This window comes from Hyperolius riggenbachi, chromosome 1, assembly GCF_040937935.1.
Source record: "Hyperolius riggenbachi isolate aHypRig1 chromosome 1, aHypRig1.pri, whole genome shotgun sequence".
Taxonomy (NCBI): domain Eukaryota; kingdom Metazoa; phylum Chordata; class Amphibia; order Anura; family Hyperoliidae; genus Hyperolius; species Hyperolius riggenbachi.
This window is the reverse complement of record NC_090646.1, coordinates 531,682,327-531,754,415: the sequence shown is the minus strand read 5'-3', so window position 1 is coordinate 531,754,415 and position 72,089 is coordinate 531,682,327. Positions and strand designations below refer to the sequence as shown.

At 44.9% G+C, this 72,089-nt stretch overlaps 1 protein-coding gene and 1 long non-coding RNA gene across 2 annotated transcripts; one reads left to right on the top strand and one right to left on the bottom strand.

The window, feature by feature from the left end:
- Positions 1-18,908: 18,908 nt before the first annotated feature.
- On the bottom strand, positions 18,909-36,932 carry XBP1 (X-box binding protein 1). Its single transcript, XM_068246377.1, is given in 6 exon segments — positions 18,909-21,558; positions 23,940-24,047; positions 24,050-24,103; positions 27,728-27,853; positions 29,525-29,621; positions 36,637-36,932. Coding segments are annotated over 6 exon segments (1,203 nt in total). The 5' UTR covers positions 36,831-36,932; the 3' UTR covers positions 18,909-20,934.
- Positions 36,642-41,535, top strand: LOC137525330 (uncharacterized). The gene is made up of 3 exons (XR_011022910.1): positions 36,642-37,020; positions 40,568-40,688; positions 40,827-41,535. It is a non-coding gene; the product is annotated as an uncharacterized lncRNA (long non-coding RNA).
- The last annotated feature ends 30,554 nt before the right edge of the window (positions 41,536-72,089 follow it).

Genomic DNA, 72,089 nt, shown 5'->3' with positions numbered 1-72,089 from the left:
TTTTTGCAATGTTCTTCAGGTGAAAGTAGGATGATTTCACCACAGCAGAGATGTAAGTTCTGAAGTTTAAATCCCCATTAGAACTCCCAGGCTACGCACATGCTCAAAGCTGTGTAGATCTGTGCCTCCTATTCCCAGTGGTGAAGACTGCAAGTTAAGTTGTTTTGTTGTCTTGCGCTGACCTCTGATCAGGAGGACTTCAGTTTTATCTCCATTTACTTTCAGCCAGTTGTCACTTATCCATTGCTGTAGTTCGCCTAAGCAGGCGTTTATAGTTTGTGTTGGGTCTGTCACACCAGGCTTGAAGGAAAGATATAAATGGGTGTCGTCAGCATAGCAGTGGTATGTCAGGACGTGGTTTTTTTATTAGTTTTCCAAGCGGTAACATGTAAATCTTGAAAAGCAGGGAGAAACGATTAAGCCCTGGGGCACCCCATACTTAAAGTGAACCAGAGACGAAGCACCCTCATGTATTTTACCATATATTTCAGTAGGTACATTAGAGAAAACGCCTACCCTGCTCTCCGTTTCATCCTCACTGCTAAAAGTGTCTGTTATCAGCTGTAATAAGAATCCTGGACTGAGCATTCAGTCTGGCTTTGCTGGGAATGATTTGATTATAGCTGAGTCATTATAGCAGAGCCACAAGGGGCAGGCTTGGGCTTGAAAAAACACCAGAGAAGACAGACTCAGCTATAATCATTCCATAGCAAAGCCAGACTGAATGCTCAGTCGGGGATTCTTATCAGAGGTGATAACAGTCAGATTAAACAGAGAACAATGAAAAAAAGAGCAGATTAGGTGTTTACTGTCATGTTCCCACTGATTTATAAGGTAAAAAACATGAGGGTGCTTCGTCTCTGGTTCTCTTTAATGGTGGCCATACACTGGTCGATTTGCCATCAGATTCGACCAACAGATAGATCCCTCTCTGATCGAATCTGATCAGAGAGGGATCGTATGGCCACCTTTACTGCAAACAGATTGTGAATCGATTTCAGCCTGAAACCGATCACAATCTGTGGAGCTGCCGCTGCTGCCGCCCCTCATACATTACCTGTTCCGGCCGGCGAGAGTCCCTGCTGTCTTCTTCTCCGCTCCGGCTACTGAACTTCCTGTCCAGGGGAAGTTTAAACAGTAGAGGGCGCTCTACTGTTTAAACTTCCTGCTGGGACAGGAAGTTCTGTGTAGCTCTGGAGCCCGAAGCGGAGATGAAACGGTCTGGAGCCCGAAGCGGAGAAGAAAACCAGGGGACTCGCGCCGGCTGGAGCAGGTAATGTATTACCACTGAATTGCGTCGGTCGTCGGGCATTCGAACGCCGCTAACGACGCACTCCCGACCCGCCGGCGACCGAGAAAAATCTTCCGCACGGATGGGTCGACAGAAATCGACGGGAACTATCGATTTCAGACGGAAATCGATCGTTCTGTCAGAGGTGGGCGCAGCGATTTCACAGCCATTTCGATCACTGTGATCGAAACGGCTGTATATCGGTGGGAAAATTGTTAGGTGTATGGGCCCCTTAAGTGGTACAGAGGTGGACAGAAAGGACCCCATAGACACTTTTTGGGTTCTTACACTCAAGAAGGATAGGAACTATGGATTGGAATAACTATGTCATCAATGCTGCAGTATTCCAGTAGCCAGCTTATCAAGATGTCATGGTCAACTGTATCAAAGGCTGCAGAAAGGTCTAGCAGTATCAGGATGGAGCACTCTTCTCTGTCTCTTGCCATGAGCAGCTGGTTGCAGATTTGGATGAGGGCAGTTTCAGTGCTGTAATGTTTCCTGAAGCCCAGCTGGAATGGGTCATAAATGTTGTTTTGTAAGATTGTGGCTTCTAGCTGGAGGTATATGGCTTTTTCAAATACCTTACCCAAAAAGGGAAGGTTAGAGACAGGTCTGTAGCTTGTCATTGCATCTGGGTCCAGGAAAGTCTTTTTAAGGAGAGGCCTGATGATTGCTTCCTTTCGTAAAGCAGGAAATATAAACGATTGTAAGGAGCAGTTTACAATTTTGAGGAATACCATTACAAACAGGTCGGGGCAGTTCAACATGAACTGTGTTGGGCTAGGATCCAGGTCACAGGTAGTTTGGCGGAGGTGGAGGAGGATGCTTGATGGGACTTCTTCATCAATTTCCTTGAAGTTTGACCAAGCTGTTACGTTGTCTGTGCTAATGGTCTTTGGCACTATATTAGGCTCGGATGCTGTAAGTTGGATGGCGGACCGTATAGCGGAGACTTTGACTGAGAAGAAATGGGCAAATTGGTCACAGAGGTCCTTTGAAGACTGGATATAAAATTTTTGGCATGTCTGGTTGCAGATTTTTTTCCACTGTGCGGAACAGTTGGGCTGGTTTGTTAACTGCATTTGCAATCTCATGTGATATAAAGAATTACTTTTTCTCTGTGATTACCTTTTGGTAGTTCTTCAAGTGGAGGATTAAGGCAGGTTTTGTCTTCTGGGGACTGAGATTTGCGCCACAGTCTTTCAAGTTTTCGGCCTTGTCTTTTCAGCTCTTTTATTGAGTTTTCAAACCACTGTGCATGATCATGATGGTGTGGAGTAAGATATTTGGTGCGCAGAGGAGCAATGGTCTCAAAGGTCGAGAACTCACATTTGTTGTATTTAAACATCAGAGTATCAGGGTCCAAGCTGGAGTCTGTCAATTCATCAAAGCTGTGGTTATCTTGGATATGTTGCTGTTTTAGCCCTTTTAAGCGGCGATATTTTATTTGGTTCTTGGTTTCATGAATGAGTGCTGCTAATAGCAGCAGTCATTCATGAAACCAAGAAAAAAAAGTTTAAAAAAAGAAGAAAAGTATTAAAGTGAGAGTGTCCCCATTAAATAATAAAGTGTTTCTCTTCCCTTCCCAAGTAAAATATGAACTCCTACCTAACTAATTAAACCCTTGTGTCACCTATACTTAGTCCTAATATTATCAGACACCTGTAATGGCTGCCGCCAGTAGCCAACACACGCGATCGATAGGGCGACAGATCCGAGACCCAACACTGTACATATCCTCACTAGTCTCCAGATACCAACCCAACCGCAATCTCAGATCTGCACACGAGCTTCTTCTATCCTCTTCTACAATTACCTCCTCACATTCACGTGTACAAGACTTCTCACGCGCCTCACCCTTCCTCTGGAATGCCCTTCCACAACACATCCGCCACTCTCCCACCTTTGAAATCTTTAAACGCTCCCTCAAAACCCACCTTTTCCGACAAGCATATTCTCTAGCTTAGGTCATGCACCCACTAAATAACCTAATTACGCACTGCCTGTACATATACTGTATACTTCCCCACCTCTTGTTTCCACCCCATTCCTTTAGATTGTAAGCTCGCAAGGGCAGGGCTCTCACCCTTCTGTGTCATGGAATGTTATTAATTTAATTGCTTGCACACTGTTAGACATTTATACATTTTAGTCATCATGTTAAATCAAATTGTAATCAGCAGTGCTGTATCTTGTATCAGTGTTCATATTTCCATGTATATCATTGTCTGTATCATTATGTATCCCTTGTTTGTTTTCTTACATTGTACAGCGCCACAGAATATGTTGGCGCTTTATAAATAAATAATAATAATAATTGCTGTGCTGTTGCCTAGCAATGCATCTGTACAGCACTGTGCGCCATAGCAATCGGGTCCAATCGCTACAAAAGCACAAGCTGTCGATAATGATGCGCAACATTCCCAACTGGTGATGAAATGTGGCATGCAGGGTATCAATTAACCGGGAAAAGACAAGTAACCCATTTTGAGATGTTTTATAACTGTGGCACTTATGTAGAATTTGTGAAGGGTGAAATATGAAAAAATGTGTATTTTCTGCACTTACGCCTATTTTTCCCATATTAAATGCCCGTAAAATTAAATAATTATTGAAAACAAATATTACCCAATGAAAGCCTAGAGTGTCCTGAAAAAAACTGCATGTGTATGACTTTGATGGCATAAGTAATTAAAAAGTTATTGATGTATCAATAGTGACAGCTGAAATACCAAAATTGTCAGGAATCTTAAAGGGGGAAAAAACCCGGAATGCAAAGGGATTAAAGAGGAGCTGTTAGGTATAGGGTCTCAGAGAAAAAAAACACATATATCAGTAGCTAAATATTGGCTGTAATTACATTACATATGCATTTCACTGTCCACGTTTGGATTTCACAGAATTTTTATATAGTATTTGCAGAGAATGATGCTCCTGACAGCTCATGGCAGGTTCCATGTTTGTCTGTCTTGTATGAAGCCAAGATCCTAATGGTTCATGATCCGGACAACACTACTGTGCAGTGAATATTAATTAGCCATGTGGCTAGGAACAATAGCGGACTCACGCAGTATACTCTAACGGAACATGTGCTGTGAGTTAGGCTGCTGTTACAAGCTGCTGTAACATGAGCCTGTAACTTCCCACTGTGAAAGCAGCCTTAGGGTGGCATAGGGAAATGAAGGGGAGGACCAAGGGAGTGCACTGGGGAGAAGAAGCAGCCCCAGAATGCTTTGCAGTATCTGTTATGCGTCCTGCCGGCCTCCTTAGGGGCTTGGGAATACAGAGCCTTGCTGTTCAGCAAGCATCAAAGTAAGAGAGATTTTTAACTTCAGTATTGCCTTTTTGGCTTCCTTCTAAACTGTTTAACACTGGAGAATAGAGGTTTAAATTAGCTTTTACAGCCTGACAGTTACTCTTTAAGGAAGGCCGTAGAAATGTAATACTAATGCCATCAGTGTGAGCTCATGGGGGGTGTCAATCTGGTCTTTACGTTTTTTCAAAGGAAACAAACAAATCTGCCATTGCTAAAATAACAGTGTACACCATAAGTGTGAAGTTTTATATAGATGTTCTAATATCCACAGCCACTGCAAGAATATTTGCATATGAGTGAGAGGCTGTAATTTCTGAAAATATCCATCCATCTGTACTAGCTAAGGGCTTTGCCTTTTACACAGGAGACCAGGGTTCAAATTTTGGCTTTTTCTGTTTTCAGCAAGCCAGCACCTATTCAGTAAGGAGTTTTTGGGCGAGACTCTCTAACACTGTTACTGCCTACTGTGTGCGCTCTAATCGCTGCCTCGCAAGCACTTTGAGTCAGACAGGAGAAAAGCGCTGTACAAATACTGGAATTATTAATATTAAGGTAAAAGGTTCTGCTCCTTTCCTTTCCACCAATAATACTAGGGATGATCAATGAGATGCAAATCTTTCCAAGTTGATGCAGGATAACGCAACTTGCGTATGCAAATGTTTGCATCTTGAGAATGGAAAGGAAAATGTTCATAATCCTGCATCAACTCAGAATGATTCACATTTCATTGACCATCCCTAATAAAGAATGGAGATTGGTATGCTGCATGTATGGAAATATGGGAGTAGTAACTAGGGATTATAAATGAGATGCAATGATTAATTTGATCCAAGAATATACAGTTTGAAAATGGACCAATCCAATTACAACTTGGCAAATTTAGATTTTTTGATTTTGGTTCATTTCAAGATAATAAATTGTATACACAATTGGCATAATTCTGCATCAAGACTTATTTCAATCTCACTGATCAGTCCTAGTGGTAACCAGTCAGTGGTTTGCAGACACTTAAAGAGAACCCGAGGTGGATTTTTTAAATCTGAATAGGACACAGAGGCATGTTCTGTGCACAATGACATGCCTCTGTGTCCTTCTATTGTTGCCGCCAGTACCCCATGTACTTCCTGGGTCGCGGCTTAGCTTCCGATTGGAGGAAGCTTACGGAGGCATTGAGCGAGGGGACAGATGCGGGGGAGCCCTGCAATAGAGAAGGCGGGGGAGGAGAAGCTGATTGACAAATACGAGGTAAATAGCAGGCTAGCGACAAGCAGATTGTCACTAGCCTGGTGCTATTTTGCAGGGGGGACAGCAGAGCGATGGGGAGGCTGGCGGTGACAAAAACAGGACACAGAGGCATGTGACTGACCAATCACTGACTAATGTTACCACCTCCATGTAGTATGAGTGTTTACCTACACAATCTGTTCATAGTATTCAAAATCTGTTGGCCATTATCCTACTACATGCGGTGGTAAAATGGAGAATTGATCCCTCTGCTGACAGTTCGGAGCCCAGAATGATATAGATAGAGGGCTCTGCTCAGGCATGTGAGCATTATGGCATTTCTGGAGGGGACCCATTATTGGATTGTATACAGTGGGATGCAAAAACGCTTCTTGTAGGTTCCAATGAGTCTGGATTTTGGCTGAAGGCATGTTGGATCATTCCTCTTTACAAAACATCTGTAGTTCATTCAGGTTTGATGGCTTCTGAGCATGGACAACTCTCTTTCACTCACACCACAGATTTTCAATTATATTCAGTTCTAAGGACTGAGATGGCCATTCCAGAACGTTGTACTTGTTCCTCTGCATGAACGCTTTAGTGGATTTTGAGCAGTGTTTAGGGTCATTGTCTTGTTGAAAGATCTAGCCCCGGCGCAGCTTCAGCTTTGTCACCGATTCCTGGACATCCAGAATCTGCTGATACTGAGTGGAATCCATGTGTCTCTCAACTTTGACAAGATTCCCAGTCCCTACACTGGCCACACAGCCCCACAGCATGATGGTACCACCACCATATTTTACTGTAGGTAGCAGGTGTTTTTCTTGGAATGCTGTGTTCTTTTTCCTCCATGCATAACGCCCCTTGTTATGCGCAAATAACTCAATTTTAGTTTCATCAGTCCACAGCACCTTATTCCAAAATAAAGCTGGCTTGTTCAAATGTGCTTTAGCATACCTCAAGCGGCTCAGTTTGTGCTCTGGGCGGAGAAAAAGCTTCCTCTGCATACAGCATCTCCTTGTGTAAAGTGCACTAAATGGTTGAACAATGAACAGTGACTCCATCTACAGCAAGATGATGTTGTAGGTCTTTAGTGCTGGTCAGTTGGTTGACTAACTGTTCTTACCATTCGTCGCTTTTATCTGTCCGAGATTTTTCTTTGTCTGCTACTTTGAGTCTTATCTTGAACTGAGCCTGTGATCTTCCATTTCCTCAATATGTTCCTAACTGTGGAAACAGACTGCTGAAATCTCTGAGACAGCTTTCTGTATCCTTCCCCTAAATCATGATGGTGAACAATCTTTGTCTTCAGGTCATTTGAGAGTTGTTTTGAGACCCCCATGTTGCTACCCTTCAGAGAAAATTAAAAGAGGGAAACTTACAATCACCCCCTTAAATACTTTTTCTCATGCATTCACTTGTATATGTAGGTCAGGGGTCACTGAGCTTACTAAGCCAATTTGAGTTCCAATAATTCGTTCTAAACTTTTTGGAATTAATAAAAAGATAACAGTGCCCAAATTTATGCACCCACCTAATTTTACTTAAACAATTTTTGTGCACTTTCTGTAAATCCAATAAACCATTTCATCTCTCAAATATCACTGTGTGTGTCTCCTATATGATATATTTAACTGACATTTTTTACCATAACAACCAACGATTTATACAGGAAAATCATAACGATTAGCAAGGTTGCCCAAACGTTCGCATATATATATATATATATATATATATATATATATATATATATATATTTATTTTTTTTTCTTAATTACTAGCATTGCATTAGATTGTACATATATTGCGAGCAACCAGCCTTCAATACATTGATAGAGTTTCCAGCGGCAGCAACAGGTCGCCAGGATTGGCACCTAGTCGCTGCTACTATTCATCGGAGAGGGTAAATTCCTCTAGAATCTCAGACCAATTTCGGTTAGTCCACCTGGTCTTCTTTTTAAGAACTTAGGCCTGGTTCACATTGGCAGAAAAAAAAAAAGAGAGTCAGTTTGCGGATCGTAATGGAACGGATTGCAACAAATGCGAAGGGATCCACTGTTCACATTGCTCCGTTTGAACAGATGCATTCCGCAAGCTCTGCTGAACAGGCTGCAAGTTTGGTGCTGCAGCAATTTTTCCGGACCACTGAGCCCAGCGTAAAAGAAACGTTTTGCCGCTCGATTTGTCATTGAAGTGAATTAAAAAAAAAAAAAAAAGATAAGAAAAACGAGCGGAAGATTAGAAAATAGAGTGGGAATCGAGTGGCAAAACGATTGGGCGCAGAATCGAGTGCCAGAAACGACCCGTGTATTCCCAGCATAAGTGAAGCAGTAAAATTCAATAAAAAATAAAAAATCTATGCAAATGCCGATTCCCCTACCCCCGATCAATAGCCCGATGATCTCTTTGGCCGTGGTAGTGTCTGGATCACACACCTGAAACAAGCATGCAGCTAATCCAGTCAGAGCACCTGATCTGCATGCTTGTTCAGGGTCTGGCTGAAAGTATTTGCAGGGCAGCAACGCATTGTGAATTGTTTAACGGACACAACGTGAAAATAAACAATTGTGTCTATCTTACTACTCCTAAAAATGACTTCAGATCTTCCACAGTTTTATTTTATATTTAAATCTGCTTTTCTAGCTTTTACTGTTTTATTGTTTTTGCTCATTGACTCATTCATTGAAGTATGCCAGAGCTAAAATCTATGAACTATTGACCCTTTATCTCTTTCCTGCTCTCAGAGGCCATTTTCTGCTGTTTTATAGTTGTAATTTCTTAAAAAGGAGGGTCACACTGTCACACACTCAGTCTTCACTCAGACAGAAACTGCCACATACCGGATGTTTAACTCGGTCATGCAGAGAAAGAAAAAAAAAAGAAAAGAAAAAAGAAACACAGCATAGTTATCTGTGTGCTAGGCACTGTACATAGATATGTTTATCTCATGTCACCTCGGGTATACTTTAACCTCTTTGCCGGTCTAATTCTCCCCGGCAAGGAGGCAGCGCAGCACTTTTTTTAAATTTATTTTTTTTCCAAATCATAGCCGCTGAGCGGCGGCATCCCCCCGCCTTCGGCGATCAGAGTAAGCAGGAAATCCCGTTCAGAACGGGATTTCCTGCCGGGCTTCCCCGGTCGCCATGGCGACCGGGCGGGATGACGTCACCGACGTCGGGACGTCACAGGGAATCCCGATCCGCCCCTCAGTGCTGCCTGGCACTGATTGGCCAGGCTGCGCAGGGGTCTGGGGCGGGGGGGGGAGGGGGGGGCTCGGCGCGGCGGGCAGCCGCGGATGGGCGACGAGCGGCAGCGATCGAATGTTACAAGCAGCTAGCAAAGTGCTAGCTGCTTGTAACAAAAAAAAAATTATGCAAATCGGCCCAGCGGGGCCTGAGAAATCCTCTTGCGCAGGTTACCCCGAGCTGAGCTCAGGAGAACCGGCAAGGAGGTTAACCACCCTGGCGTTCTATTAACCACTTGCCGACCGCGCACTCATAACGCGCGTCGGCAAAGTGGCAGCTGCAGGACCAGCGACGCAGTATTGCGTCGCCAGCTGCAGGCTGTTGAATCAGGAAGCAGCCGCTCGTGCGAGCGGCTGCTTCCTGTCAATTCACGGCGGGGGGCTCCGTGAATAGCCTGCGGGCCGCCGATGGCGGCTCGCAGGCTTAATGTAAACACAAGCGGAAATAATCCGCTTTGTTTACATTTGTACGGCGCTGCTGCGCAGCAGCGCCGTAAGGCAGATCGGCGATCCCCGGCCAATCAGCGGCCGGGGATCGCCGCCATGTGACCGGAGACAGCCTGTCACTGGCTGCACAGGACGGATAGCGTCCTGTGCAGCCCGGCTTACCAGGGGGGGCCAGGTAGGAGAGGGAGGGGGAGGATTTCGCCGCGGAGGGGGGCTTTGAGGTGCCCCTCCCCGCAACACCCGCAGGCAGGAGCGATCAGACCCCCCCAGCACATCATCCCCCTAGTGGGGAAAAAAGGGGGGCGATCTGGTCGCTCTGCCTGCACGCTGATCTGTGCTGGGGGCTGCAGAGCCCACCCAGCACAGATCAGCTACAACAGCGCTGGTCCTTAAGGGGGGGTAAAGGGTGGGTCCTCAAGTGGTTAAGATCGCCAGGGTGGCTGCGCAGCAGTATTTTTTGAAAAAATTTTTTAAATCATGTAGCAGGCCTAGCGCTAGCTACATGATTTCCCCCCTCCCTGCTGCATCCCTCCCACCCTTCCGATCGCCGCCGGCGATCAAACCCACCAGGAAATCCCGTTCTGAACGGGATTTCCTTTAGGGCTTCCCCCGTCACCATGGCGATTATGTCATCGACGTCGTGACGTCACAGGGAGTCCTGATCCACCCCTCAGCGCTGCCTGGCACTGATTGGCCAGGCTGCGCAGGGGTCCCAGGGGGGGGAGGGGGGGGCCTGTTACGCGTCAGGTAGCGGCGGATCGGAGGCGAGCGGCGGCGACCACGTACAACACGCAGCTAGCAAAGTGCTAGCTGCGTGTTTTAAAAAAATTAATTGTGCAAATCGGCCCAGTAGGGCCGGAGCGGTGCACAGCGGCGGTCATGGACAAGCTAAGCTCGTCCATACCGCCAAGAAGGTTTTAAGGCCGGTTTTACACATTTTTTACCTTGCGGCGAGGATGCAATGCCACCACAGCGTTAAAGATGTCAAACATATCACCCTACGTCAGAATGCACAGACACCTGCCACTCAGTGACATTCTCCCTTCTGGGCAAGAAGTACGTCACTGGGATTCCTGACCATGAGTCACGACTACAGCCGGCAATCAATTATCAAGGGGTGAGCAGCACAAACCAACTTTTAATGCAATTTTTACAGCCGGCAATCTCACTATAGGGTTACAGTGCCACCTGGAGGACAGAGGTAGAACTGCTGCGCTGGATCCCAGGGAGGTGAGTAAGTGCAGGGGCTGCTCCAGACTCTCCCGTGGTATGATTTTTTTTCTTGCTTTTAGGGTCTAAGGCCTCTTTCACAGTGCAACGTTAAAGTCGCACGTTACAAAATGTTCAGGCACAGACTAAAGCACAGCAATGCAAAGTCTAGCGCTGGAACATTTTGCGTTAGACTGCTTGCACATGCTCAGTGACTACCCACATGGCTAATTAATATTCACTGCACTGTGGTGACGTAACCTGGACTCGTAGTGTTGTCGGATCATGAATTAATCGTTCATTTGATCCAGATCTTTTTTGTGAGTCAAATCATCCGGATCACCACAATGAACGATTCGGTTCACAGTGGATGTCTGTCTGGAAGAAACAGGAACATACAGAATGTACAGTGCAGGGAAAGTAGTGTCCTGCTAGTCATTTCACCCCCAGTCTGCTTCCCTAGTAAAGTGATTCAAATGATTTGGTTCAAAGATCCGGATCTTTTCAATGAACTGATTCGAATCATCCAAATCCTTGAAAAGATCCGGACTTCCCATCACTATCCTGGAGCAGCTGTTCTATCAGTATGGATAGAACGAAAACAGCTCACCAAGAGCAGCATAACGCGGCTCAATCTGACGTCCAACTTCAGCACCACCATGCGTTGCGTTAGGGGCACGTTATGCGACCTTAATGTCCCCTAAAACGCAACGTCTTGGTGTGAAAGAGGCCTAAAAGCACATGAAAATATTGTACCGCGGATGGGAGGGGAGGAGTGAGCGTCATGACGTAGGCACGCTCGTCCACGTACCCGCTGGTCCGCGCCCTCCGTGTCCTCCGCAGCAGCGTGTGAATGCTGGCGTGAGGTGAATCTCTGGACGGCCTACTGCCTGTGCTGCCGATGCCTCTGCCCTCTGTGTCCGCTGCCTCTGCCCCCTGGACCCGGTGTGTGTGAGGTGGGCCCCCCGGGTGATTAGCCGTTGGTGCCGCCGATGCCCTTGCTGTTGGAGGAGGAACTGAGAGACCCGTCCTGCTAAACTGAGCAGCTGATGGCAGGAAAGAACAGGAAGAAGGGTGTGGAGAACGCTGCACCGGCCTCGCCTCAGCAGACAGCAAGCACAGCAAAAGGTACACAGCGCTCAGCAGCTGAGTTCTTCTCCCCAGGCCCAGCAGTTAATCCAGCCAAAATGTCAGAGAAAAAGACTCAGCAGGCGGGGGGCTCCCCAAAAACTGCAGCGGCAGATAGAGAGGGGCACAGCCTAGAGGAGGTGTGGACGTATTTAAAAAATCTTCCCACAAAGCAGGACCTAACAGAACAAATGGACAGGATACTAGTGGCTACCACGCAGGAGGTCCAATCTATTAGAATAGAGGTGGAGGAGATTAAGAACAAGGCGATACAGATGGAGAAGGACTTTAAAAAGTTGCAGGAGGAGGTTGCGGATATCCGGAGGGAAAAAGTGAAGCAACAAACGTTAACAGGGACATTATGTACGCAAGTGGAGGACTAACAAAACAGATCCCGCAGAAATAATATTAGAGTCAGGGGACTAACTGAGTCGGTGGGCCCTGACTCATTGGCTGACACTTTACAGAAAGTAATTAATAGTGCCCTAGGAAGGGGATCTGAGCAGCAAGTTTTGATGGACAGAGTACATAGAGCATTAAAACCGCCTTCTAGGAACGTTGATCAACCGAGAGATGTGATATGCCGTTTGCACTATTACTCAGATAAGGAAAGCATTATGGCTGCATCGCGCAAACAGATACAGTTCCTGTATGATGGTAAAGCATTACTTCTGTTCCAGGACTTATCCCCAATCACGCTGAGGCAGAGAAGGGCATTGCGCCCGCTTGTACAGGCACTGCAAAAAGCTGAAGTGACATACAGATGGGGGTTCCTCTTTTCATTGATAACACGTAGGGGACCTGTGTCTTTTACTTTAAAACATCCATCTGATCTGCCAGAAATGATTAGGACAATGGAGCTGCCAGCAATAGAACTGCCCGATTGGAACCCGGAGAATATATTCTTAGATAGGAGGGGGGGGACGCCTGGAGACTCTTGAAGCGGGAGATTATTTCTCGTTTTTTTTTTTTTCTTTGTTTGTTTTTTTTTCTCTCTCCCTCTCTCTCTTTTTTTTTTTTTTTTTGTGTTGATGTATAGGTACTATGAGCACGGAAACACGATGAATATTTCATACTAAGAGAGGAATATTGTATGGTGAAATAATATTGATAGCATAACTCTATTAAGCGAATATGGATAGAAATGATGTAGAGATATAAAATAAGCGCACTGAGATTAGGGTGAGATGAATAGGTTTGAAACAAATAGGGGTGCACTTGAAGAAAGATATAGTTATTAATGGGCATCAAATTGAATATATAGTCTACACGGAATTAGGATGAAAACACGGTATTAAGAGAGGAATGCTGTAGGGTGAATTATTATTCTTAATAGATCGGCACAGATAGAGAAAAAAAAAAAAAAATATCACATAGATATATAAAATAAGTGCACTGAGATGGGGGAGGGGGAGGAGAAGATGGAGGGATAGGTTGGGGAAGGATGATATGATAATATATGCACGTATATGCTTGATAAGTATTAATAAGAATTTTTTCCACATGTTTGGCTAATGGACAATAATATATTCTTAATATGGAGGGATATGTGAGATGATGATTTCTGTGATGGAGGTGGTCTCTTGGCGCTCTGCGTGGGGCGGGCTCCCCCGCAGTCCCCCTCCCTGGGGGGGTGGTGGTGGGGTTCGTTGGGCTCCCCCCCCCCCCCGCGCCGGGGGCCGGCGGGGCGGTCCCCCGGGGGCTTTGCGGCCGGCGCGCGCACGGGAGAATTGTCTCGGCGCGGGTCGGGCGCACGCCCCCGGGGGTCTGCTGCCGGCCGCTGGCGGTGGGGGCGGGGAGATGAGAAATAATGGGGAGTGAGCTGGAGGAGCGGGACCGGTGGGATGGACGGGTGGCCGAACCGTGGGTACACTCTTACCCTCAGAAACCATGAAAATGGGTTTTATGGGAGGACACGGAGGTCCTCCCATGGAGAGATATGGTCTCAAGTGTCCTCATAGGGGACAGAGTGGATGTGATCCACTTGGAATGGTTGGTTGGCTTTTGCCAATACCTGGAATGAATGTGAAGGGGAGTGAATGGGGCTGGGCTATGTTTTGGTATGAGTACACGACTAATGGGATCCATCCCCCAATGCTTGCATTATCTCTGATGATCCATGGTGCGATAAATGAGCCAACTTAAGATGATATCCCTAAATGTCTGTGGCCTAAATGTTCCCGAAAAGAGAACGATGCTGATGCAGTATCTCCATAAAGCCCACATACATATTGCATTTATCCAGGAGACACATCTAAGGGGACAAGTGCATCCTAGACTGACTGATAAAAGATATCCATACATCTATTATAGCAACTCCCAGGATTCTAAGACGAAGGGAGTGGCAATTTTGATCGCTAAATCAGTAAGAATTGAAAACATTGAAAGTTATGTTGATGGGGAGGGTAGAATATTATATATTAAGGGAAGTTTTAACTCCCAGAAATTAACATTAGGGAATATCTATGCTCCGAATGTGGCTCAGATTTCGTTTATGGACAGAGCTTTGGAAGCATTGGATGGGTTTGCAGAGGGCTCTAAGATTATAGCGGGGGACCTTAACTTTACTCTTGACCCTGGGGTCGATACGTCCACTGGAAGGTCTAGTCTCTCTTTGGCGGCTGTGCGCAGGGGAAGGCAGAGATTGATTAAATCACAGTTGATAGATATATGGCGCGTCCAGCACCCAAAAGGGAGAGACTACACCTTCTATTCGAATCCACATGGCACTTACTCACGATTGGACAATTTTTTGGTCTCACATAACCTGCTCTCTGAGAGAATAGATTCAGCAATAGGAGTAACTACCTTTGCGGATCATGCCCCGGTGTTTCTTGAAATGGGAAACACAGGTTGGAAAAAAAGAGGCAGTAACTGGAGACTTAATGTATCCTTGCTGGGAAGGGAGGAAACGGCTAAAAGAATAAAAAGGGAAATAGAGGAGTATTTTGATTTTAATAATGTGGAAGACTCCCCCCCTACAGTTATATGGGAGGCACATAAGTGTGTGATCCGTGGGATATTAATTCAAGAGGGTAGTAGAGTAAAGAGGGAACGTGAGAGAGATATGCGGGAAAGCATACATAAAATAACTATTCTAGAGGGAGAACATAAAAATATGCAGACTCCTGAGATTTTGGGCAATCTGACGGCGGAAAGAGAGAAATTGAGATCAATGATGTTTGTAAAGGCACGCTATGCAGCACAGAGATGTAGAGGACATTTCTATGAGCATGGAGATAAAGCGGGTAAGATGTTGGCCAGAGCCCTAAAGGATCAACAGACAGCAAATTATGTCCCATACATATGCGATCCTAAGGGAATAAAACATCACAGTAGTGAAGCCCAGGCTGAAGTATTTAGGCGATATTATAAAAAATTATACAACTTAAAAACAAAGAAACCTAGTGAAGAAGAACTAACGTGGTATTTAGAAAGCTCAGGCTTGAAAAAAATAGATCAAAGGGAGATAGATAAAATGGAGGCGCCCATCACGGCTAGGGAACTAGGAGTGGCCATACAGAGTTTGGCGAATGGTAAAGCTCCTGGGCCAGATGGTTTTTGCCTGGAATACTATAAACAGTTTAGTAAGGAACTAGAGCCTCATTGGTTAAGGGCTTTAAATTCACTGGTTGAGCAGGGAGGAAGACAGAGTAAGTGGGGTAGAGATTCTCTGGAGTCGCATATAGCGGTGATACACAAGCAGGGTAAGGATCCCTCCTTATGTTCTAGCTTTAGGCCAATATCTTTGTTAAACGTGGATTTAAAGATATATGCTAAGATACTGGCAAGCAGAATGTCTCCCTGGCTGCATAGGATTATACATGCGGACCAGGTAGGGTTTGTGCCAAATAGAGAGGCGCGTGATAATACCATTAGAACGCTGGATCTTGCGCAGTGGGTCGGGTCCTCAGCTGACCCTGTCATGTTGTTGTCAACAGATGCAGAAAAGGCATTTGACAGGGTCAGCTGGGAATTTCTGAAAGCGACATTGACGCATGTTGGCTTGGGGGAGAACATGAGGACTTGGATCCTTGCCCTGTATGGGGGATTATCAGCTAGGGTGAGGGTTAATGGGGTCCTCTCGGAACCCTTAAAGATCCATAATGGGACACGCCAGGGATGCCCACTGTCACCAATGATCTTTGCAATTGTCTTGGAGCCATTTTTGAATTCAATTAGGAACAACAGGGATATAATGGGGGTAAAGGTGGGAGAAAAAGAACATCAGGTGGCGGCTTATGCGGATGATTTACTATTTTATTTACGAAATCCACACATCTCGCTCCCAAATTTGATGTTGGAGTTTGGGAGATATGGAGAAATTTCAAATTTTAGAATAAATTGGGAAAAATGCCAGGCTATGGGGATTAACTTACCATCGATAGAAATTGATAAATTAAAAGTAAATTTTCCATTTAAATGGGTGGGGGAGGCATTTATATATCTGGGAGTAAAAATTTCAGGGGAGATTCAAAAAATATACCAGCTAAACTACTGCTCTTTGCTGACCGATATAAGAAAAGATCTGTAAAAATGGAGAAAGATTAAGCTATCAATGCTTGGAAGAATTAATATACTAAAAATGAACGTTATGCCAAGACTCCTATATGTGTTTCAAACACTACCCATCCCTATACCTGCGAAGTATTTTGCAGATATGAGAAGGGAATTTACAAGATTTATCTGGATGGATAAACCACCAAGACAAAAATTTACTAGAATAACTCAATCTAAGAACAAGGGAGGCCTGGCGGTCCCAGACCCATATTTATACTATAATGCAGCGGTCTTGGCAAGAGCAGTTGATTGGCATGGGAACCCTGAAGAGAGGAGATGGATAGACATTGAACAGAATATGGTAGAATTCCCATTATATAACATATTATGGTACACCTCTCCCTATAAGAGTCAACATCCGGCAAGCCTATTAGTGAACCACACAATAAAGATATTCAATAAGTTTAGAGATAAAAATCTTCTCGCCCCCACCCCCTCCCCACTCATGCCAATTATAAATAACCCAGACTTTAAGTTAGGATGTGATAAGACAGGGGGAATAGAAGGTAGGGATAGATGTGGAATTAGAGCGGGTGCATTGTTGAAAGGAGAGGATTGGAAAACACTAACAGAAGTAGAGGAAGAATTCCCATCCCTTAATTTAAATTGGTGGAAATTGATGCAGTTCCATCATTTTGTGATGTCAAAGGGGAAGAAGGGTGAGTTCTCCAGAAATCCCACAAAAATGGAACAGATGTGTGGATCAACGCAGAGGGTTAAAAAGGTGATGACAAAAATTTATAGAGAATTACTGAGTAAAGAAGATCAGACGATCCCATTGAGACAAAAATGGCAAATAGACCTGAATTGCTCGTTTTCAGATGAGCAGTGGAGGAAAATAGTAGAGTTATCATATAGAACTTCAATCTCAGCAAGGATACAGGAATCTGGTTATAAGATACTCTCTAGATGGTATATGACACCAACCAAATTAAATAAGATATATGGGGATGTGGATGGGATTTGTTGGAGATGTGGGGAGGAGGAGGGTACTTTTTTCCATATCTTTTGGGACTGTTCAAGGATAAGAGGTTACTGGAAAGCTGTTAAAGAGTATATAATTAAAATAACAGATACAACAATAATAGACAAACCAGCCACTTTTTTAATACATCATAATGAGAGTAGTGTTAATAAATATAGGAAAACATTAAATTGTCATATGATCAACGCAGCAAGAATATTGATTGGGAGAAATTGGAAGTCACATCTAGCACCCTCTTTAACTGAATGGTTCCAAGAGATCCTACATATACAACGCATGGAAGGATTGACTTATGTGCTGCGAGGTAAAGAACAACAGTTTAAAGATATATGGGACAAATGGGAAGAATTTACTAAATTAGATGAATACAAATGGATAATGGGGGCCCTGTGACCACAGACAAGAGGGAGGGATACAAATGTAGAAACATAACAGCACACTGTGAAAAGGGGATTCGGATCCGGGTCGTGAAGTGTGAGGGAATGGATGTGAATGAAGATGAAAGTGTGAGGTGAATGATTGGGTAGGTATGGTAGCTTGGTCTCTCATCTCTCTTTCTTTATGTAAAGAATCTATATCTATGGGATAGAAGTGTATTGCTTTGCTGGAATTTAGATGTTGATGGAATTTAGAAATGAGAGTTGATATGCATATTGTATATTGTATAATGAACGAATATTGTTAGGAAAATTGACTAGGTTTATAGAATGAGCTTAAGAGATGATTGTTGGTTATATTATATATTTTAGAGTGTATGGGAATTTTTTGTATATGAATCTTTTTTCATTATGAATAAATAAAGAATTTGAAAAAAAAGAAAATATTGTACCGCTTTTAGGCCCTAAAATCAGGAAGGAAACATACCGCCAGGGAGGTTAAGTGCAGTGCTTCAGGTAAAGTGTTGTTGCCCTTGCATCAGCTCACAAGCTTCCGGCGCACCAAAATAACTGTAAAAAAAGTCTCCATAGACTTGTATTGCTTTTGTGGCAAAAAGGCAACACAGGTTTAACCCGTTAGTGTAAAAAAAAAAAAGAAAAAAAAAAAGGTGCCAAACAAAATTAAAATGAATAAATATGTCAGCCTCCATATCTCTCATTTCAGGTGTACTTTAAAGCGGACCTGAACTCAGAACTTCCTCTCTGCTCTAAAATATACGCAACAGCATAAAAACCTTTCAACAAAAAACATTTGTTACAGCTGTTACAAATCCTAAAATAAATCTGCATTGTTTCTACTTCCAGCTTTCATGGAAGCAGACATATTGTTAACAGCCTGTGCTTTCAAAATGAGATTATCTGCCGTGGCAGTCATGTGACACAGGGGAGAGATCAAATTACAACTTGTGATTAGACACAAATAAGGGGGGGCGGGGGGAATTAAACAGGCTAAATTCTCTAAATACACACAGGGTGCATTTCTCTATGTTTCCCTTCTGTCCTGTGCAAGAGTTCAGGTTCACTTTAATCAGAACGACAAACACGCACAGATGAATTCAAGACAGACAAATATTTAATATTCTTTTAATCAATTTTTTTAAATATTAAAACAGAGGAAGAAACTTATTTATAAAGATACAGGGAGGGATAAAAAAACTCATTCATTTACATAGTAAATTGTACAAAATATAGGATTGGAACTGTAGAGCACTTAAAGATCTATACATTGCTAAATAGAACAATTCAGACCTTTACATCCCTACCAGTGAGATATGCATCTCTAGGAGAACAGGAGTTCCACCAAACCAAAATAACCGCTTTTAAATAAAGCTGCCTTTTTCAAAAAGGCAAAAAAAAATCTGAAAAAAAAGTCAGACTTCACTTTGATTCCAGACCATTTAGATTGAAGTGCCAATTTCTTGGGGGTGTCGGGATACCCCAAGTCTGTATTTTGAAATATGCATGCCATGTTTATGTTAATGATATCCCGTTGATGTACTGATATGATCACAGGTTACACATTCCTGTACAGGCCTTGCATGAACTGGTGGGGCAAGGAGAGGCATTTCTGCACAGTGAGAGAAATCATGAAATTCACCACAGGCCAAGTAGAGCAAACTATTGGTAGGTGGAATGCCTGGAAACTGCCATCTGGCTCAGGCGCCTTTATCTCAGACATGGCCATGACCTTATTGTGAGCAGAGATGGAATAAAATGCATGTGCTGAATTTCACACAAACCACATGTAGGAAAATAAACCCGTGTAGAAGAAGTCTAAGATAAACCAGTATTCCACAGTACACACTCAGCAGAATTACCCCCAGCCAAGCAGTCATGTGACCTCTAAGTCTAAGCATGGCATAAATGCCTGCAATATGCTACACAAGATATGATCATACCAAGTAACCAACTAATACCAACCATGTCAGCACACAGCCAAGCACACTGCAGCTGCTGCCGATACCATGTTTGAGAGTTGAGACATTTATAAATACTTTACAATATAACTTTGTAGTAAAAATACAGACTTTGATACGAAGAGAAATCTAGTTTTGGAAAACATTTAGGTATGCTGCAGGGCATAAATACTACGGATACCCAACAGCAACCTAATATCAATGGAGGCATAGGCAGAAAATGGGAAGTGGCTTACTGGCACCGATATTTGTTGTAGTGGGACTTAGTTAAAAATAAGACGTCAAACATGATTTATTTATAAAACATGAGCAATAGTGTGAAGACATAATGTATAATCGTTCTGAGCAGGATGTGATTTCATATAGGATAGGTGAACCTGTAAAGCAACCCTACAATTCTCTGACACCAGAATTCACCTACATTACCACGGACTTACGGTAGATATTCCGTGAGAGAGGTTCTTTAGTTCAGCTGCTCTTCCACGCCACTAGATGGCACTGTAGTAATAGTAGCTTTTGATTCATCCAAATGCAAAGCTACTACAGCACCACAACTGAAGGGGAACATTCTCCCAGCAGAGTTGGCTGAAAGCAGGTACCTAGTGCCAATTACTTTATAAACACCTCACACTAAAGTTGTGTGATCAGATGGATAAAATCTTGCAGAACATGCAGTGTTCATTTCTCATTTGCATACTTATTCCATATAAGTAATTCTAAGTATTCTAGCCAGAGCATCAGCATTCTAGCCAGGCGACAGTAGTGGTGCCTGTGCATTTCTCTCAGGACAAGCCATTTATGGCAACAATATTCTGGGACTAGTCTCTAATTCGTTCCACATTTGTGACAAAAGGAAACAAACAAGAGATTGTGGTGCTTCACTGGCGTCACCTGACTCAGCTCTTACAGAGTTGTATTGCTCACTAGGACTATACATCTTATTTTCCTTTACGGCTTATACATTATCATTTGCTGCCTAATATATAAACCCAGCTGTTGAATACGTAACAATCTTCCCAAACGTATGGACCAATATAACTTAATGGATGCAGAGTTATGATATGGTTTGCAACTTTTTTTTTTTTTACTTTTTGTGCATATAGAATATAAATCGGTACCATCGGGCCACCCATTTATGCCTATGCCACCATCATGCGATAATACAAAACACAGGTATTTAGAATGGTTCACTGTCCAACTCTGGGCTTGGATTCCAGAAGAGGGTTGGGTCGGAGAGGGGAGATGCTGCACACAGTTCATCAATCTGGACACTGAGAAGCTGAGGGAAAAGTTCACTGGTAAAAGAGTCCTCCCATCCCTGATCATAGTTCAAAGGAGAGGACATGTCACTGAAGGGTGACCGGCAGCCCTCACAGCCAGAGTCACTGCCTGCGTCCACCAGCTTTACTGATGTCTCCATGTTTTCTGAACAGGACAATAAGCTCTGCATGCCAGGTTCGGGGGTGGGCTCTTCTTCTTGGGACTCTTCCTTTACGCTGACTGGGGACTCATATGAAGGGCTTAAAGATGCTTCCTCTGTTTTAATAATGATATCGGATTCTACCACAAGCTCTGAGCCATGCTCAGACGACAGGGGCTTTGTGTAGACATGGTCAAATCGGATCAGTTCATTAATGGCTTCCAGCTTGATTGGTGGGGTCCCCACAGGAGAAGATGGGGGGCTGGATACGGAATCCGTTTCAACTGCTTTAGCCTCGTGCTGCTGGTTCCAGGGCAGCTCTCCACCTCCAAGCAAAATCTCCGACTCCAGACTTTCCAGCAAGCCCAGCAAGATATCAGACTGCAAGACATAAAGCAGCACAGACACATTTACAATGCTACCATCACAAAATAAGAGGTCCATTACAGTACTGTACACACTGGCCAAGTCTGATCGGTGACATGACAAGGTCCAACTGCTCTGCATAAAATAACTATTGTTCTCAAATGACAGACATATCAGGACAACCTAGAATTTGTTTTATTTGGCATCCTCCTTCCATTGCAACATTCTGAATTATCTGGTATTTAAGAAAGGTCATCTCATTGTTAAAGGACTGGCATTAAATGTCTTATTGTTTGAAGCTGTGGGCTTAATATTCTGTTTGCTGTTCCTGCTTCGGTAACCTCAGCACATCCTGTCACCCCAGGCTAAGCAGCTGATGTACGCAATGCAGAGATCAGCTGAACAGTGCCAGTAGCTGGGGGCTGATATTGCAGACTTATGGTCTCATGACTTTACCAGAACAGACATAGATGTGACTGGATGCTGATAAAGAAAGCAGAAACAGTTTTAGGTAGGCCAGAGGTTAGTTCTGTACTGGCTATACGCCATACAATACAGCGAGTAGCGCCTTAAGGGAAACAGAATACACTAAAAGGTGTCATCTGTGCACAAGTAGATGAGGTTATACCGCAAGTTGCTGATGCACTTGTGCCGTTGTTGGTTGGCTGACTACTTGACACTTAAGGGGTCCATACAACTAATCATGTATGGGCACATCAACCATAAGACAGATCTCTCTCTGATTAGAGAGATTTTTTGCTTGCACATACACCACCTCCGCCAACTGCCACCCCATAAATGTTATACATCCCCCCCCCCCCCCATACTCTGTAAATACTCCCTTCTCCCGCTGGCATAACTCCCGCCGACTCCTCCGGCACCCATGTGACTGCCGTTACCACAATGGGCACGATTCACAAAGCTTTTTCACCGGTTTTCCTTTGTTTTCACCTTATCTATGTTACATTTTTAAGCTCCCAAAGAGCAAAAAATATAATATAATTAAGGTAAGAAAAGTAATATTAAAATGAAGTTAATCAGAAACAACTTACTTTGAGTGATTATTTTGCTTGTAAATGTTCTGAAAGGTTATTTTTTATAAAATAGGTGATAAATAAGTCATGTATGAGAAGTTTTGTGAATAGAGCCCAATGCTGGTACTACGTTACAGGAGGGTGACAGCGTAGGAGAGACCAGGAGTCGCACCAGCGGGACAGGTCAGCATTTAAAGGGGGTCAGTTAACACTTGGGTGGTGGGACAGCAGGCGGGTGTTAGTCGTCCCAATATCACATGCTGTTACTGCCACCCACTCAATAGACCACTTGCGACTGAGATTCTCCAACATGCCCGAGCAATGCATTCGGACTGATACTTTTTTTTTAGACTAGAGCACCACCCAAAACTAACTTTAGAAAGGGTTAGAAGCTGGTCAGGTCTATACCATAGTAAGTGTCTCCACTGTAGACACTTGAGCCCTTATCTAATTCATTTTTTTCTCCTAGATCATTTTTCAACTTCTGTTTAAAATACCTTTTTACACAAATTAAAAAAGTACCAAACAGTAGGTGAAAAAGTACTGTCAACATTATTCTGAGTATTTTCTTGCTTGCTGGTGGCTTAAAAGGCATTTTATTGATAAGATGTGAAAATATAACTAAGGAAACTTGGGAGAAAAAAGTGAATTGGATCTGGCCCTTGATCTCTGTGGTGGCAACACTGTCACAGATACAGGAAAGGGCAATCAAAAATATGTAAACGGTTGTCACAGGAATTAGAGAAGGATGAATTTCCTGCTGTGGTGAGAATACAACTGGGATTTCCTTTGAAGGAAATATCTTTATGTTGTGGGTCTGCGTGAGGAAGTGAGAAGATGGCTTCGCCCCCTCACCCTTTCTTACTTGTTTTGGCTGAAGTTTCACATTTAGTTCTATTTTTTGGCAGCTGAGCGATTCACAGGAAAAAAAAAAAGGCCACTAATAAGGGCACACTGCTGCTTGCAAGCAGTCAGTTTTCACACTTTGTCATGGAAACGTCAATGAGTAGCTTGTGTGCGGAGACAGTGTATGCTTCATAGGCATAAAGCTGTACAGAGTTGGTATGCTCCACAAGCATAAATCTGTACAGAGTTGGTATGCTCCACAGGCATAAAGCTGTACAGAGTTGGTATGCTCCACAGGCATAAAGCTGTACAGAGTTGGTATGCTCCACAGGCATAAAGCTGTACAGAGTTGGTATGCTCCACAGGCATAAAGCTGTACAGAGTTGGTATGCTCCACAGGCATAAAGCTGTACAGAGTTGGTATGCTCCACAGGCATAAAGCTGTACAGAGTTGGTATGCTCCACAGGCATAAAGCTATATAGAGATGGTATGACTTGTACATAGTACTGACTTACCTCACAGTCTGAAGAGTCAGGGCTGTCAGAATCCATAGAGACGCTGTCAGGTTCGGAGACTTCTGGGCCTGCTCCTGCTGCAGAGGGGCACATAGTCTGAGTGCTGCGGACTCAGCGGACCCGGTCACCGGCCTGACTTCATCTTCTCTGGTCTGGATTAGAACCTATAAAAAAAGTATTCAGGTTTAGTGGGGTCAAGTAAAGTAAGATAGCATTTATCATATCATTCACATTAACAACAAACCAGAATCAAGAATAAAGAACACCGAAGTGAGAGGATATCATGGCTGCCATACTTATTTCCTTTTAAAAAACCTCCCTGGCGTTCAATTTTCCCAGGATTTCTGTGCAAAAAGTGATAAAATGTATTTTTAAAACTTTTTGTTTCCTGTAACTTGCCAAAATGTGTCAAGCAAGGGTCTAGTATACAGTGCAGGAGAGCATTGGTGTGTATGCACATTCATACTGTTCAGTAAGCCAGCACCTATTCAGTAGGAGACCTTAGGCAAGTCTCCCTAACACTGCTACTGCCTATAGAGCGCGTCCTAGTGGCTGCAGCTCTGGCGCTTTGAGTCCGCCAGGAGAAAAGCGCGATATAAATGTTCTGTGTTTGTTTGTTTGTTTGTTTGTTCACAGCATGTTTTTATGGATGGTTATATCTGTCCATACCGCTAGGGAGGTTTACACCACCAGTTGCCAGATATCCTGCTGATCTTTCTGGTGTCAAGTGTCCAAATCCCACACCTGAAACAAGCATGTAACTAACCATGATTTTAGTCAGAAACATCTGAACCGCATGCTTGATTAGAGTCTATGGCTAAAAGGTATTACAGTTAGATGATCAGCCGGACAATGTGCATTGTTTAAAAGGAAATAAATGTCAGGGCCCTTTCACACTGGGGCAGTGCGGTGCAACCACAGCATAATGAAAGTCCATGGGGAAGTCCATACTTTCCTTCCCAATCTACAAGAACTGGTTTCCTTGGTAATACACTATGGAGCGCTCCTGTTTTTTCTAGACAATCTACAAGAAAACCTGGCAGTAACCAAATCTGCATGTCCCATATAATGCTAATTCCTCACACCCTCCATTCTATGCAAAACCCGTGAATGAGCCTTCTAGTGTGAACTCATTTACACAGCTATTCACTTCCTGCTAAGACAAGGAAGTATGAGCAAACCAGCTTGGCAAACAATATGGGCAGGGAGGGGTAGGCAAATAAAACTTACTTTTACTTAGATATACTGTATGTGCTGCACTTCCTGATACCGGGTCCCAAGCCAGTGTAATACAATATGTTCATAGGAACAAGAAGTGCTACGTGGCCCTGTTCCAGGTACCCAACATGCAGCTTGGTAATAGATTCTTGACACAAGTATACACTTGAAAGCTAAACAAAAGTGTGCCATACTGATCAAAAAGGGGGTACAAATCACTAATACAGATTATATTTAAGTTTAAAGTTGCATACGCAAACGACAACTGTCGCCCATACAGATCAGAACCCAATCTCACTAAACAGACAACTGATGTGCAGGGTAATGTCCATGGTTCCCTATGAACCAGTTCACATTATATGTGGTTTAACTGAAAGCTTTTTCACAAAGCACTGCTATGTAAAGTTAAAAACCGCTTAAATCAGTTTAGTGTATGGTGTAAAAGAGGCTTAAAAGGCAACAATTCTGGGCACAGGACAAAACGTTCAGCAGCATGTCTTGTTTCTATACAGAGGGAAGGGGACAACAGCGCGAAGCAGGTTACCCCCGCGCCAAAGCTGGGTGCCATCATAGCACTAGTACTATGCTGCGCAAGAGTAATTCAGGTATCCAACAATCGCCAGGCCCCCAAATAACACTTCCCTCCGGGTTGCTACAACTTGGAGGGGGAATAGTATTTAGTGATGCCAGGTATTTGAGCGGCAGCAGGCTGAGCAGGCATTTAGCTCATCGTTGGCACCATAATACGTATGCACAACAGTGTGGGACCCAATGGAACAGCTTCTAGGGGATGGTAAGCGCAGGGAACAATCTGCTTGTTTGTCAGAGTTCAAAGATCCAGCATGCCAGATCTTAAAAGGATACCAGACAGACCCAAACCTATTGGGAGCAAATGGGGGGGGGGGGGGGGGGGGGAGCAGGCATGTATGGGGACCTGTATTGATAGCCACTGCTCCCCCCCATTCTCCTCTGCACCCCTCCTTACCTAAAACCCCCCCACAGCCTCTTCAGGGTCACCAGAGTCAGGTGTCACTGCGCATGCACTAGTCCAGCTTGCGCGCATCCGATGCCGGGAGCGCTATGCGCACGACGTCACGATTACGTCATGCGCAGAGAGCCCCCTACGGTGGTCGAGCACTGAGGGACACACACAAGCCAGGCTAATGTCTGCTCAGTGATGCACGACTCCGGTGACCTGGAAGATGGTCTCGAACGTCTGCCTGGGCCAAATTCCATCTAGCGTGTGTACAAGGTTTAAGGCTTTCAGGAACAGAAAATATGAAATAAACCGACTGTATGATAAAGTATAATAAAAATGTAATAAAATGTGCAGACTACAGTACAACACTAATGATGTTTTGGGAAACCGTTATTGTTACAAAAATTCTGGGGGCAACACAAACAAGGAGAGCACGGTGGCGTAGTGGTTAGCGCTCTCGCCTTGCAGCGCTGGGTCCCCGGTTTGAATCCCAGCCAGGTCGACATCTGCAAGGAGTTTGTATGTTCTCCCCGTGTCTTTGTGGGTTTTCCCCGGGCACTTCGGTTTCCTACCGCATCCCAAAAACATACATATAAGTTAATTGGCTCTCCCCTAAAATAGGCCCTAGACTATGATACATGCACTACATGATACATGCATAGACATATGACTATGGTAGGGACTAGATTATGAGTCCCTCTGAGGGACAGTTAGTGACAAGACAATATACTCTGTACAACGCTGCATAATATGTTGGCGCCATATAAATACTTAAATAAATATAATGCAAGTAGAAATGTAAAGAATGGCAATCATAAGCAGCCAAGGTATAAAAACAAGGCACGAAACAAACTACACAAATTCCAATTAACTAAGGGAAGACAGGCAAAAAGAACAGTTCAGGGACTGGGTAACATAGGCATCAGTTATTGTTAGCACTGAAAGTGGGATGGGCCATAATACTGCTGGTGCCACTGACAATGAACACCTGTCTGTAAAGCTTTAATCAGATATGGGCTGGATATACATTTGACTTGTCACCATTTTGCACTCCTATTTCAAAAGCCTCTCCCACCTTATCCTATTTGTCCTGAAAATATGTAACCAACTAACAAACTACCCTTTCCTATCAGAGAGAATATGAAGAATGTGAAATCAGAATATGCTCAGCTTTCAGAAGCACAGCACAAATGCTATAATCAGATTAAGGCAGATTGATTTTTCTTCAAGATTAGCAGCATTCCTACGCTAGTAATAAAAAGGAATTAAAGTCTCTTGCAGCAAACACTGGGCTTGATTGTTTTAGAGTTCCTCAGCTAGTTGTAGTGTTATTTTTGGCCTTTCAATAAAGTTGTGCAATGAATAAAACAAAAGTGCAAAGTGCAGCACCTACAGAGACCATCCAGGTCATATCTATACTGTGTGGCTAGAGTACAGCCAATTCTGAAGGGCTGCCGGTGTACACTGCACTTTGCACCTTCCACTGTTTGTTCAGCAAGGCAGTGTGTGCAGAGACTTTGTACATCATGTGAAGCAGAAGACGGGAAGAAAAAAATAAAAATAAACGTGTTAATTGTGTTATGGTAAGCACCTCAGCTTCTTCCTCTTTCATGTCGAGGGCATCAAGGCCCAGTCTCTGACGTAATTCTTGGTTTTCTGTCATCAAACCATGGGACTTTTCTCGTAGCACTTGGTTTTCGATCAGGAGTTTCTCATTCTGTAAGAAAAATGACATGCTAAATAAAAGTCAATAATCCATAGTGGGGATAACTTGCACAAGAAATGTCCTCACATGCTAGACAGCACACATTTTGGGGGTCATGCACTGGGGTACCATGTCCCTGCTGTCATGATTCAATAACTTCACTGAAATGGTCATTATGCTTTTATACACAGCACTGACATTTCCCAGAGTGCTTCACTGTCACCAGCTGTCCCACAATGTCATGTGGCCCTATCACATCTAGGAACTTTTGGGGAGAAACCAGTTACTCTTTTATTTAGAAATATATTTCCAAATCATTAAAAACAAATCCTACATGTCCTGAAACTATAATTTGAGACTGTATATCAGCATTCTGATATGTGAAAGGCAACCTTGGCTTGGTGTGAAAGAATGATAGAGAAAACATCTGTACAGTTCCGAGTAGATGTGGTCACCTCACAGGCGGTTGGGAGGTGTCAGGAGTGCAACGCAAGCATTCCACACATGTTCTGCAAAGCATGTTAACACACAGACAGGGAAGAACCTTTTGAAAGCAATTAGCATTGCTGGTAAACAGATCTGACCGGAATAACTAGAAATGAACACTGGAGAAGTTGACGCCATTCCAGACAATAGAGACAGAAATAAAACCATCTCCATTACTACACATAGCAATGGGCGCAATACTGAATTATACAGAGGAAAATAAAGTTGTGGCTACAGCTGTGAGCGTGGGAATGCAATCACATAGTCGTGCGTCTTTTTAGTGTAGATCAGAGGACTCAAAGGATTGTTAGCGACTGGATACGTGGGAAAATCATGCCCAATCGCTATAGTTATTCTCTGCTGGGGCTCACTCCTGCCTCCCTCCTAGGGGCAGAACAGGCTGCTCAGAAGAGAGGAGACTAGCTAGTTATACGAGGATCAGTCACCTGAAATAACCATAAAGCGGTGCTATGGGTGATCTTTGTTGCAACGTTTCAGCAAGCCTTGCTACTGTGTGATATCATCAAGGAAAAAGCTGTGAAAGTTTGCCACCTAACAATTTTTAACACTCCCAAGCCAGAAGTTTTACACCGCAAGAGAAAGGTTCAGCATTTGAGTCCTATGTCAGCATATGGTTCCTTTTTATCTAGTTTTAACTTTTTTAATTCCTTTTGGGTTTCACATGTTTCCAGCTGTCATCTGGTATACAGAGAAACCCTTCTTAATAATTGGAGCCCTCAGCGAACCCCTTTATCATTGGGGGAGTGGAGGATTTATTGGCATGAGCAAGTTTCTAGTTACCCGCTTGATTTCTCCATTTCCTTTTTGTCTGCTGCACTCTAGTCCTCCGTTGTGGCCTTGCACATGTTCCTCATTTGTCACAGCATGGCGGTTATGTGTTGCAACAGTCATGTGATTATTGTGAAAGAGTGGAGAAAGTAGCAAGGTTGGAATCGGGGACAGGCAGACGATGAATAAAGAGGACATAGGAGAGTCAAGGAGGAACTTTTTCACAAGCCAGCTTAGGGGAAAATGCCAGGGAACACCTGCAGGGTTCACAAGGAAGCCCAGTTTAAGAACTTGCCTGCTGCTTGTGTGGTGCAATCATCAGAAGAAGCTTCACAAAATCAAGCCCTATGTCTAGTTATCTCTAAGCCACATAGCATTAACATACAGAAAAAGATGCTGCCATTATACCTCGAGCTCTAGATCCAACACTTGCTGCTCCAGTTCACCCATTCTGGCTTTTTTTCTGTCTCGTGCTGTTTGTGCGGCTACTCTGTTTTTTAATTTCCTATAGAAACAAAACATAACACCATTGTTATAAACTATTACAGTACATGGGTAACAGCCATTAAGAAATGCTTACAAACACAAACGGTAGGTAAAAAAACCTAACAAACTTGTGTCATATTTGTCTCCAGTAGCAACTTCTATAAGGGAACCATAGCGGATGCTGCTCAGACACACTTGGCCTTACGGTGTCCTCTTTGGGAGGATGGGGCTGTTAGGCATGGGTTATGCATAAAAGTTGTGTCCTGTATCAGTTTTGCATTTATTTCTATGGCTGTGTTTACACATAAAATATGTACATTTCAGTTTCGGTCAGGTAAAACTGATAGACAACTGATACAGAACTGACAGGACAGTACTGGACCGGATATGTGCAGATTTATATGTAAACCAAGCCTTTAAGCCGCATCTACACGAGTAGATGCGGCCGCGATGCTCCTTATCAATTGAGCCGCTGATGCGGCTCGATTGATAAGATCCGACAGGACGGATCTCCGCACCGCCGATTCCCTGCTCGCTCCCCGCGAGGGGACAATGGCAGGGAATTGAGCGGAAGATAAGCGGCTCCAGCGGGGACGAGCCGAGAATCGAATGCGGCGCACGCGCGGCAAGTGGGGACGCGGCGGGCACGCGGAAGAGGCGATCCGGCGGCTAATCGAGCCGCCGGATCGCAGCCTCATCTACCCGTGTAGATGAGGCTTTAGGCTGGGTTCACATTTGCGTTAGCAGTCAGGATTTTCCGGACCGGATCCGGAACGTATACTGTACAAACGGAACAGACGTTTGGCAATCCAACGATAGTCTTTGGATGCGTACATACTCGTCCGTTCCACGCGGACCGGATCCGGACACCTTTCCAACTTGCTCTATTTTTCACATACGCCGGATCCGGCCGCCGCACCCGGACCGGATCCTGACTGTACCATCCGCACAGCTGAACCAATGAGAAACGGAAAAGAGGCAACACACTGGCTATAAAAAATCTGGATGTTCTACCCAAGGAGTGGAGCAGCAGTGACTTGTGGCTGGAGATATTTGGCAGCATGTCGGACGAAGAGGTGAGGCCCTACACACCTGAGGACCTGATTCTACAGGTGCAGCAGCTACCTGCCTGGTGCACCAACCATCTGCGAGGTGCACGCCTTCTTCCCACATAGTAATAGGTAAAAATCAAAAAGGAGACAATTCCCAGGTAAAATGAGTACAAAAACACTGGATCCATGGTCCAAACTGCAGTCTCTATATCCAAGGATGGTCTCCACACGTCAGGCTGTCTCCAACAATGACCCCAGGGCTTCTGCAGACCTCCCAGACCCCAAGAATTTATATAGTCTGTATCCAGGGGCGTAGCAATAGGGGGTGCAGAGGTAGCGACCGCATCGGGGCCCTTGGGCCAGAGGGGCCCCATGGGGCCATTCCTAAACCAAAGTATAAGCTGGTTATTGGTCCTGTGGTGGTAATAATCACTTCTATAGATGCGTTGAATGGTAGTAATCATTAACAAACTGCTCCCCATCCCCTTCTTGCACCTCTAATACTGTAGATGACCTTGGCGGGTTTTGTTGCGCCGTATCAAGTGTTATGTTTAGAGTGCTTGGGGGGGGGGGGTGCGGGGGGGGGCCCAATGTAAATCTCGCACCAGGGCCCTGAGCTCCATAGCTACGCCACTGTCTGTATCTCTTTAAAAACTGATCCGGATATCAACCTGATCACCTACTGATGAAAAAGCGGATGCAAACGGAACGGATCCGGACCGGATCCTGAGTGCACCCGTACGCATCCGGTCCGATGCGCACGGAACGGATCTGGACATCCGTTCCGTTTTTTGCAAAAACGCAAGTGTGAACAGGGCCTTAATGAGTAATAAGCATTGGGTGGTGTTGGGTATCAGTGGGCTTAAGGTCATGAGGTTTAGAAGGAGTACTACTATACTGGACAGCTCAGATGTGGGTAGGTTTGTGTATTTCCAGATCTGCAGGGAAGCACAATGTAGGAGTTGGAAATGCATATTGGTCATATCTGCACACGGCTACTCTTCATCATGCTTGTTTATAGAGGTTATGAAGTAGCTATATTATTAGGGAACATGTCTAGGGGATTTTCAGAAGGCTGGGAAGTTGTGAAACCCCTGATAATTCCACCCTATCTGATGCATAACCTCACACACATGACAGGAGCAAGTCCATTCTAGCCTTGGAGGAAATTACAGGCTGTTGCATCAGCTGAGGAGTGATGCAGCCGAGACAAACAGATGGCCTAGAAACCAGACAGCTAAGTACATCTCACAGCAACCATATAACAGAAAAAAACAGACCCCATTTATGTCCCTGTCTAGAAATATAAAGTACAGTGCAAGTCTTAATACAGGAGATTCAAATGTATGCATCCTGTAATGTTCAGTGGGATATTTTTACTCTATAGAGAGCAACATTTTAGCTGTCATTAATACATTGCCTTGTCCCTATCAGCATCCTGAAGACAACTGAGAATATCCTAGCTGCTTATCCTCCCATTTACCAGCAATCTGCCCACTGATGTGTGGTTGCAGTGTAAGGTTAGGATATAGCACTATGTGACTGCTATATCAGCGATATATCCTGTGTGAATCAGGACTGAAGGAAAGAAATAGATTACAGAGAAATATCAAGATAAAATTCTTTGGTTCCCAGATGTACGATTTAACTCATAAAAAAAAGAAGCTGACAGATCGGCAGGCAGGAACAGGGCAGTTACTTGTAATAGGAACAGGATGTGATGCATCCATGTCTCTACAACTGAGGGATCTCTCCCCGCCTTTTCTTGGTCACAGTGTACTACAGTATGTGCTCAGCAATAGATAAAAGGAGAGTACAGCTATTAGGAAAACCAGTTTCACACACACATAACATGTTTATTCATAGAATACATGTAATCATGTGTGCATGTGAAAGTCTGTTCTGTGTCTGAAAAGCATTAAATGCTTGTTCCTGTCACTGTCAACAGAATCTACTAAACACAAGGATTTCCATAGTGCATTTATATACTTCAGTCCTTGCTATCAAGCAACACAGCAGTGTTTGGTATATGAGTACATGGCCACACAGCAGTGTTTGGTATAGTTGTACAAGGTGCTCACACAGCAGTGATTGGTATAGGTGAACATGGTGGTGATTGACAGCACATGTAAACAACAGGCAGCCAGGCAGCTGCAACACTGGTCAGTTGGGAATTATTTAAGCAAATTTAAAAGCAGGGCTGTGGAGTCAGAGTTGGAGTTGGAGTCGAGGAGTCGGAGTCCGGGCAATTTTGGGCACCCGGAGTCGGAGTCGTGGTTTCATAAACTGAGGAGTCGGAGTCGGGTGATTTTTATACAAAATCCACAGCCCTGTTAAATATTAGACTAAGGAGTCGGAGTCATTTTGGTTACCCGGAGTCGGAGTCGTGGTTTCATAAACTGAGGAGTCGGAGTATTTTTGTCCTGACTCCACAGCCCTGTTTAAAAGTAAACTTTTTTTAGTTCTTTACTAAGGGCCCTTTCCACTAGCAAGCGCGATTGCAAGCGCAAATCACCTGCGCTTGCGATCATGCAGGCTCCTTTTTCCACTGTCGGCGTTCTGCTGTACCGTCGTCGGGAGTGTAATGCGATTGCGCAGGACGGCGATCGCGTTTTGGAAAAAAAACGAATCGCAATCGAAGCGCCGTAGTGGAAAAAGAGCACCGCGATTTACATGTTAACGCGGTGCTCTAGCGATTAGAAAAACGGCTGCGATGTGCTTTTTAAATCGGATCGCAGCCAGTGGAAAAGGGCCCTAAATCGTTTTATTGCCCATTTACCCAACACCCAGGTCCTGTTGGCCAGCAATCACTTCAGCAAAATTCTCTCTAACTGACACAGAACGCTAACCATTCTCTAGGGTAAAGGTTTCAGATAAAGACAGTTTTTGAAAGGTCATAAAGTCACATAAATAAAATAAAAATTGGTAATTTTCCAGGCTTGTACGCGATAGAAATGAAGTGTACCATCCATGGCAAAATTCTACCAATACAAATATTAATACTAAGGGTGTTCAGTGTCTGATATTGCGGGTGTGAGCGTGTTTGCACTGCAGGAGAGGTTACTGTATTCAAATATGTACTCATTCTTAACTCATGCACAATTTATGAAGGACAGATAACCATATGTTTCCCTGACTGCTTAGTGTGGACACTCTGGGTATGGCATACTGCTCTTGGTTATTATCTGGGGATTACGGAGTTTCCATCTCACTAACAGCATTTACAGACCTTCGACAATATACATCCTGCAATAAGTTTACAGTAGAATGCTTTAAAGGAGTGAGCATTCGTATCATATTTATTACACCTGCCTCTGATACAGAAGGCCAGGGATTGAATCTCAGCTCTTCCAGTTCAACAAGCCAGCACCTATTCAGTAGGAGACGTTGGGCAAGACTCCCTAACACTGCTACTGCCTACAGAGCGCGTCCTAGTGGCTGCAGCTCTGGAGCTTTAAGTCCACATTGGATGTAGACACCAGTCATTTTGGTGCAAAAAAGCATGATGGCTGGGTCTTATTTTTCTGAGCTGAGCATTAGGGAGGGTAGCCATGGCAACCCATCCAGCAGGGAATGGGACAAATATCTTTACATCTGTGTCGACACAACACTAGCTGAAATAGGGCCAATAGGCACACTTTCAGCACACATTGCTTTGTAGTGCCTGAGTAGAATATTCTGCACATTAGACTGACCATAGGCATTTGCCAGACTACCATGAGCAAGCTAAAGCCCTGTAGAGATATTATACTGTTATGACCGTACATGATCATTTTGGCCGGATCAGTTCATTTTGGAGCGGGCGCAGAAGCTGGGCGCCATCATAGCATCAATGCTATGCTGCGTACCCATCGTAACAGTAATTTGGGGCTCTGGCGGTTGCCAAACCCCAAATTACATCTCATTCATCCTACTACCAATTACTGAATCTGAGAGAGCGTAAGCGCTTTGAGTCCTATGGGAGAAAAGCGCTATAGAAATGTTATGGTTATACAATCATATTTCTTGGGTCATCTGAGTGGCTGCTGAAAGCATATTTTCACTTTTGTTTGAAACCGGTATGATTAGAAGACAGTGAGAATGCGCTTCAGGGAATGTATGTTAAGCATGTAATAAACGCACCCACTCGCATTCCTATCAGTTATAAGGCAGAAACAAAGATATTCTGCAGGCATTTCTGAGTAAAACCCCCAGGCCACTTCCTCTTTCTCCAGATAACAGGCAAGCCCCAGTTCTGCTTATAACACAGGATACAGATCTTAGAGCATGATATAGGCCTTGTGCTAACCACTCTAGCAGCAGTTTTATTTTAGTCCTGAGAGGATTAAACCGACATAACTGACAAGACAGCAGAGGCACATTCTGCAATTCTTCAGGCATGATTGGCTCAGATACTCAATCATTTACAGCAAATTTACCGTAATAGACAAATGTAATACACAACTAGATGATCGAATTTAAAGTGTCATTGTCACTTAAAGAGAAGCCTAAAAACTGGTATATACTGACACATGAAGTGGGTGCAACGTTAACACTCAGAACTAATAACTGTGTTTAAACCATATTAACCAAGCACCCACAATGAGGTCACTAGGGCTTTACTCATTTTCTGTGGTGAACAAACAAGAAATGATGTGACCCAGAATACCCCGATTCAAGAAACCTAGCAACATCACAGCGCAATAATTTCACACATTGCACAAAGTTCCGGGAACTGGCAGAAAACCAGCTGTTATTCATCATTCCAAGTGACGTCAAGCCAGCTCCCTCAGTTGCCACGCAGGCAAGACCTGTTCATCCTCCCACAAGGCTATTACTGGAATGTCATCAGCCCCTTTAACACAGGATAGGGGGCAGAGAAGGGGAACAAAGATTAAATTCCCTGAAGACAGGGAGTAAAGCCTACACTGTCTACAAGTAAACAAAGTACAGAGGGCTGACACTTCTGTGGAATGAGGGAAGTGTACAAAGCCCCCTGAACAAATATAGCAGTCAAATGAATAACCTACTGTGACACTAGATAAAGACATAGAATCTCAACTGTACAACCCAAATCAACAGATCCTTTCAGTCCTAGTACTACTACACTGTATCATCTTATTTCAGAAAGAAAAAGGCCAATCAATAGGACAGCATGTGACAATCATGCATTATGATACCACAAGTCTCAACCAAAAAGACCTTTACAACTCTGGGGGAAAAGAATAGGAGTGGTATACACTGACAACATAGCTAGTACTCTCAGCCTGATCATGTAACCAAGAGATCAGACACTGAAGGAAAGGGTTGGAGAAGCAGCTAAATATGGAAACCATTCATCAGATTAGACATACTCACAAACCACAGAGCTGTATGAAAGGACTGGCAGAAATAAAATGAGCCTTCAAAATATTACTGAGTAATACAAACAATTAAAGGTAAAAGGTCATCACACTATATGGGGGATTATATCTAGAGACCACTATGATCTGCATCATATCAGAGATGCTTGTCATCACATATATCCATTTCTACAGACAGAGATAAGCTTTCCCAGATAAGTAATGATTTTAACTGTGAAAATAACTTCCATAAGTAAGATTTTTTTTTTAATGAATCTTTGGAAAAGATGATGTCCAACCTACCACTGCCCAAATGCAAACCAGATGCCTGTATTGTATCTTTTCTTTTACCTAAAAGCCTCACCTGTCTGTGACAAGCCATTATTCCACAGCCCCTCTCCAATACACCTATGGGGATACAGCTAGCCAACAATACCATGTGTCATATGTGTGCCCTGGAGGACAGCTCCTCTGTACAATGCCATCCAGTAATCTCACATCAGTGTGTATAGAATTGCCCCCAGTATGCAGGTTATATACTGAATGTCCATATAGCTGAGGGTACAGAGCTGTTCTCCAGCTGCGATAGAAGCAGAATGCACACAGCAGAAGCACTGGCCATCGCATAGCGCTACACCCCGCACATATATGGACATCGCACCTCCTGAGAGCTTTCTCCTCCGGGGAGAGGTGGGTCAGCCGCTGTCTCTTCCTCGGGGGGACATCGCCGCTCACCGACTCCGGGCTGGAGGGGCTGTGTATCGGCAGCATGACGGAAGCCAGCTGCTTGCACTCCACTTGCTCGGACTGATTGCTAGGGATGAAGATCACTTTGGAGGCTCCCATGACCACCATGGTGGGCTGCGGGGAGAACGGGGGACAGGAGGAGGAGGAGCAGGGCTGAGGACAGCTACAGAAATCTCTACATACTAAAACTAGACACTGCGACCATTCATATCTACCCAGCGTGTCTCCTCCCTATTGGACAAACCCCGTGACGTCAAGGAGTGCCGCCTGCCATTGGTAGGACTGTACTGTAGGGAAAGTAAGTAGAGGGAGTGAGGAGCAAGGGCTGTGCAGGCTGCCAGATAGATGTACAGTATAGAGATTGAGAATAGCGAGTGTGGTGCGGCCGGTGTGGGGAATGACACTAAATGACAGGGGCCTGGCATAGATGTACAGTGTAGTGGTGCTGTGTGGATAATGACTGGGGGGCCTGGCATAGATGTGCAGTGTAGTGGTGCTGTGTGGATAATGACAGGGGCCTGGCATAGATGTACAGTGTAGTGGTGCTGTGTGGATAATGACTGGGGGGCCTGGCATAGATGTGCAGTGTAGTGGTGCTGTGTGGATAATGACAGGGGCCTGGCATAGATGTACAGTGTAGTGGTGCTGTGTGGATAATGACTGGGGGGCCTGGCATAGATGTGCAGTGTAGTGGTGCTGTGTGGATAATGACAGGGGCCTGGCATAGATGTACAGTGTAGTGGTGCTGTGTGGATAATGACTGGGGGGCCTGGCATAGATGTACAGTGCAGTGGTGCTGTGTGGATAATGACAGGGGCCTGGCATAGATGTACAGTGTAGTGGTGCTGTGTGGATAATGACTGGGGGGCCTGGCATAGATGTGCTGTGTGGATAATGACAGGGGCCTGGCATAGATGTACAGTGTAGTGGTGCTGTGTGGATAATGACTGGGGGGCCTGGCATAGATGTGCAGTGTAGTGGTGCTGTGTGGATGACAGGGGCCTGGCATAGATGTACAGTGTAGTGGTGCTGTGTGGATAATGACTGGGGGGCCTGGCATAGATGTGCAGTGTAGTGGTGCTGTGTGTATAGTGACAGGGGCCTGGCATAGATGTGCAGTGTAGTGGTGCTGTGTGGATAATGACAGGGGCCTGGCATAGATGTGCAGTGTAGTGGTGCTGTGTGTATAATGACTGGGGGACCTGGCATAGATGTGCAGTGTTGTGGTGCTGTGTGTATAGTGACAGGGGCCTGGCATAGATGTGCAGTGTAGTGGTGCTGTGTGGATAATGACAGGGGCCTGGCATAGATGTGCAGTGTAGTGGTGCTGTGTGTATAATGACTGGGGGACCTGGCATAGATGTGCAGTGTTGTGGTGCTGTGTGTATAGTGACAGGGGCCTGGCATAGATGTGCAGTGAAGTGGTGGTGTGTGGATAATGACACTTGCCTGGCATAGATGTACAGTGTAGTGGTGCTGTGTGGATAATGTCAGGGGCCTGGCATAGATGTGCAGTGTAGTTGTGCTGTGAGTGTAATGACAGGAGGCCTTGCATAGATGTGCAGTGTAGTGGTGCTGTGTGAATAATGACAGGAGGCCTTGCATAGATGTGCAGTGTAGTGGTGCTGTGTGAATAATGACGGGGGCTGGTATAGATGTGCAGTGTAGTGGTGCTGTGTGTATGATGACAGGGGGCTGGTATAGATGTGCAGTGTAGTGGTGCTGTGTGTATAATGACAGGTGGCTTGGCATAGGTATACAGTGTAGTGGTGCATTGTGTATAATGATAGGGGACAGGCATGGTTGTAGGAAGTGTATAGAAAAGCAGAGCTCTATAACAGGATTTCTAAACGCTAACTTGCCATCTGACCCTTTGCAATCTGGTTTTCGACTCTTACACTCTACTGAAAAAACTCTTTACAAAGGTGGCCAATGAAGGCAACTTGTCTCATTGTGCTTCAAGATTTATGATCTACTTGGGACACTATGGATCACCATGCCCTTTTCCAAACTCTTTGTCCATCAGTATCTGTGACACTACCCTCTCTTGGTTTTATTCCTATTTATTTGACAGGCATGTTCCAGATTTCTTTTAATGGTTACTCTCAGGGCTGTGGAGTCAGAGTTGGAGTCGGGGCAATTTTGGGCACCCGGAGTCGCAGTTGGAGTCGGAGTTGTTGATTTCATAAACTGAGGAGTCGGGTCCCAACTGAGGAGTCCCACCACCCAATACTCTTTGTCTATCAGTATCTGTGACACTACCCTCTCTTGGTTTTATTCCTATTTATTTGACAGGCATGTTCCAGATTTCTTTTAATGGTCACTCTCAGGGCTGTGGAGTCGGAGTTGGAGTCGGGGCAATTTTGGGCACCTGGAGTCGCAGTTGGAGTCGGAGTTGTTGATTTCATAAACTGAGGAGTCGGGAGTCTGAGTTGGATGATTTTTGTACAAAATCCACAGCCCTGTTAAGTATTAGACTAAGGAGTCGGAGTCGAGGAGTCTGAGCCATTTTAGGTACCCGGAATCGGAGTCGGAGTAGTGGTTTCATAAACTGAGGAGTCGGACTTTGTACCGACTCCACAGCCCTGGTTACGCTACCTCTCCCATGGACCTCTCTGTTGGTGCTCCCCAAGGTTTAGTCCTTAGACCTGTGCTCTTCTCTCTCTACACCTCCTTCCTTGGCAAACCTATATCCTGTTTTGGTGTCATCATTACAGTGGTAAGCTCTGCCTCCCTGGGCAGAAAAATCCATTTTTTCCCTAGGATTTGAAGGATTTGAGGGTGATAAAACCCTTGTTCAGCAGCGGGATAGCGGCGTTTTAGGTCGGGCATAGATCCTTAACATAAATAAGAGCTAAAAACTGATTTTTAAAGAGGCTTCAGAGTCTCTTTAAGGTGGCCATACACCTGACGATTATGGGCAGAATCGACAAAGAGACAAATTTATCTCTAATCGAATCTGATTAGAGATAAATTTGTCTCTTGTCGATTGTACCCATATACTACAGGCCAATTACCATCTGATTTCAGAATGAAATCTTCAGGGAATCAGCTGAGCCCGCCGCATCCGCACCGCTGCTGTTCCCTGACTTCAGACGCTAGGCGCCAGTAGCGCGTACGGATAGCCACCTGGAGGTTACGGGACATCGCACGGAGGCTGCAACAGGACAGGTAACATAAATGCACATGGGGATACATTTGTACATTTATACGTTGTGGTGGGGGTTTTGTCTTGTCGCTCGTTCCGAAAATCACCACCGTACCGTCGCGCACCCAACCAAGAAACTTCAGACCGACATCTTGCAGCATGTGCGATAAACAAAGCGACCAATTTCTGTCCCTAAATTGGTCACTTTGTCGGTCGGGCATGCACTTGGCTTTTGAATTTCATCCAATTCGATTATAATAATCGAATTGGATGGTCGATCGGCCGCCAAGTCGCCTGATGTATGGCCACCTTTAGTCTAATTTTTACAAAGGCTATGGATTGGTTCTAAAATTATCTGACTCTTCAGTTTATTGAAACCATCGACTCCGAATCCAGGTACCCAAAATTGCTCCGACTCCTCAACTCCGACTCCACAGCCCTGGTTTAGTGGCTCCAATGCTAGTGGTCGGCTGGCTAGAGCTGCTTGCCTGTCTGACGACTTAATATAAAAGTATTGTTTTTACAGGTACTCTTATCTTAACTTCTCATGTCTGTACCAGACTTAAATATCTAGAAATTCACACTTGTTCATTCATTGTTATACAGCCTGTTTGTATAGAATTCTATGGTAAATGATCCAATTTCAGTATAAAATAATTACAAGGATAATGGTTTCACAGATTTGTTTTGCACACAGTTGTAAAGCTGGACATACCAGAAGATAAGGGGACTTGCCCAAGGCTATAATACCTGATTCAAAGTAAATTCCTTCTGTCAACCAGCCAGTGTCACAAAGACCATCATCCTCATCCAAGTAGGTTAGTGTAGCTTTTGTAATGTTTCTTTGAAAGAGATTCTTATCCTTACCTTATCTGTGTTTTTTTAATGTTTTAAGTCAGAAACCAGTTGATCAGTGAAAGTACCCATCTACAGTTACTATTTTTGTTTGCACACAGTGAGGAGAATCTACAGTACAACTGGTCTACCATATGCAAGCATCCCCCAGACATCACAGACGTGTTTCAGCTGACAAACCTTGTTCAAAAGTTTGTGAGGAAGCGGATGCCATAACTATGCAGTGAGTGCATCCTACAAACTTGGCCAACACAACGTCCCTGCGTGGTGTTTATGTACTGGTGGTGTTTTTCCAGTCTACATCCTTGCAACCTGGACCAGATTTTGCTGGCAGCTGTCTGCTGATAAATTGCCACCAGGTCATTTTCCAACAGAAACCTGTCTCCAGTGCCCATGGGGACGCTCGCAGATGACAGGTCGGCTAAAGATGCTGTTTGCTGTTTGCAGATAAGCTTGTTGTTATCTATGTCTTTTGTGTAAATGATGATCTCAGTAAGGGCCCATTCACACTGAGACGATTTGCGGGCGTTTTCCGCAGATTTCAGAACTGGCGGCAATTGATAGCGCTTTTTAAAAGCGCTAGGGTCATTTACAGTATATGACAGTGATCTCCAGCAATTTGCAGAGAACACAAGCGCGGTGTATGCAGCACTTTTTCATGATTTTAGAGCGATCGCAGTTCATATGTTAAAAAATCGTTGCTGGGGTTTTGCATACCTTGACTTTTATGTCTTCTTTGTGTTAAGAATGTGTTGTTTACTGCCTTTTGTAAATGAAAACTTTGTTTATTTTTTAAATAAAAAAAAGCACTGGGGCTTCTCCTGCCGGAGCTACTCTAGCATCTGCCCCTCATTCATAAGAGATGGTAACAATCTGAGAGAGACCTGTTGAATGTGTGGTGTGGTTGCCCACTACTCAACTTTCAAGCCCAGTTATGCCTGGTGTGTGTGTGTGTGTGTGTGTGTGTGTGTGTGTGTGTGTGTGTGTGTGTGTGTGTGTCATATGTGTGTGTGTGTGTGTGTCATGTGTGTGTGTGTGTGTGTGTGTCGTGTGTGTGTGTGTTTGTTTTTCCACACATTCACATGTTGCATTCACAAGCATTTGCTATTTCCAGCCTATTAGTCCTGGGGCCCACAGCAGCCTTCACAGGAGCAATTTGTGCTTCTAAAGGTGGCCACTAATGATCCAATTTCTAGTGAAAAATCATTCAAGCGAACAGAAAATTCTCATTGGAAGAAAAATCATTCATTACACCATCAACGAACCATTCTTTGCTTCCTATCTATCACGACCAACAAGAAAATCCAAATTTTGGTTTGATGAAAATCCAATCGGACGATTTTTATAATCGTTCCTAATCGATTTTACCCATCAACTGAGATTATTTACAACCAATCCAATCAGAATTTATGATTGCTCTAACGATTTTTCGCTAGAAATTGGACCATTAGTGCTCACCTTCAGGATCGCCTGTGATTCAAAAAGCGCTTCCCCAATGTAAGCCTATAGCGGTGATTCCACAGGAATTATTGCGATTTTTGACGAAGTCACAATCGTGATACCTTCAGCATTTTCGGAGAGTCGAAAATGGTGTTTTTTTAGAGTTAATATTTGCAATTTCTAGTGGGCCCAGCCCTTTCCTTTAATTGACTAAGGGCTCTCTTCCACTAAGAAATGCGATAGCGATTGAGCTTCTATACCCAGTATAGTAGAGCTCAATCGCATCCAAAATGCGACAGGTCGACGATTGTGCCTGGAACAAAATCGCATCGCATTCGGATCACAATAATGGAAATTGCTGCTGCAGTTTCCATTAGTTTAATGTACCTTGCCATTTGCGATCAGAATCAAATTGCAAATCGCAGGGTAGTGGAAGAAGGCCCTAACTGAGGAGGCAAGAAAACTAGTAGTTTTTGGTTAATCCAGTTAGAGTTCTGCATGCTGTGTATTGATGGGACTTAATAAGGAGAAGCGCTATAATAGCATGTCCCTGAAACCATGACAACTTATAATTGGCTGCACGTAATTGGAAGCACTGAGAAAATGGGTGTGTAGTATGGATCAGCAATTATCTCTTTAAATGAGATTGAATGGTTACAGAATCAAGTTAAGAAGTTATCCAGCATGGCAGAAGAGGTCAGCTGTCACAAATGAGGGCAGATGGATGTGAATGCATGATCTGTGTGCAGAGCTTTCTGCCGCTCATCTGACACATTACTCTTCTTTTATCTCCCCTTATGCTGGATGGACACAATGCAATTTTCACAGCAGACTGATCTTTCAATAATTTCCAGCATGTCCGATCTACTTCTGATTAAGAAAGGGATCAATTTTGTGCAATACTGATCACAAAATCAATCCCGTTTTCACTGGAAATTATCGAAAGATCAGTCTATCTGACACGAAGACTGCGTTGTGTGCATCAGCCACCCACGGCATCTTGTTTTTTTTATGAGAGCTGTAACTATTTTATACAATGTGCAGCATCTGGTTGTTTTTTTCTGTAATTATTTCTTTTTTCCCAATACTTCCCCATATGTTTGTTCGATTATTTCTATGAATTAAGAATAGCCTAATTCGCTATGATGTCACGTTAAGGTACGCAAACACATTGAACCTCAACATTGCTTTAGCTTTTGGAAGATCAGGTTCCAAGCAACTCTGTAATTTTTCTGGTTATAGCCAGGAAAAAGTTGACTGTAGATCTCTGTCTGATTATTATCAGTAATTTATCAATATTGTCACTTCACATCTTGAAGATAACAGATCCCTAAAAAGCAGCCAAAGCCTTAGGCCCGGTTCACATTAGCGTTCGCTGTCCGGATTCGCCGGGCCGGATCCGGACCGTATACTGTACAAACGGAACGGACGTTCGGCATAGCAATGCAAAGTCTATGCGACCGTACACACGCGTCCGTTCTGTACGGACCGGAGCCGGACCGTATCCGGACTCCGGACACTTTTCCAACATGCGCTATTTTTAAGGTCCGGATCATCCGGCCGACGCACCCGGACCGGAGCCTGACTGCACCGTCCGGCAATAGAAACCAGTGGGAAACGGAAAGCACAGAACACACTGGCTATAAAATCCGGACGTTCTACCCCACTTCCTATGCGTTTTCTAGCGGCCATTTTGGATGGGGACACATGGGCACGGCATTTCTGGAGTGGAGCAGCAGTGACTTTGTGCTGGAGCTGTTTGGCAGTATGTCAGACGTGGAGGTGAGGCCCTACACAGCGGATAGACCATCAGCTTCCTCCTGCTTGAATCACAGATCTGACATTTTTGGCCATTCTATCTAAAAACAGTGGAGTCCAGTAAATGTCATGCCTGGGCAGCTATAGAACCACATTCTGTTTTGATTATTTAGGGATGGAGACAGAGTCTTAGGGTGTGGGAATTGGCAAACAAAGACCCCGAGCCTTTATTTTAATGAAAAGATTAGAGACCTATATCTGCTGAGTAACACAATAGGTGCAGTAGTAGTCTATAAACAAGAGAACAAAGAACAAGACTCAACAAACTATTTTACAAAGATGCAGACTTCTAAAAGTAAATCATTTTCTTTGATAACAGATCTGAGGAAGTTTTATCTGTTTACACTTATGCTGATCTTCCCATGATCTGTGAGCTAACCATAAGCAGCAGACCAGGCCCAAAATATTGGCACTAAAGATGCCCATACACCTATAATGGGCACCCGATATGGCCAAAAGATAGATCAGAACCTAATCCTGCCACACAATACACATAGATTTAAAGATTTAAAGCATGACATCAATCAAAATCTATGGAACTGCTAGATTGAGCAACCCCCCCCCCCCCCCCGGTACACATGGAATGGGAGGGGGCTGCAGTACATGGATGATACACATGGAATGGGAGGGGGGCTGCAGTACATGGATGATACACATGGAATGGGAGGGGGGCTGCAGTACATGGATGATACACATGGAATGGGAGGGGGGCTGCAGTACATGGATGATACACATGGAATGGGAGGGGGGCTGCAGTACATGGATGATACACATGGAATGGGAGGGGGGCTGCAGTACATGGATGATACACATGGAATGGGAGGGAGGCTGCAGTACATGGATGCAGGGCGGGCGCTCTCATAGAGGCAAAGGGGGCATTTGCCCTAGGGCCGCCGACCTCTGCAGAGGCCCCGCGCCATTGGCCCTGCTAAATGCTGCCTGCTCCCCCGCTCGCTCTGCTCCCCGGGGCCCTTGCTAACAAGCTGCAGCAGCAATTACCCCCTCCAGCCATGCTGTCCTCCACCTCCTCTATGACCCGGTGCGTGTTTACAAATAACGCTCGCCAGATCATAGAGGAGGTGGAGGACAGCATGCCAAGAGTGCCCAGACTGTGCCGTTCGCTGGAAGAGGTGAGTAAATGCTGCTGCAGTTTGTTAGCAAGGGTCCCGGGGAGCAGCAGGGGTAATCTCTGGGAAGGGGGAGGGGGGTGTTCGGGTAGGGGCCCCACCATTCAATTTTCCCCAGAGCCCCTTAAGTCGGCCCTGCATGGATGATACACATGGAATGGGAGGGGGGCTGCAGTACATGGATGATACACCTGGAAGAGGGGGCAGCACATGGAATGGGAGGGGGGCTACAGTACATGGATGATACACATGGAAGAGGGGGCAGCACATGGAAAGGGAGGGGCACTGCTGCATATGAAAGGTGAACCACAATATACTTGGCCTAGGGACAAAAAAAGTATAAATCCGGCCTTGCAGTTCACTAGTGGCCCAACCTCATATGTAAAGGCTACCTGGGGTCCATGGAGAACTACGGTATGCACATTTCCTGAATACATTCCCCCTGGAGGATAACTGAATATCAGCCACATCCCCCCCTTCCTCCATGAACATGGTTACTGCCAGCTATTGTCAAAAAGGTCTAAAATATCATTTTTACAGATAGAAGGGATACTGTATGTATGGGCAGCTATAGACTAAAGCTTGATAGAGTGTTTTCACTTGCCTCCAGATATTTTGTATTCCTTGTTTGTATGGTAGGCTTCTGCGTTGTAATACTATCTGCTAATCGTGACAATAATCAGTAAGCATCCAACTCATGCTTAACTTCCTTCTTCCTCAACCTTTTCATCACTTTACCAAACTCCAGCACGTCTGAGCAGAATAACCTGTTTTTACATAACCATCTTAAACCGATTTTATATTCTATTTTCCATAAAACATTGCTTAATAAAAGTCTAAGTAACTTTATAGTATGTGAATCATAACCTTTCCTGTAAAGACAATATCATTTCCTCCTTGTGCATTCGCCAATGGTTTATGTTATATATGTACTCCAGAGAAACAGTCATGTTTATTGATTGAACTACACCAGATGTGTCAAACTCAATCATGTTAGAGGCCGAAATCTAAAACATAACTCACGGGCAAAATTATCTATTACGATTTAGCATTTACTGAACAGTCTCAGACTACGGTAAGTAACATAACTATAGCGACCGTGGGGGCCCACTCCTCCCCCTTCTGCAGAATAGCGCAGTGGAGCAGTGTAATATTTACCCGTTCCAGTGCTGCTTTTGGTCACCTCTGATATTTCTGACAGCCACATGCTGTATTCTACAGACGTGTGTGTGTGTGTGTGTGTGTGTGTGTGTGTGTGTGTGTGTGTTACCAGACACATGAGTGGGGTTTGATCCCCGGAAGGGCCCCATTGCTAACTGTGCTGGGGGGTACCGTACCATGAATTTTTGCTGCACCCCAACTTAAACTGACAGTGTTTCAACCAGAAAGACTGTTTTCCATTGGATACAATGATGCACATTTGAATCTCTTGAGGGCCGTATTCGGCCCGCAGGCTTTGAGTTTGACACCTGTGAGCTACACAATTACAGAATGCTTATATAGTAATGTGAAAAAATATTGGCACCCTTCCTGATCCCCTCTGGTTAGTTCATATTCTCCACACTGAATGGTTCCTGACCTTTAAATAAAATGTGACATTAAACTAAATCCACAATAACCGCACACCAGTTTCACAATTTTGCTTAAAGTCACACCGCATTTTCACCTGAAATATAAAGTACATTTGGGGTTTTTTTTTGCAACAACAAAAAAAAATGCTGTATGTCTTTACTTTTCAGGAAAAAAAGTTCTGCACCTTCCCACATCAAAGTGGACCTGAACTCAGAACTCCTAACTGCTCTAAAAGATACACAACAGCATAATAACCTTTAACCACCTACAGTAAGTACTGCAGTGTTAAACCCCCCTAAAGACCAGGCCATTTTATAACAAATAGGCCACTGCAGCTTTAAGGGCTCGCTGCAGGGCCATCCAACTCAGCACACAAGTGATCCCCCCCCCCTCCCCTTTTGTCCCCACCAACAGAGCTCTCTGTTGGTGGGGTCTGATCGCCCCCCAGATGTTTATTTTTTTTTTACAAATATTTATGTTATTATTTTTTTAATAAATGTTACTATTTATTTATTTTTACTCCCCCCTCCCTCCCTCCACCAGCCAATCAGCGTGATCGGCTGTCATAGGCTTCAGCCTATGACAGCGGATCACTTCCGCAGCTACAGAGGGGACAGCTGTGTCAAATGGCTGTCCCCAGTACAGCTCTGCCCGGGTTAATAGCCGTCTAACAGTCTCCTAGCGGCAATCGCTGCTAGGCTTCAGCCTATGACAGTGGATCTCTCCCGCAGCTACAGAGGGGACAGCCGTGTCAAACGGCTGTCCCCAGTACAGCGCTGCCTTAGATCGCAGCGCTGTACAGGTTAATTATACGGCGGTTTCGCCATCTAACAGTCTCCTAGCGGCAATCGCCGCGGGGAGAGTGAAGGCGGAACGGAGCTCCGCCATCACAGCGGGGATGTGCACGCATTGGCGCGCGATCCTATGCAAACTCCTTACGCCAATCACGTTAGGCGGTCCTGGGGCGTCCATGCCAATTGTTGTGGAGCGGTCTTGAAGTTGTTAAACAAAAAAACATATCTTTGTTACTGCTGATACAAATCCTAAAATAAATCTGCAGTTTCTACTTCCGGGTTCATGGAAGCAGACACATTGTTAACAGCCTGTGCTTTCAAATGAGCTTATCTGCCATGGCAGTCATGTGACACAGGGAAGGATCAAATTAGAACTTGTGATTAGACACAAATGAGGGGGAATTAAACAGGCTAAACACTCTAAATACATACAGGGTGCATTTCTTTCTGTTTTCCTTCTGTCTTGTGCAAGAGTTCAAGTCCACTTTATTAAAGATGCTAATGCCATCTAGCTGCATTACTCCAGTCATTTTATTAGCTTATAATTATAAGTACAAACATTTTTATTGGATTTTCTTATCAGGCCTGTTATTAGCAGACAATAAAATAGTTTACAAGATAAGGAAGGAGAAAGATACTTCTTAGTGATATGGGACATGGCAGCCAGTTTATAAGCAAGCGACCAGAACTTAAAGGCTTGTAAACACTTGAAACTTTTCGATCCAACCATCGTTCAAACTTGATCTGTTGGACGATAGTTGGGTGAGCAAACGTGTGACAAACTACTAGACAAGTGACTAATAACAGGCAGTTTGCCTGATCCAACAATCAATTCAACTGTAATGCCTGCTGGACTGATATTGTGCAGTTGGCCACTTGTGTACAAGTCATTTGAACGACTTGTACTTGTTTTGAATGCAGCCATATTGTGCAGTCTGTTGTTCACTTGCATGCGCAGTATCCACATGAGTAGGTCATTTAGTTGGTTGGTGCACGGAAAATATGTAAATAAGTTATGCAATCCATTGGTCATGCGGTCGGTCATGTCGTTGGGTTGGTCGTGCGGAAAAGTTGACATAATGAATTCAAAAAAGAGTGCTGCCACACTAAGCAAAAAATGTTCTGTGCATCATTGGTCATCATTAAGCCTGCTGAAAAGAGATCCTTTTTTATTTATTTATATTTATAGGGCAAAGTTACCCATAGCGCTGAAACCCATGTTTAATGAAGGACATCTGAACTGACCAAAACTGTTAAAACGCACATGACAATATGTGTATTATAGGGTCCTTATACTTACCAGTCCCTTGGTTAGAAGGACTCACCTCTGCTGCGCCACCCTTCTCACCGTTAATGGCTCTTGGCTCTAATTGAGAGAGGAAGGAGTGGTGCATGCTCTCTTCAGTCTGCATTCCCTGTATTTCTACATGGCCATACATCTCTCGACTTGGCGGTCTATCGACCATCCAATTCGATAATTCTCAAATCGGATGAAAATCAGTGGCACCAAGAGCATGCCCGATTAACGATGCAACTAATTTCAGGCCAAAATTGGACGCATGTATCGATTGGACATAAAATCTCAAGCCGATTTGCTCAATCGGGTGCACGGCAGTAATGGCGTGCAATAATTGCTAAAGACAAAAGCAACGAGAACCCTGCCCATGTCCCCCCAAATGTAAGATGGACCCCCGGTGTATTAATACTTTACCTGTGTCATGCTGTCCCCTGAGTGCCTGCCGCTGTGTCCGCATTCTTCTTCCTCATTGGCATTCCATGTGGTCGCTGGCGTATTGCATGTGGGGCACATGTTTGACAACACACACGCCCCACATGTAATACATCAGCAACCCCGTGGGGCACCAATAAGGAAGAAGAATGTGGACACAGCGGTGCACACTCAAGGGGTAGCAGACAGGTAGAGTATTAATGCACAGGCACAGGTGGTCCATCTAACATTTGGGGGGACAAGGCCGGGGTGACGAGGCCGACTCCTGAAAGATTTCATGCTGTAATCGATCTGGAATCAGCCTGCGGTTTATGGCGGTCAACAGTTCTCTCTCTGATCAGATTCATTCAGAGAGAGATCTATCTCTTGGTTGATCGGCTGCCAAAATTGTTTGATGTATGGGTACCTTAAAGGTGGCCATACGTTGCTGGATTACTGGAACCATGTCCTGTGGTCTGATGAGATCAAGATAAACTTATTATTCAGATGGTGTCAAGCATGTGTTGCGGGAACCTGGTGAGGAGCACAAAGAAAAGTGTGTCTTGCTTACATGTCAAGCGTGGTGGGAGTGTCATGGCTAGTGTTCATTGAGGAAACCCTGAATGCCAACAGGTACTGTGACATACTGAAGCAGAACATGACCCCTCCCTTCGGAAACTGGGCCATGGGGCAGTATCTCAACATGATAACGACCCCAAACACATCCCTCTAATGGCCCATACTCACGGGCTACAATTGTCGCCGCAACACGCGGCGCGCGAGTGTTGCGGCGACAGGTCGCCCGTGAGTATGAGGTGCAACACGGGCGCGCACCCCGAACCGTCGCTCGTCGCTGCTGTCGCCAGGCGATTGGCGTGGTCAATCGCCCGGCGACAGTTGCCGCCGCAACTTCGCCACAACTGTCGCTACTCCGCGTGAGTATGCGGACTAGCGACAGCAACATAATTAAAAATAGACGGCGCTTCCGGCAAGGGGGAGGAACGTCGGCGACAGCTTCCGTCGCACAGCTGATCCCTCTTCCGCGTGTGTACGCGGAGGGACCTGGCGACGAGCTGTCGCCGGCCTGTCGCGCACACGCTCACGTGTGCTGGCGACAGGCCACTTATGTGAGTATGGGCCATAAGACAACCTCTGCCTTGCTCATGAAACTACTTGAATTTTTCTTACGGTTGAGTAGTTGTTGCCTGGAAACATTTTGGTCTGAATCAGGATTCACTTTATGACTGAACATAGCAGTAGACACTGCTTGGCTCTCCTCATTATAAACTATTTCATAATTAGTAAATATGAAATACAGTATGTAAGAAATACAGAACTGAGAGGAGGTTTGTACATCAACATATTTGATTCCAGAGAATGTCCTGTGTGATGCAAAAGTGAAGAAAGCAAAAGAGTGTATAAATAGTCCATGGTTTCCTTGTATTGCCTCATGCTTCATGCAGATGAAGCGTGATATAATGCTGTCCTGTGCCATCTTCCTGGTAGAGAGACAAGGCATCCTAGTAAAACAAGGCAGACAGCATGACTTTAGTACTAGAGATCTATTGTCAAGAGTCGGAGACTGGTTTGGAAATTACTAGCTGTTTATAGCAGTAATTAGGGTCACAGAGGCTGCACAAACTAATAAATCCATGTTATTTACAGGATTTGCGTAGGAGAGTCCGATGCTGTTAGACCAATACTGGAACATGGAAGTACTGGTTAAATAAAGAGGAAATAACTTTTTAGTTACTTTTTTTTTTTTTTTAAACTTGCATTAGATACAGTTTAAAGAGGAACTTTAGTGAAAAGGGGAAAGAATTAATCAATACATTGCAAAGTAAGAAGTTAAAAAATAGAAGATAGATCAAGAAATGATTGATATTCGCTATGTAATTTGTTCATGTTATTTGAACCACAATGAGCCTGCGCATCTTTACTACTGGCAGGCAGGAAAAAAAGTACACAGCACCAACTACCATTAACTATAACCACACCCCCTTACAATACGATAGGCTAAAAGGTTTTTTTTTAATAGATATACTGTACATATGAGAAATACTGGTTGCTTTTGGAAACAGCTGTTTTTCCTATAATGCAACAAGGCTCAAACAGGAAATGTCAGGTCCTAGGTCCTGACATTATACTGTGGCAAGTGTTTCACCCACTCTGGAGCAGAGGCTATAGAATGATGGTGTAGTCAAGATATTCAAACTTCAATCACATTCATTGATATCAAACAAGTCTGCCAGGAATCTCTTCACTGCCATGCTGTATTTTAATAATTTTTCAGCTTATTTCAGGAAGTTCACTGTGCGATGGCATAATCACCGCAAGCAGAAGAAAATCTCATTGACCGGGTAATACCTTACTACTACGTCGGTGCTGCATGTAAAAGTACAAAACTAGCAGAGAGGTGGTTTAACTGATCTGCATTAATTATGTGATCAGAGTCAGAAAGTGCTGTTCGGTGTATAATGCTGGGAATACACGGCTCGATTTCAAGCCATTAAGATGGCTCGATAGATAATTTCCGACATGTCCGATCTCCCGCCCTATCGTTTCGCTGCTCGATTCCGGATTGAAGTGAATGGAAAAAGATAAGAAAAATGAGCGGAAGATAAGAGAATTGACTGCGGAATTGAGCGGTGAAATGATCGAGCGGGAGAATCGGGCTGGTTCACACTATGAGCAATTGCACTCTGTTTGCCAATCAACAGCGATCGGCAAAGTGCTAAAGCAGTGTCAACATATGAGGGTGTTCTCACTACAGCTTTTCTTTTTAAACAAAATCGATTTTTAGAGCAAAATGTGCAAAAAGCGCTCATTCCTTTAAAAATTGCTCTGAAAATTGCTTTGCAAAATCACCATTGCTAAGTGCTTAGTGATTGCGTTTTGTAGTGTGAACTAGGCCTTAAGCAGGCCATACCTGGGATCGGATCTGCTGCCAATCGCTTGCGCTAAACGCACCCGCCGATCCGATTCCCTCCCGAAATCGGATCGGACCGTCGATCGCGCCGTGCGGGAAATTACCCTCGATCGCCCGGCGGTAGGAGCGCGTCGCTTGCGGCGTACGATTCGGGCCCGATCCGAGCATGTATACATTACCTGAAGCTGGCTCCGGGGTCCTCTTCTCCTCGCTGCACCGCATCTCCCAGTGTACGCTTATACTTCCTGTGTCACTCCGGTGACCAGGAAGTTGAAATAGAGGGCGCTCTATTTGAACTTCCTGGTCACGGAGTAACACAGGAAGCGCCGGGATGGAGCAAGAACAGCAGTGCGGTGCAGTGCAGAGAAGACGCCCGGGAGCCAGCCTCAGGTAATGTATACGGGGGGGGGGGGACAGGCGGCAGGAGCAGCTGAACAGATTGTGATCGGTTTCAGGCTGAAATCGATTCACAATCTGTTTGCAGTAAAGGCAGCCATACGATCCCTATCTGATCAGATTCGATCAGATAGGGATCTGTCAGCTGGTCGATCTAATGGCACATCGACCAGTGTATGGCCACCTTAACTCACTATGCCCTGATTAATCAGAATATCAATAGGTTGTTTGATTGACTGTCTAGATAAGTTGCATACAACGTGTATTGTTTTCAGGAAGTCTGACCTGCCCCATAGACTTTCACTGAGCAAGACAAACACTGTAAAACTCCCCCATTTGCATTTACTGTAAGTGCAGTTAAACACAGCCTGATCCCCCTCAGGTCACACCAGCATCTCCAGACAAAGGGAAAAAAAATTACTTGTGGGGAGGAAACCTCATACATGCTCCTTTCTATTTCCCTCTCCTTTGTCCAGGGCCCCTCTTCAGCCTTGGTGTCATTCTTACCTAGACAGGTGAAAGAGAGTTCTAAAGGCAAATTTCCACTAGTAAGCGCAAGCGCAAATCACCTGCGCTTGCGATTGCACAAGCTATTTCCACTAGCCGATTTAGATTCGGCAAAAAGACGAATCGCGGAAGTGGAAAATGAGCACCGCGATTTACATGTTAATGCGGTGCTCTAGCGAGTGGCCAAACAGCTGCTTAAAGAGAATCTGTATTGTTAAAATCACACAAAAGTAAACATACCAGTGCGTTAGGGGACATCTCCTATTACCCTCTGACACAATTTCGCCGCTCCCCGCCGCATTAAAAGTGGTTAAAAACAGTTTTAAAAAGATTGTTTATAAACAAACAAAATGGCCACCAAAACAGGAAGTAGGTTGATGTACAGTATGTCCACACATAGAAAATACATCCATACACAAGCAGGCTGTATACAGCCTTCCTTTTGAATCTCAAGAGATCATTTGTGTGTTTCTTTCCCCCTGCATCTCTCATGCACTGAAGTTTCAGGCTGCTCTTTTCTTCCTGCAAACAGCTTTGCCCTTGTCTGTAATTCCTCACTATGTGAAAGCCCAGCCAGCTCAGAGGACAATTTATCCAGCTTGTAAAAGATAAGAGAGAAGAGAGAAGCTGCTCTAATCTAAATAACACACAGGCAGCGTGCATAGAGGGGCCTGAAATGGGGAGTTCATAGCAGAACCACAACACTGAAGAACTTGGCAGCCTTCCAGACACAGGCCTGACAAGTCTGACAAGAGAGAGATACATTGATTTATTACAGAGACTGTGATAGTACAAAGTGCTGCAGTAAGCCAGAACACATTAGAATAGCTTTTGGAACTTGTAGGATGATAAAAAACAGGATGCAATTTTTGTTACGGAGTCTCTTTAACCAAGTGTTCTGTTAATGTCTATGGAATGGGGAGGAGACAATGAAGTACCATGAGAGACAATCGATGAAGAGTGATTTTTGAGCACACACAATAGATTTTCTTCTAATAGCAGTTGCCGGTTGTATGATTGACATGTGTTTCTTCCATTGGTCATACATGGCATGACAATTGTGCTTATGCATTATGAGTTCATTCAATTTTCTAATCGAACCTTTTACCGAAAATAAGAGGTCCAGGAAGATAAATCCACCCACTGAAGACTGGTATTCCTCATACTGCCCTCACAGCTGTAAACAATGTAATTATGTAATCTACTGTTTATTGAACATTAAACCAGAAGGTGAAACTTTCAGTGTCTGGAGATTCTACTGGCTAGTGATGGAACTTAAGCCCCATCTACACTATACAATTTTTTGTGCGATTCGATTCAATCATTGATTCGATTCGATTCAATCCATCGAATCCCAATTGGCCATGTCGGATTGAATCAAATTAAATCAATGAATTGAATCGGACAAAACATTGTATGGTGTAGATGGGGCTTTATACTAATTGCATCAGTGCTTTGCAGTTAGGGCTGAGATACCAGCATTCAGGGCCGGATTTGTACTTTTTACCGCCCAAGGCCGACTATTATCAGCCGCCCCAACCGAAACCGTATCCTACCACCTCTCTCCACACACACCCATCCAAAAAAATGTGGGCCGATAGTGTCCACTATTGGGGCTAGTGCCGAGGTCTCCATGGCAACATGAAGTGAATCAATCATGTCACACGGGGGAACTGGTCAATCAAGCGATCTACAGGTGATGGGCATGGTGGGAGCCGTCCACCACACACACATAGTCAAAAGTGGCTCACAATTGGACATTGGGTGGGGTTAGCAACACGTAAAAGTGAGTCCTGTACCCACTGCTGTCTCCAGGATAACAGCGCTGGCCAATCAATTAAGAAATGGGTACTGTGAGAGGCTGCCTTCTGTATTCTGTACTATTTGCTGGTGCTGCCCCTGGTCCTTTCATCCCCCACACCAAGTGTGTGAGACCCGGCCTTCTGTAACTGCCTGGAGCAGCTGCTATGTTATTGGACAAGGTTTGGCTTTTTGCTAGTCACACACTGTTCACAAAAGTTTGGTTAACGGACTGCAGCTGCCTGTAGCACAGCACAGGCAGATGCCAGCTGGTACTAATAGTGCAGTTATCCTGACCACTTTCATTTTTTTGGACACTTGCAAATAATGCCCTGCAAATAATGCCCACTGTGTGCAGGCCGCCCCTTGTTTATCTGGTGCCCTAGGCCATGGCCTATTTGGCCTTGCCAGAAATCCGGCCATGCCAGCATTACTGACAGACATATGCAATGTTGACAAGGTCAGGTATACATGAGATGACATCTCTCATGCTGGGAATACACAATGAATTTTTTTGGGCAAATTTACTGGCCGATTGATTTTCCGGTTCTTTTTCTGATCTGACCTGTCCGAAATTATCTAACAAGCCATCTATCTGCCAAAGAAAATTCATAGTGCATTCCCAGCATTAGTAGACATGAAATGACAATCCTTTGCGAGCGCTGTAATAACAGCACAGGAGATTTGGGAGCAGCCGGCACCACCATAGACCGTAATAGGAAGTACGGCTATAGTAGCGCACAGTGAGTAACTTCGGCGCCATCAGAAGATGGAGCTGAAGTTACTTTTAAAACACTGTAATTCGGCCTCCAGCAATAGCTGGATGCCAAATTACATAATTCCCCCACTATCCACGTGGACCTAGAGGGGGAATAGTATTTAACGCCGCCGGGACTTGTGCAGCAGCAGGATAAGCCGTATACCGGCTGTATCCTGCCACTAAGTCTTTGTGTTTACAAGTGGGGGAAGCACTAGACCAAGGTGGGCAGATGTATCAATACATCCTGCACTGTACAGGAAGAGGCAAACGGAAAACTGTCCTATAGGGTTGGGTCACTCTAGGCCCACTGCCAGGTTAGTTGTACGTACCTGGCAGCAGTGGGCCAACAGACATATAACTACAGACCACAATGAACTTTCCTGACGTGTACAGTAATTGATGGGTAGACTTTGCGTTGCTATACCCAGTGATATGGTATGGTTCTGCTCCATCGTCAGAGAAGAACATCAACAGATCTCCCAAGTAGTACAGCATGTCATATGCAACCTGCCTGGCTGCTCCATCGTAATGTGGGCCAACACTAAAGGTGGCCATACCCTTATAGAGGTCCACCAGATCAACCATCAGATCATGAAATCGATTCAAAATCTGTGGATCCACCACCCGCCTAGTAGCAGTTCAGGTCTCCCCCTGGCAGCAGTACTCTCACCTGTCCCGCTGGCACGTGTTCTCCCATGTCCAGTGGTTTACTTAATAATGCGGGTCTCCTCCTCCCTGTGTCTTCTTCTCTTTCTAGTTATTTGACATTAGCTAACGTTCAAACACTAGAGGTCCGTCATGTATGCTGCCAGACTTCTAGTATTTGAACTTTAGCTTGTTTCACATGACCAGGAAGAGAGGAGGCGAACCGGGGGAAGGAAGTAAACCACCAGACACGGTAGGACACTGTAATGAATAGCGGAGATACGGCCGCAACAGCAAGCGGCATGGCGACTATCTCCACATCACAGCCGGCGGTTTCCGCCGCGCAGTTACACGCTGGTGCTTTGACTGGTCCTTCTATTGCTCACACACTAAGGGCTACGCGCGCGCGCGTCAGGCGACAGGACCTTTATGCATCTAGAAGGGGAGTCAGCTGATCAGTGTCACGTACCTTTGTGGATGGAGACCGGTATGCTGAGGACAGCAACTCCTGCGACTTGCCAACTGAGGTCCCTGAGGTTGGAACAGGAGCCAACAGTAACCAAGGGGCAGGAGCCCTTGCAGAACCGTAGCAGAGTTCAGGTTGGTTAAGCAGCGCCCCCGCAGGCTGAGTCGGGTACTGCAATGACTCAGGAACCCAGTTAAATGGATGGCAGCTGGTGACTGGAGAGCTGAGCAGATCCTTGGACAGGCAGAGTTCAGCAACGGATCAGATTCTCGTTCAAGCAGGAGGTCGGCAACAGGACGGGTTCTCAGACGGGCAGAAGTCGTTAACAGAGCGGGCAGTCGTACAAGCAGGAGGTCGGCAACGGAGCGGGCAGTCAGACAAGCAAGGATCGGCATTCAGAAGACAAACAGGCAGACTCTAGGTCAGGTCACGGGAGTACACACTCACAAACTAGCTGCAATACTACAGCACTGGAGAGTGGCACTCTCCAGACTTAAGTAGGCCGTTTGGCGCCAATGCGCAGCGCGTCACGCGGTGCGCATGCGCACGCACACACGCACGCGCGCGCACACGCTAACACAACAGGCATAGAATATGCATAAGGCAAGTCTCCTACGCGCGCGCACAGCGCTACGCCAGCAGCTCTCGCCACCAACGGTTACGCCGCGCAACGCGGGCCGCGGTGCGCAGAACGCCAGATCTCCACGCCGGCGAACTACACCAGGAGGCCCGCCAGCATCCGTTTGTGCCAGCCGCCGGTCCTGGACAGGTAACTGACCGTGACAATGCCCCCCCCTAAGGGGCAGCCTCTGGATGCCCACTGGAGCTGGTTTGGTAGGATACCTTTTATGAAAATTCTTGATCAAACGTGGAGCATGCAAATTAGAGACTGGTTCCCAGGTATTCTCTTCTGGGTCATAGCCCTTCCACTTGACCAGATACTGTATCCGATTGCCCCTTCTTCTTGAATCTAGAATTGCCTCTACCTCGAATTCTTCTTCTCCATCAATAAGAACTGGAGGAGGTGGTTCAATACTTCGCCCAGGAAAGGGATTAGCAACTGTAGGTTTTAATAATGAAACATGGAATACAGGGTGGATTCTCATACTATCAGGAAGATTTAACTCGTAGGCGACATTGCCAATTCTTCTTTTCACAGGAAATGGTCCAATATATTTTGGTCCTAACTTGCGGGAAGGGCAGGAGAGTTTAAGGTTCACTGTGGACAACCAGACAGGGTCCCCTACTTTGAAGTCCAAGTCACCCCTTCTATGACAGTCCGCTTTCTTCTTAAAAACTTCCTGAGCTTGCACCATGACTTGTTGTAATACCTTATTGTTTTCGGACAGCGCATTAATAAGTTCATTAGCTGCAGGAACGGAGGTTTCAGAGACCAGGTCTGGTAAGATAGTAGGATGAAACCCATAGTTTGCAAAAAATGGTGACTGTTGTGTTGATGAATGAATGGTGTTATTGTAAGCAAATTCAGCCAATGGAAGTAGATTAAACCAGTCATCTTGTGAGAAAGCAGAAAAACATCTCAGATATTGTTCAAGGGTTTGATTGGTTCGTTCTGTTTGACCGTTTGATTGTGGATGGTAAGCAGATGAGAAATGAAGTTGGATATCCAGGGATTTACAAAGAGCTTTCCAGAAACGGGATCGTAAATTGTGGACCTCTATCAGAAACGATGTTGGTTGGTAAGCCATGTAGACGGACAATCTCCTTAATGAAGACCTTAGCTGTCCCTTGAGCCGAAGGTGTTCCTCGCATGGTCGTAAAGTGTGACATTTTTGACAGCCGATCGACTACCACAAAAATTGTATTAAATCCTTCCGAGACAGGTAATTCCACAATAAAATCCATGGATATGGAATGCCAAGGTCTAGGAGGAACTGGTAGTGGATTCAGAAGACCCCATGGCCTGAGATTAGAACCTTTTGATCGATTGCAAACTGAGCAAGAGTTCACATAGGCTTTACACTCCTTTTTAAGATTTGGCCACCAAAAGTATCGTTGCACCAATTCCTGTGTTTTTGCAACCCCGAAATGACCTGCCAGCTTATGATCGTGACACATTTTGAATACTGTAGGGCGAGATTCTTCAGGAACAAATACTTTATCTTCATGCATCCATAGACCATCTTTAAGACTAAGTGAGGATTCCATAGTTGAAGGAGGAGCAACACTGCGAATCTTATCCACTAATTCTGATTGTAACAGTAAAAAATTTTGATCGGACAGGATGGTGTCAGGCAGCTTTTGGGAATTCTCATCGGGAAACATCCGGGACAATGCGTCTGGCTTGACGTTCTTTGATCCTGGTCTATACGTAATGTGAAATACGAACCTTGAGAAAAAAAGTGCCCACCTAGCTTGCCTGGGATTTAATCTTTTTGCTGTTTTAAGATACTCCAGGTTTCTGTGATCAGTGTATATCAGGATAGGATGGACTGCCCCTTCGAGTAGATCTCTCCATTCCTCTAAGGCCTCTTTAATAGCTAACAATTCTCTATCGCCCACATCATAATTCTTTTCTGCTTCTGATAGTTTTCTTGAAAAGAAGGCTACTGGGTGAAGCAATGCCTTAAGTCCCTGTCTTTGAGACAATACCGCCCCTACTGCTGATTCAGATGCGTCCACTTCAAGGATAAAGGATAAGTTTGGATCCGGGTGTCTGAGAATAGGAGCAGTTGTGAAGTGCTGTTTTAGCTTCTCAAAAGCATCTTGAGCATGTTGATTCCAACAAAAACGAGTTTGTTGACGGGTAAGTTGGGTAATTGGTAGGATGATGGCAGAAAAATTTCTTATAAATCTGCGATAGAAGTTCGCAAATCCAATAAATCTTTGTATCGCTTTCTTGTTTGTGGGAGGTGGCCATTCCAATATTGCTTGGATCTTTTGAGGGTCCATAACAAATCCTTCTTCAGAGATTATGAATCCCAAGAATTGTATCGATTTTTGTTCGAATTCACATTTCTCTGCCTTAACATAGAGCTGGTGGAGTCTTAGCCGGGTTAGTACCAGTGAAACTTGTTGGCGATGTTCTTCTATGGATGCAGAAAACACCAGAATATCATCTAGATACACGATGATAAAATTATCCAAGAAGTCCTTTAGTACATCATTAATAAAAAACTGAAATGTCACTGGGGCATTGCATAACCCGAATGGCATCACAAGGTACTCAAAGTGCCCGAAACGTGATCTGAAGGCCGTCTTCCACTCATCCCCCCTTCTGATCCTTACCAAGTTATAGGCGCCCCTCAAATCTAATTTGGTGAAGATTCTGGCTTCTCGAAGCTTTTGAAAGAGTTCCGGTACTAGAGGTAGGGGGTAACGGTTTTTGACAGTTACTTTGTTTAACTCCCTATAATCGATGCAAGGCCGTAAGGATTTGTCTTTTTTCTGGACAAAGAAAATACCAGCTCCAGCTGGAGAGGTGGATGGACGAATAAATCCTTTCTTAAGGTTTTCTTCTATGTACAGTTTGAGGGCTTTTTGTTCAGGTTCCGAGAGAGAAAACATTCTCCCAAAGGTAACAAGTCAATTGGGCAATCATAGGGCCTGTGAGGGGGTAGTTGATCTGCTTTCCTTTTATCGAACACATCGAGAAATTGATGGTAATGAGGAGGAATCGTATTCAGTAACTCTGAGGTACATAATAGGGGCCCGGCTGTTACTGGTTTATCTTGGAAGCATACACTGTCACAATAGATGGATGAAAAAGATACGGTACCCAGAGACCAGTCTATAGCAGGGTTATGGGCCGGTAACCATGGTAGTCCCAGAATTATCAGATAAAGTGGGGATGATACTAAATCAAATTTTAAGAGTTCTTGGTGATTGTCGAGTATAGTGGTCAAAACAGGAACAGACTCCAGGGTAACAGGCCCGGAATTAATAGAAGAGCCATCCGCCAGATGAATGTACAGTGGTTCTTTACGAGACTGGGTAGGAACACTGTGCGTTGTGGAGAAATTGATGTCCATGAAGCAACTGCAGGCTCCCGAATCAACAATAGCTGCTGTTTTAAGTAGTCTTCCTGGAAGCTGAAGAGAAATAGGAACAGTTAAATGGTGAGTATTCAGAACAGGAAGTGAGGATGATGCAGAGTCTACGTGAATTTTCTTACCGGAAGGACGGACAGGACATGATCCGATGAAGTGACCGGTAGCTCCGCAGTAGAAGCAGAGTCTTTCTTGTCGTCTTCTTGTCCTCTCTTCAGTATTCAGGGCTGGGCGAATAACACCCAACTGCATGGGTTCTGGCTGATCGTTAACCGCAGCAGGTGCTGGAGGAGGCGAAGGAGTAACAGGTACCAGGAAGGGGCGAGAAGAACTGGTTAGTGATCGTTCCAACTGTCGTTCATGGAATCTCCGATCGATTTAGATTGCTGAAAGTACTAGAGCATCAAAGGTGGCCGGTATCCCTATGCGGGCAAGCTCATCTTTGAGGGACTCTGATAACCCTAGACGATATTGGGGTTTAAGGGCTGATTCATTCCAATCAGTATCGGATGCCCACCGGCGGAATTCAGATGTATATTCCTCTACCGGCCTTCTGCCTTGGCGAAGACTGCGGAGTGACGCTTCAGCTGTATCCCCACGCTGAGGGTCGTCATATAAGACTGCCATAGCGGTAAAGAAGGTTTCAGTAGAGGCTAGGTTTTGGTGTTTTTGTTCCATTAGACGATGAGCCCAGGACTGTGGTTCCCCTTGCAATAATGAAATGATGAATCCAACTTTGGTTTCCTCAAGTGAAAAGGTTCAGGGTTGCAGAGCGAAATATAACTGGCAGGAATGCTGAAAAGCCCGGAATTTGGTACGGTCTCCTGAGAACCGATCTGGAAAAGGAACCCTAGGTTCAGGAATAGTGGCAGAAGCAGCTGGAACAGGAGCTGGAGGTGGCGGTGCAGCAGCAGGGGCAGTAATATTGGCTTCAGCTAAGGCATTGATTCGTCCTTCCAGTTGTATGTGGCCAGCTTGAAGTTCCTTAATTGCTTCGGTTAATGTAGATATCTGTTTGCATAATGTTCCCAGAACGTTTGCTGCCTCAGCGGTCTCCATGTTGTGGCTGTAGTATTTTGTCACGTACCTTTGTGGATGGAGACCGGTATGCTGAGGACAGCAACTCCTGCGACTTGCCAACTGAGGTCCCTGAGGTTGGAACAGGAGCCAACAGTAACCAAGGGGCAGGAGCGCTTGCAGAACCGTAGCAGAGTTCAGGTTGGTTAAGCAGCGCCCCCGCAGGCTGAGTCGGGTACTGCAATGACTCAGGAACCCAGTTAAATGGATGGCAGCTGGTGACTGGAGAGCTGAGCAGATCCTTGGACAGGCAGAGTTCAGCAACGGATCAGATTCTCGTTCAAGCAGGAGGTCGGCAACAGGACGGGTTCTCAGACGGGCAGAAGTCGTTAACAGAGCGGGCAGTAGTACAAGCAGGAGGTCGGCAACGGAGCGGGCAGTCAGACAAGCAAGGATCGGCATTCAGAAGACAAACAGGCAGACTCTAGGTCAGGTCACGGGAGTACACACTCACAAACTAGCTGCAATACTACAGCACTGGAGAGTGGCACTCTCCAGACTTAAATAGGCCGTTTGGCGCCAATGCGCAGTGCGTCACGCCGTGCGCATGCGCACACACGCACGCGCGCGCACACGCTAACACAACAGGCATAGAATATGCATAAGGCAAGTCTCCTACGCGCGCACGCGCACAGCGCTACGCCAGCAGCTCTCGCCACCAACGGTTACGCCGCGCAACGCGGCCCGCGGTGCGCAGAACGCCAGATCTCCACGCCGGCGAACTACACCAGGAGACCCGCCAGCATCCGTTTGTGCCAGCCGCCGGTCCTGGACAGGTAACTGACCGTGACAATCAGGCGATCAGCTGACTCCAGCTATGCTCCGGATTGGCTGAGTGACTGGGGCGGCGCTGTGGAGCGCTTGCAGTATATATAGGACAGGTCATTCAGTTGCACCGCGCCTGCTGTTGCATATGCTACGTGTTAGCACTCAGACCTAGTCAGATCCCAAAGTGTGCTAGAACCAGCTGGAGCTGGGGATCCACACTTAGCCAGATTCTGTTGATAGCTTAAAGTACTAATTGAATTGTATTATTTGTTATGACCTTCTGCTAGCCTGACTACTCTTCTGTTTACTGATCCTGTACCTTCGCCTATCTGATATAGTTGCCGACTCTGCCTGAAACACTACTCTGATCTAGCCTTCTGTCTCTGTACCGTATCTGTCCGCTCGTTGCCAAACCTGCTTGTCTGACTCTCCTATCCTCACCAGTGAGCCTAGTCACTGGTGAGGGATTCTCTGCCAGTATCACCTGCCTCACTGGTGAATACTAGCTGCAGTACTGTCTGAATCACCGGCCCCTCAAGTGGTCAGTAGCTGCAGTACAGTCTGAATTACCTGCTTCTCAAGAGATTACTAGCTGCAGTACTATCTGAATCACCTGCTCCTCAGGTGGTCAATAGCTGCAGTACAGTCTGAATCACCTGCTTCTCAGGAGATTACTAGCTGCAGTACTATCTGAATCACCTGCTCCTCAGGTGGTCAGTAGCTGCAGTACTATCTGAATCACCTGCTCCTCAGGTGAATAGTCACTACAGTACTATCCTCTCTACCTGCTCCTCTGGTAATAGTGGCTACAGTACAGTCTGAATCACCCATTCCTCAGGTGATCAGTACACTTGTATAACATAGTTCCACCCGCTCCTCGGGTGAACTATCTTACCATTGTCTGTATCTCCAGCTTGCTGGAGTTTGTATTCCTGTGTTACATAGATATACCCCTATCTCCCAGCTTCTCTGGGAATAGCGAGTATCTCTATCATTACTGTTGCACCAAACACATACCCTCACATTGGTTGTCCTGGCTATACCAGTATTATTGGTGATTCAGCAGATCACACATAATCAGGTATAGCGTCTGTATTATTGGTGATACTGCAGATCACCAATAATCAGAGAAATCTGTTCTTGCTGACACCAATCGTTACAGACACCCTCTAGCGGGACAGGTGAGAGTACTGCCAACACTCTGCATCGGTCGTTGCCAAATCAGATGCTGCTAGTGACGTGCTCCTGACCCGCCGCTGATTGAGCAAAATTTTCCATCCTGCACGTTCAACCAAATTGATCGATTTCGGATGGATATTGATCGTTCAGGCAACACTTGCGTTAGCGTTTTCCAGCAGATTCAATCACAATGATCGAAGAATCTACTGTATATCAACATGTAATGCTGGGAATACACGTTTCGTTTTAGCCTTCGATTCGTTCGGTAAACGAATCGAGTGTTGAAAACGTATGTGAAAATAGTCATAATCTCATTATAGTTTCGATTAATAGACCCCAAAAACGAACGACTAGTGATCGAACATGTTTGATATTATCTCTCTTTATCCATCTAATCGAGCCATTGGTAGGCTTGATGGCTGTTCAGATCGATTATATATTTGTTTATGCCGTCCGTCCCTGTACTACGTTTCGTTTCTTTGCAGCCTTCGATCATTGGAAAAACGAAACCATCAGAATCGAAAAAAAAAAAACGAAACCGTGGGTGGTGATATTAACCGTACGGTCGATTATTTCGGGATCGAAAAGGACAAAAGGCACAATCGAAACGAAGGTTTAAACAAAGGCAAAAACGAAACGTGTATTCCCAGCATAGGATCATCCAGTGTATGGCCAGCTTTAGTGTACTATTATTTAAGTCACAATCAATACAAAGCCAGAACTACAGTCTGCATATGTAAGGAGCAAAAATGGCTCTCCCATATACAACGTGTAATTAGAAACTATACAGTGTTTTAACACAGGAATACATATTAATAATAGTTATGTTAAGCTAATACCTTTCATCTGTATAGCTAAAAAACATACAGCATTCTATATTTTCCCACTGATTCGGCCTCCCAGTGACATGTGTGCTGGAAAAACAAGCTTTACTGAGTGAAATGGGTGTGTTACATAAGTGAATAAGCCTTGTGGGTGGCTGCGCCCCATGCTGAGAATACCCCACCCAGTGCATTACATCCTTACCTGTCTACCCTACGGATGTACTGTGCTGTTACCATGCCAACATTAGTGATCCATGGTGGTGTGTATATTACGCCTGACATACAGGATCTCCTAATTGTGTTGTTCAAAAGCAGATATCTTTTCTTTTTTTTTTTACATACACAGAATGCAGGCTCGTTTTCTTTTGACTGTTATCCAAAGAGATTATTATTGATTAGCAGTAATGAGTAGACTGTGTGATTGTTATGAAGCAGAGGGAAGCCCTACCTCTCATCCTCCATGCTTTCTATATACGTCTTGACAAATCTATGATGTATGGTGCCCAGCTGTAATATCTTTCATTTTCTCAGTAATTTGATAAATATGAGATTTCATGAGATGTCGCTGACGGTGTGACACATAATTGCTCACACTGGTGCATCCTGCTGAGTAGGTCATGTTGACGAGCTGAGTGAAAGCTTGTTTACTCATTTACATAATCATGTGCTGCATCTGATAGTGCCTGGCTGCTTTCATTCATGCTAATGAGCTTATTTTTCACCCAGCTTGTAAACTGGCATAAGAATACAGACACTAGTCTATAGGCCCATACACACGTCGGATTTTCGTGAACGACGGGTCGTTTGAACGTCCCGTCGTTCAGACGTCCGCCCGCTAAATCGGGCGTGTGTACAGACTGTCGTTCGCGTGATAAGACTGAGTTTAAACGATCCGCTTGCATAGCGATGCACCCTTTTTTATAGCCCCTCCTCTCTTCACAGAACAGAACAGGCTGCTCAACACCAGGGATGTAACTATAAATCATGGAGTCCCCCATCAAAACTTTTGATGGAGTCCCCCATTGTTCACACCCTTTCCCTTGCCTATCCCTGGTGACCCCCACAGCCTGGGGTCTCGCAAGGGTCATAAAACAAGTGTGGACATTGTAAACTTCACATCCATAACAAATGTAAACACAAAAACACCTGGGGCTTGATTCACTAAAGGTGGCCATACACTGGTCGATTTGCCATCAGATTCGACCAACAGATCGAATCTGATCAGAGAGGGATCGTATGGCCACCTTTACTGCAAACAGATTGTGAATCGATTTCAGCCTGAAACCGATCACAATCTGTGGAGCTGCCGCCCCCCCCCGCCCCCCTCATATATTACCTGTTCCGGCCAGCACGAGTCCCCGCTGTCTTCTTCTCCGCTCCGGCTACTGAACTTCCTGTCCAGGGGAAGTTTAAACAGTAGAGGGCGCTCTACTGTTTAAACTTCTTGCCGGGACAGGAAGTTCTGTGTAGCTCTGGAGCCCGAGGCGGAGAAGAAACGGTCTGGAGCCCGAAGCGGAGAAGACCAGGGGACTCGTGCAGGCTGGAGCAGGTAATGTATTACCGCTGTATTGCGTCGGTCGTCGAGCATTCGAACGCCGCTAACGACGCACTCCCGACCCGCCGCCGACCGAGAAAAATCTTCAGCGCGGATGGGTCGACGGGAATCGACGGGAACGATTGATTTCGGACAGAAATCGATCGTTCTGTCAGCGGTGTGCGCGGCGATTTCACAGCTGTTTCGATCACTGCGATCGAAACAGCTGTATATCAGCGGGAAAATCGTTAGGTGTATGGGCCCCTTAAGACAAATAGCATGCCTTATCCGAGTTAACACTCCATATCAGAGATAACCACCTTATCAAAGTTAACACGCCTTATCAGAGTAGTACAGCAAGCACTACGAACCCGCAGCGGCTCAGGGCAGGAGAAGTGGAGCTCTCGTCATTGCCAATTAGCAGGCATAAGTTCATAGCGCTCGCTATGCTACTGTGATAAGGCGTGTTAACTTTGACAAGGTGTGTTACCGCTGATAAGGAGTGTTAACTCGGATAAGGCATGCTATTTGTCTTAGTGAATCAAGCCCCTGATCTGAAGGATTGATCTCCTTATTAGAGAGGGAGTGAAGTAGTAGTTTTGGCCCCATTACAGCTTCGGGGCCCCTGCTGGAAATGATCAAATGTACAGACCAGTGTTGCCAATCCATGCCTTCAATTACTTTCATATATGAATTATGCATGTCTTGTAGCTATATGGATGCAATTTAGCCATTGAACATGTGTAAGTAGCCCCAGAACTTATATGTGGGGATGATTTGGCAACCCTGGCAAAGACCTCATTCGAGAAACAAAAAAAGGGACAACGAGAGCCCATTATAGTGTGGTATGCACTGGTAAAGGTGGAAAGAGTATGTGCCGTATACTCACTAGTCAGGGTTACCGCATAGGCAACCACTGTAAAGGCAGGTGGGGAGATAAAGGATGAAAAAGATCTAAACCGTTTAAAAATGAGGAGGTAGGTGGACTTACCTCCTCCTGGCAGACACAAGAAAATGCCAATCAATTTTCAGCAAAACAATTTATTTACGTACGCCAGTAAAATACAACGTGTTTCGCCGGAGTGACCCGCTTCCTCAGGCAATAAGATGGAAGACATACAAAACAGGTCTGGTATTATGCCAAGTGCCTCTGTGAAGACAGAGGAGGTAAGTCCACAACTACCTCCTCATTTTTAAACGTTTTAGATCTTTTTATCCTTCTGGTGCTTCTCATACTACGTAAAGACCTTATTTGAGTTAAGAAGAGAAGGGAGAGGGGCTTTTGGATATCCAGGCCACAAACACTCCCTTCCTGTATAGTATGCCCTGATGGTGGCCTTGGGCTTATGGGCAGTAGGGGAAGTCACTTCCTGCTAGTCAATCTTGAGGAACAGGGAGGTAAACAGTTGGATGTTCATCAAACTGACATTTCTGCCAAATATAAGAAGCTGGTCCAGAGCATGTGTGACTGCATGCAAACTTTTCTACTTTTGATTATTTAAAATTAGTTATTACTTTTTTAAAAATAATTTTTATTAATGTCAGTCTTAAAAAGAATTACAGTGTGGCAAACAGACAATAGCACAAACATACATTAAAATTAACAATTTACCAAATGATTCATAAAATGTGTACACTGATAAATAAATGTGTTTGATGAAACTTGGCCTGTATTTGGCAGTGGACACAAGAATCCGTACTAGGATTAGGATGTTAAATCTTTTTCAGTGTAAAGCTCTAATTATCTTGTAAAATGATGGGTGGGTTCTCATGACAATGTTTATAGTAGGCTACTTACTTAAATGCTCTGATTACAGGTTACATGTCCTCCTAGCTTGCAAGCTAAAGATGCCTGAGGCAACAGGAACTGGAGCCACAGGCCTCACCACCCTGATCGTGGACAGTAAGGTCAAATACTTACATTTATGAGCAATTGCTATAACTCTTGAAAGTTAGAATACCTTTACATGATTCGATCATATAGGCCTCTATTCAATTCACTTTTTCTTCCAAGTTTTCTCTTTGAATATATTTTTTCGATTTTTGTTTAAAATAACTTTTCATCACTCTGCAAATTGAAAATGTCCCAAAACGTAGGTGAAAAAAGTACTGTCAAAATTATTTCACAGTATTTTCTTGCTGGAACTTGAGACAGCTCCTCTCTTTACTGAATGACATTAGGTTTTTCTCTGATTTGGACGTTACCAGCCCAAGACAGTTAAAGAAAATGTTGTGAAGCAACATTGTCTGATTTTTATTCCACTATCTAAATTTTTTTTTTTTAATTCAAAAGCAGTACTGGAAAATGCAAAAGGTGCTAAACCTCAGAAAGCTTGTGTAATGCCTGATATTGCATCACAAATTGATTGCATTTGGTTTTATCTACCATAAGCAGGCCTACTCGCATGGATTGTTTGATCTATAGTACATCGACTGTAATTTTCACTGATTCCTGGCAAAATTGGATTGGGAATGGAGGTTAACTGATCCCTCTCATTGATTTGTTTACCACATTGGGTGGCAGTCTAAACATGTGTGCACATGCGCGGTTCGAAGTTAGAAAACAGCGCATGCGCAGGACTGTCGCGCAGACGGCACGATAATGCATAGCGGCCAGGCTGATGACGCGACCGCCCACGTTCAGGAACTATACGGCCGACCTTCAGCCTGAAAGTCGGCGGTAAAGTAGCCGCCAGTGGAACTGGGAGAGGAGCGAGGAGGACGGCGGGGGACCTCGAGGCCTACGGTGGGCTGGAGGAAGCCCCAGGTAAGTACCAATTTCATTTTTTTTTGGACTGTTCAGGTTCCCTTTAAGACCAAAGGAAATATAAACTGAAGAAAATAAGGTATTTTAATGAGGGTAGGGATAGTCATAGTATTGTTTGCTTGTAAGGGTAGAATAAACAATAAGTATTTACCTGTATGCACAGTTACTGTAACTCGTGTACATACTAGTACAGCCAAAGGTTAAAGGATACAAGATAACAACTTTATTGTGAAACTTTAAAAAGGCCTAAAGACCATACATCGCTATAAAAACATAATAACCCGCTGAGGGATATACTGTATATAAACAACAGTATGTCACAGTATGGGGAAATACTGCAGAGTATCATATAGCACATAAGGTCAGGGCTATTGAAAACAGCCCCATTCTATGTCCAAACATTGTGTAAATATTCATGTAGAGTCATGCAGCTGTAAAAGTAGAGTTCAGCAGGAGGCGTCCTGCTTAAAGAAAACATTATCCAGTAATCATATTCCCCTATTAATAAACCCAAGGCTGTTCATATCTAAGAGCACAAGAAGCTAAACACCTGTTACACCTCCTGAGAGAAAGGACTAGAAGGCATGCTAATTATATATAATTGCATACAGCAAAACTAAAGTCTTTTTCTTGTTATGCAATTCTTTAAAAGGGAGTTCCACTTTTGTTGGGAAAATAGCAATTCCAGCAGAAATAGAGATCATTTGGATTTTATGAGTTTATGAGTGGAGCCCGGTGCCTTCATATTACAGTATTACTATAATATCCTGTGGCGCTGTACAAAGTAAGAAACAAACATGGGGTACACAATGATAGAGATAATGATATACACCAAATATAGATACTGGTACAAAGTACAGAATTGGTAATTACAGTGACAAATGTAACAAGAATAAAATGTATTTTTATTTAGCACAGTATTTATATAGCACCATCATCTTCATCTTGTCACTTAACTGTCCCTTAGAGGGCTCACAATCCAATCAAAATGTATATCAAATTGCAAGATGCAAAAATAACAAATTCCAAGCCACTAAAGGGTAAGAGCCCAACCCTTGCAAGCTTACAAGCTACATCAATGACAAGGGGGGGGAGGGGGTGATGGGGACACGATGTGGGGTAGTATGCAATATTCATCCCTAGAGGCCGTGTGTTTTTAGGTTACTTAGGAGCACAACTTGGCCAGAGGTGGAAGGGGGGGAATGGCCTAAGTTAGAGCGTAAGCTTGTTTTGAGGGAGCGTTTAAAGATTTCAAAGTTTGGAGAGTGACAGATGTGTTTAAAAGTGCATTCCAGAGGAGGGATGAAGCACGTGAGAAGGTTGTGTGCAGATCTAAGTATGCATTTGGGTTGGTATCTGAAAACAAGCGAGGACATGTATAGGGGAGAGATATTGTGGAGAGCTTTGAAGGTTAAGGTTAGGAGTATGAAACGGATTCTCTCGCTAATTGGCAACCAATGAAGAGCTTGCATGCACGGTTCACATTAGCGTTAAAAAATGGTTGGTTCCCGGATCGGAAGGGAACAAATTGGAACGAATGCAAATGGATCCAATTTTAACTTATGGATCCGTTTGAACGGATCCATTCCACATGATCCACTGCATGGACCACAAGTTTCCTTCTGCAGCAATTTTTCTGGACCGCTGATCCCAATTGAATGGAAATGGATCCTGAAGCACTGCATTGGGGACAATTAAAAATGGAATTTGAACAACACACTGCCTATAAAAATGGACCTCTGCCACCACTACAGGCAGGCTGACAAGCCGTCAGGTTACTCTATTTACAGCAAACCTCCCACCCTAGCAGTAAGCAGCCAATCCTGGAAATAGCAGAGCGTGGTCTCCCTGTGAGAAAAGAGGCAGCTGCGGCGAACAGCACCGCCACCGCAGCTGCCTCCATGCGGCCATCCGTACCCTCGGCGTCCAGGACACCGAGGACAGAACGTTCTTCCGGGCAGGGGGTCGCCGTAGCGCGCGGGTACGCGCACAGACGGGACCTTTATGCGGGGAGAAAGCCCGTCAGCTGACCTGTCGGTCGGCTGACGTCAGAGGAGTCCCACGGCACCCAGGATTGGCTGATTCGGAGGGGCGTGCCAGTGGTGTCTCCTCTGCTTCATAGGCCTCCGGGCTTCATTATAGGATTGTCTGTTGTCATAAATACTGGTGTGTTAGCGCTCAGACCTTAGGGTAGTTCCTTGGTGTTGATGCTAAGGATTTCACACCTAGTCTAGGATATTACTGTCTTGCTATTTGTTTATTGTAGACTAGTTCCCGGGTGTTGATGCCAAGGAGTTCACACCCAGACTAGGATATTGTTTACTGTATTGATCTCCTATGTTTGACTCTTAGCTATTACCTCTGACTCTGATCCTGCCTTCTGATCCTGTACTTTCGCCTATCTGCCTACCTGTTGCTGAACCTCTGCCTGATTACAGTTTACTCTCTTGTCTCATGATTCTGTACCGATACGTACCTTCCTGTTGCTGAACCTCTGCCTGATTACCGTTTACTCTCTTGTCTCACAATCCTGTACCGATACGTACCTCTCTGTTGCCGACCCTTGCCTGCCTGACCATTCTACTCGCCAGTGGGCCCTCGCCACTGGTGAGGTGTTTAACCCCCTTGGCGGTATGAAAAATACCGCCAGGGGGCAGCACAGCAGTTTTTTTTTATTTTTTTTTTTTAAATCATGTAGCGAGCCCAGGGCATCCCCCCGCCCGCTTCGATCGCCTTCGGGATTTCGGGATTTCCTGGAGGGCTTCCCCCGTCACCATGGCGACAGGGCGGGATGACGTCACCGACGTCAGCGACGTCGGGACGTCATTGGGACTCCGGATCCAACCCTCGGCGCTGCCTGGCGGCGGCGATCGGGGTGCTGGCGCAGCTAGCAAAGTGCTAGCTGCGTCCAGCAAAAAAAAAATTATTTAAATCGGCCCAGCAGGGCCTGAGCGGCACCCTCCGGCGGCTTACCCCGTGTCACACACGGGTTTACCGCTAAGGAGGTTAATGCGCCAGCTCCGCTGGTTAAGCAACTCTGCTAGGCTATAGTTCAGCCTTAATTACCTGCTCACTAGGTATCTGTCATTTTAGTATTTCTGTATCTCGTAGGCTGCAGTACAGTCTGACTCACCCGCCCCTCGGGTGTTCATTTGCCTGCAGTATATTCTGAATCACCCGCTCCTCGGGAGATTCAGCCTCTTCAGTATTGTTTCTCCAGCTTGCTGGAGCTTGTACGCTAGT